The 72,089-nt window shown below is 46.3% G+C and overlaps 1 protein-coding gene across 2 annotated transcripts; it reads left to right on the top strand.

The window, feature by feature from the left end:
• Positions 1–24,696: 24,696 nt before the first annotated feature.
• Positions 24,697–61,581, top strand: CALB2 (calbindin 2). Of its 2 annotated transcripts, none has more exons than XM_068126175.2 (11): positions 24,697–24,930; positions 32,128–32,195; positions 39,775–39,864; positions 52,434–52,514; positions 52,662–52,718; positions 54,807–54,884; positions 55,046–55,101; positions 57,054–57,093; positions 58,161–58,214; positions 58,911–58,982; positions 59,109–61,581. In XM_068126175.2, the coding sequence occupies exons 1-11, from the start codon at positions 24,852–24,854 to the stop codon at positions 59,217–59,219; spliced, it is 786 nt and encodes a 261-aa protein (XP_067982276.1). In that variant the 5' UTR covers positions 24,697–24,851; the 3' UTR covers positions 59,220–61,581. The 2 variants fall into 2 exon arrangements, with proteins under 2 accessions (XP_067982276.1, XP_067982275.1); XM_068126174.2 differs by having other exon boundaries at positions 24,776–24,930; positions 52,419–52,514; positions 59,109–60,248.
• Positions 61,582–72,089: the final 10,508 nt, after the last annotated feature.

Here is a 72,089-nt window from a genome sequence, read left to right as displayed (position 1 = left end):
CACTTCCCACCCTTCCCAAAACTTTGCTTATATGTATCCATCTTTCCCATCCATTGCTTTTTCCCCTACCACTCATCGTTACCTGAGGGTTTCCCCTTTCTCCTGATGTTCCCTTTGCTATTTTATGTCCTGAGCTGTTCTGTCTTTGTCCGAGCTCTTCCACGAGCCTTGAATTTGTATATAAACATAGGGGCAATACCCCTGGTGCTCACCTTGTGGAATAAACAGTATACTGCACCGACTAAAGGTATTTTAAACCAATTTCAATGGTTGCTAGAAGACAGGGCAGCATGTAGAATCATACTGACATAATCATAAGACTTTAAACAAACAAACAACAAAATACCTATTTTGGGGGGCAACCCCCCCCCCCCCTCCTCCCCCAACCATATATTCCTCCTAAGACCCCAATTTTTCTAATGCCTTGAACAAACATTGGTATATCATGGGTGATTAAGGGTGTGATGAAGTTTCATCGAAATTGCATGTGTAGTTTCTAAGAAGAAAGCAAATACCTATTTTGGGGGGCAACCCCCCCACCCGTCGACCCCTAAAGGGGCAGTTTTTTTTTTTAATGCCATGAACAATCTTTGGTACATCACGGGTGGTGAAGGTTGTGGTCAAGTTTCATCGAAATTGTGTGTGTCGTTTCAGAGAAGAAAGCAAATACCTATTTTGGGGGGCAACCCCCCCCCCCCGTAGACTCCTAAAGGGGCAGATTTTTTTTAATGCCGTAAGCAAACTTTGGTACAGCACGGGTGGTGAAGGTTGTGGTGAAGTTTCATCCAAATTGTGTGTGTAGTTTCAGAGGAAAAATAAAATTCCTATTTTGGGGGGTCAAACCTGGACCCACTTTGTTCCCGGTAAACACCCTTACACCCCGATTTTTTTAATGCTGTGAACAAACTTTTGTCACAACACAACAAATTTCATTTGTGCCAAATTTGGTCACAATCCCATCAGCGGTTTCGGAGAAGAAGTTTCAAGTGTTGACGGACTGACGGGCGATGCGCCATCACATAAGCTCCCCTGAACTTCGTTACAGGTGAGCTAAAAAAAGACACCATTCTTATGAATTTGTGTAACATTGGAAACCTTCCATAGAGCAGACATGAAACCCCCAGAGTGACCTGGAAAAGAGCATAGAAAGAGGAGTCGATAGAGGAGATGACCAAACATTGATGTTTGATGTGCTGATACCATCAGGTTCAGTATGAAATGGAGGAGTCCAGAGTGGTGAGGACTTTGTCCCTCACAAGAAGAAAGCTCACAAGAGTTGTTAATGTCGAAGAGTGACGGAATAATCGCTGTCTTTGACACAAAAACAGAGTTATGGCAATAAGCGTTATCATGAACGATGTCCATCATGACCCTGTCCTTCAAGAGTGAAGGAACAGATGAGGTGTGCATGTCAGAAACGGACTTCACTGACTCCCACAAAAATCTTTGTGTTTGCTGAGACTTTGATTTCCGATCCCATCTGGGCCTGGCGTTGAGCTCAGGTCCGAAACACGATGTTGGTCGCAAGTTTTAAGGAGAGACCACAGGTTCCCTTAAGACTCCCGCCATTTGTGAACTTGCTCTCCAGGAGGAAAAGGCGAACTACTTTCTGGCAACATTTTCACCGCTGGGAATCGTCGTACTGCTAGGGACCGCAGATATTGGATTTGCCTTATTTGTCTTTACGCATTCAAAGGAACAGAGCTCAAACTCTTAGATCAAGCAAACAACCTCTGTTCATGAGCGCAAGTCTGGGGATGATGGAGGATCTAGCTGTGAAAGATGGAAGATCGAGCCTGAAGGTCGGATTTGAAGGGTCCATCAAACCCCTTATATCATTGCATGACAGACATTTATTTATTAATGGCTTGCGGCTACTTTTGTAAGATGTAATGTGTATGTATCATCGTCCTGTTCACATACCTTGGCAAGAGTGGACCCCCCGATGTTTACAACCAGACTCGGTGGTGTAATGGTTGCAGCATCCGCTCCAAGTCTGGGAAGCCAGGGGGCTCGAACCCCAGCCGAGTAACACCAAAGATGTTAAAAAAAAGAGACGTGCTGCTTCCTTGTTTGGTTCTCAGAATTTAAGAACGATAGGACACGGACAAACAACCATATGTTGGTAATAATAGCACCTACTGACCTCCTCCTGTGTCGAACTTATTTGTAAGGAACTCATATTATTATTACTAACATACAAGAAACCCCTGGCAAAAAGACCACAATAGAAAAATAAACAAGACGTCATGCAGGGCATGATACTTCTCAAAATCCACACACCCCCTGCTCCCCCACCTTCCCAAAAAAAGTTGCCATAGATACATCAAATTTTCCATTTCATTAAGATTTAAATTTACGATCTTAATCAAAGCTCAGTTAAATCGGATAAAAATTGATAATTTTATAAATTCAATCTTGAGCTTACCTTTGACCTTTTGACCTTAAAAAATAGTTGCTTTCCAAATTCAGTGATGCACGATACAATTGCTGTTTAATTCTCAAATTAACAGGATGAAAATTGATGATTTTAAAAGTTTGACATTGAGTTGACCTTTGACCTTTTGACCCCCAAAATAGATGGTTTTCCAACTCGGATGTACTATACAATTGCTGTTTATTTTTAAATTTAACAGGATGAAAATTGACGATTTTAAAAGTTTGACATTGAGTTGACCTTTGACCTTTTGACCCCAAAAATAGATGGTTTTCCAACTCGGATGTACTATACAATTGCTGTTTATTTTTAAATTTAACAGGATGAAAATTGATGATTTTAAAAGTTTGACCTTGGGTTGACCTTTTTACCCCAAAAATAGATGATTTTCCAACTCTGTGATGTACTATAGAATTGCTGTTTCATTTTAAATTTAACAGGATGAAAATTGATGATTTTCTTAGATGAAAATTGATGTTTTTAGAAGTTTGACATTGAGTTGACCTTTGACCTTTTGACCCCAAAAATAGATGGTTTTCCAACTCGGATGTACTATACAATTGCTGTTTATTTTTAAATTTAACAGGATGAAAATTGACGATTTTTAGGATGAAAATTGACGATTTTATAGATGAAAATTGATGATTTTAGAAGTTTGACCTTGAGTTGACCTTTTGACGCCGAAAATAGATGATGTTCCAACTCTGTGATGTACTATACAATTGCTGTTTCATCTTAAATTAAACAGGATGAAAAGTGACTTTGACCTTGAGTTGACCTTTGACCTTAAAAATAGTTTCCCAATTTGGTGACTCAATATGCAAATGCTGTTCAACCTTCAAGTCAATCGGATGAAAAATGACAGTTAGAAATTTGACCTCAAGATGACCTTTGACCTCAAAATCAATAGGCTTCTTCCTTATGACAAACTCTACCATCTAGTGAAGTTTTGTGAAGCTCGGTTTAAAATTGTGACCTGTAGATGATTGACAGACAAACAGACAGAATAATGCACAAGACCAACCAATATGCTTGAAAAATCTTTGATTTTCACAATCAAGGAATCATTGTATTCTTGCTGCTAGAAAGAGCTAATAACTGGGACGTTCGTTCAATAAGGAATGCACCGGGCGCAGAAAGAAGAGAGTAAAATGATTTTATCAACTTATTGATGTATTTAAAATATTTGATCGGGCAAATCTCTGTTCAAAATGTTGCACTATCTGCACTTTTATATGCGTGAAGATGCAATCTCTTGTGTACAACTTCGTTTTTTATATTATAATTTCCCCAAAGGTGTGGATTAATCTGAAGCAGCGTTTATTTAAGATTTTTTTCGGGTCGTGTCACATACCTGTGGCCTCCCCATTTACTTATTAACCCTTTGAGTACGGATGACGTCCAGTGCCGCAACCCGCGAAAAAGTTTTGTGTACGGATGACTTTTTTTTTTCTTTTTTTTTTGTATACTGAATCGAGGCTCGTGAAAGAGCTAACATTTACTTCACAAACAAATCAACCAGACAAACAAAATATATAAAAAGAGGGAGCGGAAGACAAGATGGGGAGAGAAGGGGAAGCACACAAACACAACATTTGAGAGCAGGGAGATGTGTGGAAGGGAGAGGGCTTGGGGGGAGGAGGCGTGGGAAGGGGGGGGGAGGGAGAAGTATAAAACACAAGGACACCAAGGACTTCCAGGACAGAAGTTGGTATTTCAAAAAAGTGGAATTGGGGTGAAATTAGCGGGGGTAGAAAAGATCAAGGTTTTGGATGGGGGCAGATAAGAGATGGTGGTGAACAGCTGTTTTAAAGACCTGGAGGGTGGAGTGGGATTGAAGAGAGTGAGGGAGTTTGTTCCAGAGGTGGGAGAAAAGAGGAATGAAGGAGTGAAGGTGAGCAGAGAGTCTTGATTTTGGCAGTTTAACCATAAGAGGGTTGCAGGCAGATCTTGTGCGACCTGTAGGAATATTTGCGGGACAGAGCCCAGAGAGAGCTGGGGGGGAAAGGCCAGAAAGGAGTCGGTAGAAGACGGAAAGACCACCAACCTCCCTGCGGTGAGTGAGTGAAAGGCCCTCGGAGTTAGCTTCATCGCGGGAGATTCCAATGATTCTGAATGCTTTGGTTTCAACAGCATGAAGACGAGCTAGGTATGAGGCAGGAGCACCAGCCCAGAGGGGAGAGCAGTATTCCATTGAGCTGCGGATGAAAGCCTTGTATGTGGTGAGGAGCTCAGGTGTGCCAAGGAAGGACTTCACACGACGGAGGATGCCCAGTTACTACACGTCATCGACTGTACCTATAAATAGATCGTCAGTACGTGGTTGCATTCCCTTACCAAAATGCCAAATTAATCCCTTACCAGGGGTATTTTCATCAAAAAAAATCCCGTACTCAAAGGGTTAAATACGCACACGAAGTCACCCAGATCACAAAGGTGGCGGCTGTGAGAGAGTACCAGCATGTCAGAGAGCCAGCCCAGACATTCCACCAAAACACAGTAGCAACTGCTTTTTCGACTTGCTTCATACACATCGTTAAAAGCAAATAATGACGGAGGTTTTTTTTCACAATGTCGCGAGATTCCCGTGATCACTCGGACAAAGACCCTTATAATCACATGGGTTTTCGGTGTGGTCCCTGGTCGAGTTTTTTAAAGACAGAATTGTCGGAAACAGACGACTGCCTCTATCACTCCCAAAAATAAAAATAAATATAGCCGCTTTTGAAGCCAAAACATAGACCTATGTGATATATAATACATCGTGGTTCTATCGGATACATTCGAATTTCACTTACCAGAGGCCTGAAACATGAGGCCTATACATTCATGAGGTTCGTGACGCCTATCGGCTCCAACCTTTCAATATTTGATGATCCTTTCAATGGTAATTTTGTTAGTTTTACACTGAAGGGAAAACTTATAGGAAGGGCATGGCAATTGTGAACCTGACTGTTCCGAATATGTCTTTAGCTTGGCATAGGAGCAACATGGCGGCCATATAATGTCTGATGATGGAACGAAATGTTACACACAAGATTAAAAATGGATGGATGAACCAGCGTATTATTATATAGATGGGTTTATATAGTATAGAGTAGTGTCAACTTCCAAAATCATCATATTTCTTATCGGCAATTATATCGCAGCATATTTCGAAGCAGAAACTAAATTAAAATTCGGGAGTGATTGAGACAGTGCTCTGTTATCTTATACACCGCGTGGGTGAAATTTTTGTCTGTCTGAAAAAATTACAATTTTCCCCTAGGTTTGGATTGATTTGAAGCAACTTTTACTTAATCATTTTTCTCTCTGAGGAGCATTTTCCATGTTTCAGGGTGAGACAGACAGAGACAGACGGCATTAGCCTATTACTATATATATATATATATACATTGTTACATTGGTGGGGGTAAATTATGAAATACCATCGTACAGGTAGGATCGTATAGGTGTAGCATGGACCGTGGACGTGTAGGAGACATCTCGATGTATTAAGTAGGGAAACTGGAGCTTAAGATTGTTTATGTGTCTTTGGAGCTATGTTAACTAGGTAGGGATTAAAGTTAGTTTTCCCCAGTCTGTGATTGTCCTCCCCCCCCTGTGGCTTTCCCTACATTTTTACATTTACAAGACCGGCCAGGCAAAGCCATTCATTAACCAACAATAACCAACATAACTGCCGACAGGACCCGAACATTTGCCGATCGACAACTAAACCCCGCCTCCAAGGAATTGTAACCGATAGGCATGCCCCGAAGTTCGTCATTGGTCAAGCAAGACCCTGGGGTGATTCGAGAGAGTTCGGCGATTGGACAGAGTGACGTCAGAGCTAGAAGGTTTGAGCTTGGAGTAGAAAGAAGAAGATTCGCTGACTCTCTCTCATTATCTTTGTTCTGGCTCAGTCGATTTTGTGCTGGCACTTCTGGCTCGGTGTGCTGGTGCTGAGAGAGAGCGGTGTGGAACTTTTGCGATCGTAAGGAGGAGGTGTTAGTGGCGGTTTGTGGGACTCTTGGCGCTTCCGACGGAGTGGGAACCGAAGGACGGCCGTCCGCACGAATTACCTCACATACGTGGCGCTGTGGGGAGCGACTCCGCGCCATTGTTGGCTCGTTTCCCACGCGAGCGGCTTCGGGCCACTTTGCACTGCCGACTTCATTTAACGATCTCGTTGAGCAAGTTGTGCCGGCCGACCAGAAAAAAACAATTTATTTTATTTTCGTTATCTTTCCCCTTGTCTGTTTTTGTGACTAAGTGGAGACGTCTCAAATTAGAAATTAGATTTACCCCACTTTTATTAAATCATTATCATGGTACTTTCATTTGTCGTTTGTGTTTATTTGTTTGTGGGTCCGAGAATAAACCCGTGTGGCTTCCATCCAGGTAAACACCCCGTTGCCTTATGTCCCGCGCGCGCCATAAAAACAACCGCCATTATTCGGCCGTTTGCCTCGGAAATTAAAGACCGTTTCGGCTTTCCGTCAACCAGTGGTTTTAACCACCGGGGCGACGTGACGATATATATATAAATATGTATTCAGATATTACAATGTTGTCAAAAACAAGAAGAACACATTAATTTGTGTGCCATACCTGTTGGCCTGCAGATCAGCAATACGAGTTCACATTATTTCCGTCTAGTTGAACAAAATTCGAGCCAAGGTGCCTGAAGCACTCATTGTCCTACTCCAAGAGACCTGCCAGACTGATTCACAAAGTTCTTGTCTTGTCTTGTTTAGTTTCCTCTGTGTATGAAAATAGTCGGGCCAGAACAATGTCCCTTTTTGTCATCAATACTGTCACAGGTTTGTCGTTTTCACTTTGAACATTTTTTTTTCTCATTGTTGTAAAGTTGACAGAGATCACCGATGGATCTGAGTGAGCACAAGGAATACAAGGATACACAAGGAGATTGCGTGCAGGAGGCCATTTGGCCCATCAAGGCTGCACTACATCTACACCATACTAATTCAATCAAATAGTTTAATTTATCAACTTAAATTCACTGGGTGGGAGGATGAAAACAGAGGACATGTTTCAAGTGCAGACAAAAAGAAAAAGGAAAAAAATGAACAACACAAACACAAAAACTTGTTTTCACATTTTTAGCTCATTTGAACACCTGGTCCGGGGAGCTTATGGGATGGCGCGTCGTCCGTCCCACTGTCCATCAGTCCGTAAACACTTGCAACTTCTCCAAAACTGCTGATGGGATTGTGACCAAACTTGGCACAAATGATATTGTTATGTTGCAACTCAAGTTTGTTCACGGCATTAAAAAAAATCGGACTTTGACGGGGTCTACTGGGGGTCAAAGTGGGTCCAGGTTTGACCCCACAAAATAGGTATTTGCTTACTTCTCTGAAACTACACACACAATTTCGATGAAACTTGACCACAACCTTCACCACCTGTAATGTACTAAAGTTTGTTCATGGCATATGGAAAGATCAGGGTTTAAGTTGTGGGGGATATTTGTTGGTGTTGACCCCCTAAAATAGGTATTTGCTGTCTCTAAAATAGGTACAATCCACACACGCTGATATCATCATGTCACAATCCACACACTGATATCATCATGTCACAATACTGTTACGGATTCGTCACTTCCATTGTGGTGGTTTTCCTCCACTGTAAACATTTTTGATTCCATGTACTATTATTGTTTTCAAAAGGTTTATTGTTTATGAACTATTTTCAAAAGGTGAAAAAGTTAGAGTTAAAAGAAACCGGAAACCAGATCGGGAACCAGACGACGAAGAGGAAGAAGAGGAAAAGAAGGCGGAGCGAGTGGAGTCGGACAAGAAGCATAGTTGCTTTGCGGTCTGGAGCGAACGTTGGCGAACGACAGTCACTAGCGAACTTTCGGGTTTCCCGGGAAAGGGATTCCTGTGATAGAGTTGTTATCGCTGTGACAGATCAACCTGCGTGTCAGGTTTTGCGGTCGATTCCGAAGAGAATCATTGGCCTGCCGTTACATCTCGAGTATGGGCCGTTGGCCATTTTGACTCGCGCACTTTGCGCGTCGAGCAAGGTTTCTTTGCTTCGCTTCAGCCTTTGTGCGTCGCGCAAGGTTTTTCTTTGCTTCACTTCAGCCGTTTTCACCGCATTCAGACGTATCTGGTGTGTGTGTGTGTGCAACGCGGATATACCTGAAGGTAAATCTGAGGTTTGCCGACTGCGAGCTGTGGAACGTCCATACCTGAGGGTGTGATTTCCCAGTCGCCTGGAGGGCACCTTTGGATTTCCCAGTCGCCTGGAGGGCGCCTTTGCACAGCTTTGGCCACGTGACTGTAACTGTCATCCGAACGGGATTCTGGTCTCGATTGGACATAGTTCTGACGATCGCTGGAGCGGATCGACTTTGGTTGGAAGCCGGGAATAGAGACATTGGGAATCTTCTTCTTTTCGCTCACTTGGAGCACAGTGAGTTATATTGTACGGACCTGATGGTACCATCATAGGAATGATATACTATTTGTTGTACAATTGATTACTATTGTTTTTGTGTTGTTATTCTTGTGTGATCTTAATACAATATTTCTTGGTTGGTAACAATTGGTGTGGTTTCACCATTGATCTTTGACATACAGAATAACACATTTTTCTGCCGTGACTCCTCTCGGGGCTCGGAGGTACACCGTGACCAGGGGGTTGGGGAGGAGCACGTAACAATACACACACTGACATCATCATGTCACAATCCGCACACACTGACATCGTCATGTCACAATCCACACACACTGACATCATCATGTCACAATCCACACACACTGACATCATCATGTCACAATCTGCACACACTGACATCATCATGTCACAATCCACACACACTGACATCATCATGTCACAATCCACACACACTGACATCATAATGTCACAATCCACACACACTGACATCATCATGTCACAATACACACACACTGACATCATCATGTCACAATCCACACACACTGATATCATCATGTCACAATCCGCACACACTGACATCATCATGTCACAATCCACACACACTGACATCATCATGTCACAATCCACACACACTGACATCATCATGTCACAATCCACACACAATGACATCATAATGTCACAATCCACACACACTGACATCATCATGTCACAATCCACACACACTGACATCATCATGTCACAATCCACACACACTGACATCATCATGTCACAATACACACACACTGACATCATCATGTCACAATCCACACACACTGACATCATCATATCACAATCCACACACACTGACATCATCATGTCACAATCCACACACACTGACATCATCATGTCACAATCCACACACAATGACATCATCATGTCACAATCCGCACACACTGAAATCATCATGTCACAATCCACACACAATGACATCATAATGTCACAATCCACACACACTGACATCATCATGTCACAATCCACACACACTGACATCATCATGTCACAACCCACACACACTGACATCATCATGTCACAATCCACACACACTGACATCATCATGTCACAATCCGGACAGATGAAGCGTCATACTTGTCGAATTATGATGTCATAATGAAGGCACCGATGACATCATCATTAACATATCTTATTCCGCATGGGGAGTACTTGACAATGAGCCATGTTTCAATTTCTACATGGAGCCGTTTCGGAGCTATCGAGGTGCAACGTTTTTCCAAGATGGCGCCCATACCACGTGACTTATGACATTATAATTACCATTTACAAAAATCTACAGTGGGGGCGCTCCTATGGTAAAAGTTCGTGTCAATCGGACCAGCGGTTGCCGAGAAAATGAATTTTTAAAATGCAGACACGCGCACACGTACGCACGCACCCGATCGCTTAGCCGCGCATTTCGCTTCGTGAGTACAGAGTAATAATGAACTGGCATCACTCATGGAGTATACAAGCATTGAGAGTGTCAGACTCAATGAATCAGATCCAAATGAGCTTCGGTAATCAGTTTACTCTCAGCATTACCAGGCCGACCTTGGCAGACAAACAACAATGTCACAATGCTCTGTTTCAGAGACGGAGAGGGACAAAGGAGCCAACTGAGTCCCATTGTTCTTTGTTTGTATTCAGCACAAGGATGTGAGGTAGCATCATCATTGACTGAGGGCGCGGATGTGCCACTGATGCAGTGCCCTCAGCCGGTTAGAGCAGGAATTAATAATTTGTTCAGGATGCCGGCGATAGCTCGCCTACTTTTCACAAAGGACACCGTGGGATCTTGAACGTCCACCAACGAATCCTGGTGGATGGGATTCCCGTTTAATGTCCATCCGAGGGACGTCACACACATGGATGAATCATCCTGCTTGTAAAACGGTTTATACCTGGGTCGGGATTCGGACCTGGGCGACGCAGCTTAGAGGCGAGTGTGTGTGTCTCCAGGCCATCCTGCCAGCCGACTGAGCTCCAATGTGGAATTGGAATCGACTGCGCTTGTGTGGGTCGGGTATTTCCATCAGGACGATTCGAACGCATCCCCAAATCGACCCTCATATACACTAGTACGTCATCATGGAGGGGAGAACTATGGACAATGTCATGGCACGACCACTGAGCTGGCAGACCATTGGAAATTTAAACTACAGCGAATCTGATGGAGCGTCCTCACAAATCCCAACATTTCCCACTTAAAGGAAAGTTGAAAGATGGTAAAAAGTTCCACCAGGAATTACCTAATATCAAATTTTGAGTTAAAACACATTCTTTTCCGTTTTGACCCCTGTGACCTTAAGTCCCCACCCGCTGGGGCATGGACCCGGGGTCAAATACAAAAAATCATCACACATTTATTGCGCCACCCCCTTCCCGCCATGTAGATTGTATTACAAAGATCGAAAAGTTTCATTAAAAAATGTTTACAGATGGACGGACGGAAGCATGGACGGACGGATGTACGGACGGACAGATGGACGGATGGATGGATGGACAGACGGACGGGCGGGCAGATGGACGGACGGACGGATGGACGGATGGACAGACAGACGGACGGGCAGACAGATGGACGGACGGAAGGATGGACGGATGGACAGATCGACGGATGGATGAACAGACAGGCAGACGGATGTGCGGACGAACAGATGGAAGGACCGACAGACAGACGGATGGATGAATGGCCGACGGGCGGACAGATGGAAGGACAGACAGACAGACGGATGGATGAATGGACGACGGGCGGACAGATGGATGGACGGACGGGCAGACAGACGGATGGATGAATGGACCACAGGCAGACGGATGTACGGACGGACAGATGGAAGGACAGACAGACGGATGGACGGATGGATGAATGGACGGACGGGCGGACAGACAGGTGGAGCCGATTACTATATCCCCGTTTTTTTTTCAAATAGTGTGGGGATAATAATGTCGGGAGAGGAGAGAAGCCTGTGAATGATTGTTTAATGGGATCGACGTTCGGCGGATACAAACGGAATTCCACGAAGAGATAAAAGAGTTCAGGGAATTATTATGATGTCTGGCAAGCACAGGTACGTACGTAGCCATCAAGTCTCGGAAGACATGGAATGCTATGGATGAGCAGCATTGTCTTCATCAATTATGGGATCGATCAACAACAACCATAAAATGTGAACGATTATGAGATGCACTTTATGAGGATTGGCGGGGATCCCACTTTGGATGAAACATAAAGTGGTAGCACGTGTTGTAGTGAAGGCTCAGACTGTGATTAGGACATAAGAAGATCCTCAATAATATTAAATGGAAACCACCAACTTATGTTGCATCTTTTGTGTCCTCGGGAACTTTTTTGGAAGGAGATGGGTAGGTACGGGGAAGAGAAGGGAAGGGTGCAGAGGGGGAGGAGAGGGAGAGCGGAGGGTGAGGGAGAGTGGAGTGGGGAGACAGAGAGGATTGGGGTGGGGGAGAGAGGAAGGTGTGGGGGGGGGGGGGGGAGGGAGAGAGAGAGGGGTGGGGAAGAGAGAGGGATGGGAGAGAGAGAGAGAGGGGTAGGGGAGAGAATGAGAGAAAGAGAGATGTGCGGGAGAGAGAGAGGGGTGGGGAAGAGAGAGGGATGGGAGAGAGAGAGAGGGGTAGGGGAGAGAATGAGAGAAAGAGAGATGTGCGGGAGACAGAGAGGGGTGAGGGAGAAAAGAGGGGGGAAGGAGAGCGAAGCCTCACCACATGTTGCTATACTGTACAGTGTACAGTGTACACTCTGGGGAGGGCAGGGTGGTCCGTGGAGGGGAATGAGAGGGAGGGAAAGGGACAGGTGGGGTAGGATGGGGAGGGGAGAGAGAGGAGTGGGGATACAGAGAGGGGTGGGCAAGAGACAGAGAGGGATGGGGGAGAGAGAGAGGGGTGGGGAGGAGAAAGGGGGATAGACATAAATAAATAAAAACCACTTTTGATTCCGACAAGCCCATTTTCCGTCACCTTCAACTAGCCATGTGTGCATTGTTAATCCGACATGTGTGAACATCATGGGGCTGCCACCACAGGTCTCTCTCAAAATACCACCCATCTCAAAATACCACTCATCGCTACGTCGAATATGGAGGAGCGATCTTCTTCGTCTTCTTTTATGTTTTATGGCATTTTCAGAACCGCGAGGCTCTACAGACATCATGTGCGCAGACATCACAGTGGTGAAGGAAGGAGCTTTTCGGTAATCCATAGCTGAGCTTCTCTGTAATGCTTTCAAAGTTGAAGAGGAAGAATAATAATCAAAATCAGACTTTCCCATAACACTTGCACAGTTTGAATAGAAAGTTTCTCGTTGAGTTTAAAAAAACATCTGAGCGGTGTATGTTGCTAAAAATGCAGAGAATAATAGCAGGCGAAGCCGGTGTTGTCAATAAACGCGTACGTATTATGTCGAAAACCAGATTATGCCTTGACTTGAGAATTCCGAGGCGCAATGGAGGCCGCCATCTTGCGGATGCGGAAGTATGCATAACAATTGAAAAACGTTCAATAGGAGTTTCTTTCACCCGTCTTTGTTTGATTCACAATCTTATGCACCTCCAATTTATTATTAAAATACTTTAAGACCAACCTCGGCCCGCACGGGCCTGGTTATCTTCAACGAAAAGCGTCACCAAACACCGGAACCAATGAGATTCGAGCATTTGAAAAAATATTTCTAAAACCAAATCACGCAATGGAGGCCGCCATCGACCGGATGCGGAAGTTTGCATAAAACAATTGCGAAAAAGTTCAATTGGAGTTTGTTTCACCCGTCTTTGTTTGAGTCACAATCTAATGCACCTCTAATTTGTAATTAAAATACTTTAAAACCAACCTCGTTATCTTCAACGAAAAGCGTCACCAAACACCGGAACCAATGAGATTCGAGAATTTGAAAAAATATTTCTAAAACCAAATCACGCAATGGAGGCCGCCATCGACCGGATGTGGAAGTTTGCATAAAACAATTGCGAAAAAGTTCAATTGGAGTTTGTTTCACCCGTCGTTGTTTGAGTCACAATCTAATGCACCTCTAATTTGTAATTAAAATACTTTAAAACCAACCTCGTTATCTTCAACGAAAATCGTCACCAAACACCAATGAGAACCAATGAGATTTGAGCATTTGAAAAATATTTTTAAAAAGCTTATTCCCGCGTTTCGGACGCTGAAAACGGCGTCAAATATTCTAAAATTGACGAAGAATTATTTTTTAGAAACCTCGCGGCTGTAGGGGATAGTTTTTCACGGCCAGAAATACGGTATAAGCGGTTTACATAAAGAAAGAAAGCTCGGTTTGATTAACGACAGTCACACATTGCCGTTGAAACGGCGCTATCGTCTGATCTGTCGGCACTGATCTTACTGCAAGCTAACTTCTTCTGGTGGAGGAAGCCGCCATGCCCGGAGAGAACCAGCCCTGACAGCGACTGGAGTTAGAAGACTGCACACATACTGTGAAAACGTATGTTAAGCCCAGTTAAAATTTCTTAAAATAGGCCCTGAACTAGCACATCGTATAGTTACTTCCTTAAGCTTCTTGTGACATTTATTGTATGTAGGTATTGGGGAGGACTGTCTGCTCTTCTCTTTTACCAAGTCTTACCAGGTACGGTACCTACACCGACCTACTATCAACTACCTAACCTACTGATGCCATCGTGATGGGTAAAATAGTGGCAAGAGGCTTTGGCTTCGCCGGCTCATTGCGGCTTTGCAGTCGGGTACTAGTAAAATTTATGTTGTTTTTTTATGTTGTTGTTTTGGCAATCTCATGAGTATGGATGAATGAATGAATTAATTATATTGACTCTTCGTCCCCTTTCAGGGCATGAGAGCAAAGAACACACAATAATACAAACACAGCTGAGTTTCTCCGTCAGCTTTGAAGAGGAAGAAGAGGAAGGACAAGAGGAAGAAGATGAAGAAGAAGCGCCAATGATCTGTTCATGCTGTTTCTCTGTATTGTTTGTTCATAATCACAATAATGAAATTATGACAAACGTACGTAGCCAAAGGTAATCTGTCTTTTTGGAAAAGAAAACTGTGAATACTCTTGAAATTTCGCCATTTTTGACGAACTACATCGTTCCGTTTCCGCCACAGTTGTGTTGTTCTGAAACAAAATGGCGGCTTAATAACCCAGCGATGTCACAGAGGGCTGACCAAGATGGCGGGTGGCCTTTTTGGTAAGGCCTATTTTGGTATTTGATACCGAACTGTATCAATTTCTGAGCTGTATTTCTGAGAGATGCATCTCTGAGACTTTCAGAATGAAATTTTACATCAATAATGGGAATAGAAAAGTATGTGGGGCTGACATATTTTACCTTGACCTGATTTTAAGGTCATGACCTAATTATAGACATTTTAACATTTTCACCAAACTCGACTGAGGCCTGTCCGGGCAGAACGAACTTGCCCTCGCTAGATAGCCTAGACTCTAGACAGTCTAGAGGAAGGCTCATTTACATTGTACGCCTAACGAGTTGAAGGTCAAGATCTTACACCCTTCGGAGACCTAAACCACCATTTAGGTTTTTCTCCTTTTTTCTGCCAATGTACGAGTTTTTTCGGAATTAAATTCTGCATCAATCATGGGAATAAAGAGTATGCGAGGTTTACGTAATTTCATTTGACCTTGACCTATTTTAAGGTCATGACCTAATTATAGACATTTGAACATTTTCCACCAAAACTCGATCAACGTTTGTGATTGGACCAACATACTGTAATCCACAGATAGCCTATATCAAGGTGCGTTTATGCTTAATATATATCACACATCTCCAGGTTAAAGGTCAAATGGCAGTCTGAAAAAAAAGCGTTTTTTGCCATTGCTCGATTTTTCCATTACGGAATCTTAAAGATCACTTGGCCTTCCAAGATGTTCCTTCATCATAATAGTGTACATACGGTACCTGCAGTGAAGTTGCGTGCACCTGATATTTGACTCGTGCCCTTGGCCTACCTTTTTTCGAATTGTGACCTAATTAACAAAAAACACCTTTTTGATCATATCTTTAATAATATAATTTACCTCTGATTTTCATGAAGTTGAGTTTTATGGATAGATTGTAGATGGCGACACATTTTCCTAATTTACACTCTACCCCTACATGTTGAAGGTCAAGGTCATACGGCGATCCGAAAAAATATGCCGTCATTGGATTGTGGGCCAAAGGTAAGCCATTGGAGGCTAACTCTTGGTGATCACCGGTGGAGGTTAACCCTTGGCGATCTCGATGGGAGGCTAACCCTTCGCGATCGCTGGTGGAGGCTCACCCTTGACGATCTCTATGAGAGGCTAACCCTTGGTGATCTCTGGGGGAGGCTAACCCTTGGTGATCGCTGGTGGAGGCTCACCCTTGACGATCTCTATGGGAGGCTAACCCTTGGTGATCTCTGGGGGAGGCTAACTCTTGGTGATCTCGATGGGAGGCTAACCCTTGACGATCTCTATGAGAGGCTAACCCTTGGTGATCTCTGGGCGAGGCTAACCCTTGGTGATCTCTGGGGAAGGCTAACCCTTGGTGATCTCTGGGGGAGGCTAACCCTTAGTGATCGCTGGGGGAGGCTAACCCTTGGTGATCTCTGGGGGAGGCTAACCCTTGGTGATCTCTGGGGGAGGCTAACCCTTGGTGATCTCTGGGGGAGGCTAACCCTTGGTGATCGCTGGGGGAGGCTAACCCTTGGTGATCGCTGGGGGAGGCTAACCCTTGGTGATCTCTGGGAGAGGCTAACCCTTGGTGATCTCTGGGGGAGGCTAACCCTTGGTGATCGCTGGGGGAGGCTAACCCTTGGCGATCGCTGGGGGAGGCTATCCCTTGGTGATCTCGATGGGAGGCTAACCCTTGGTGATCTCTGGGAGAGGCTAACCCTTGGTGATCTCTGGGGGAGGCTAACCCTTGGTGATCGCTGGTGGAGGCTAACCCTTGGTGATCTCTGGGGGAGGCTAACCCTTGGTGATCTCTGGGGGAGGCCAACCCTTCGTGATCTCTGGGGGAGGCTAACCCTTGGCGATCTTGATGGGAGGCTAACCCTTGGCGATCTTGATGGGAGGCTAACCCTTGGTGATCGCTGGTGGAGGCTAACCCTTGGTGATCTCTGGGGGAGGCTAACCCTTGGTAATCTCTGGGGGAGGCTAACCCTTGGCGATCTCTGGGGGAGGCTAACCCTTGGTAATCTCTGGGGGAGGCTAACCCTTGGTGATCTCTGGGGGAGGCTAACCCTTGGTAATCTCTGGGGGAGGCTAACCCTTGGCGATCTCTGGGGGAGGCTAACCCTTGGTAATCTCTGGGGGAGGCTAACCCTTGGTGATCTCTGGGGGAGGCTAACCCTTGGTAATCTCTGGGGGAGGCTAACCCTTGGCGATCTCTGGGGGAGGCTAACCCTTGGTAATCTCTGGGGGAGGCTAACCCTTGGTGATCTCTGGGGGAGGCTAACCCTTTGTGATCTCTGGGGGAGGCTAACCCTTGGTGATCTCGATGGGAGGCTAACCCTTGGCGATCTCTGGGAGGCTAACCTTTGGCGATCGCTGGTGGAGGCTAACCCTTGGTAATCTCTGGGGGAGGCTAACCCTTGCTGATCTCTGGGGGAGGCTAACCCTTGGTGATCTCTAGGGGAGGCTAACCCTTGGTGATCTCTGGGGGAGGCTAACCCTTGGTGATCTCTGGGGGAGGCGATCCCTTGGTGATCACCGGTGGACGCTAACCCTTGGTGATCTCTGGGGGAGGCGATCCCTTGGTGATCGCCGATGGAGGCTAACCCTTGGTGATCGCCGGTGGAGGCTAACCCTTGGTGATCTCTGGGGGAGGCTAACCCTTGGTGATCTCTGGGGAAGGCTAACCCTTGGCGATCTCTATGTGAGGCTAACCCTTGGCGATCGCTGGTGGAGGCTAGCCCTTGGTGATCTCTGGGGGACGCTAACCCTTGGTGATCGCCTGTGGAGGCTAACCCTTGGTGATCTCTAGGGGAGGCTATCCCTTGGTGATCGCCGATGGAGGCTAACCCTTGGTGATCGCCGGTGGAGGCTAACCCTTGGCGATCTCTGGGGGAGGCTAACCTTTGGTGATCTCTGGTGGAGGCTAACCCTTGGTGATCTCTGTGGGAGGCTAACCCTTGGTGATCTCTGGGGGAGGCTAACCCTTGGTGATCTCTGGGGGAGGCTAACCCTTGGTGATCGCCGGTGGAGGCTAACCCTTCGCGATCGCCGGTGGAGGTTGTCGTGCTGTGTACGTCCAAGTGGGGGCCGCTGGTGGGTGGGCTGAGTGAGGCCTGTTTTGCCTGGAATAAAGATGGTGCTTGATCTTGTCTTCGTGTCCGCATCTGTGCTACTGTGTATTAAAGACACCACAGAGGTTAACCCTTTGCTATTGTTACATATTTATGTGAATGTATGTGAATTACCATTCAGGTCTTTGCTTATCAATGTGTAGTAGATTAAGGGTTGTTATGGTTGGAGGATCAGGAGCCCTTCTGAAAAAGAGACCGGAAACGGAAGAGGAAAAGACACGAGGAAGAAAAGCGACGAGGTTTCTTCTTCCTCGCCCCGCTCCGACAAAAGGTGGGATCGACCTTGCGCCGCGTGGAAAAGCGGCGTTCCCAAGCCCGTCTGGCGAGAGGAGTTACCGGGACGTGTACCTACCCGGTGGAGGCGTCAATTTGCCGTGGGGCCGTGCACCGACCCCGCGTCTGGCACCGTTCGCGGCACCGTCGACAAAGACGCGTACGGGTCGCACGTTGGGGCCTAACACGCGTTGCAAGCGGCGTGGGGCTTTTGCTGGCTTTACCGTACCCGCTTCGCGTGGCCACGAGGGGGCTGCAGCCGTGGTTCCTGGTACGATACCTGCCCGGTGGAAACACGTCCACCCGGGGTTCGTTCAACCGCCCGAGTGCGGCGACGCCGACCATCATCTTGGTCAGGAGGGGCCCAGAGACATTGTGAGGGACAGAGACCAAAAGGGGGTCGTGAGTACAAAAGGGGACACACATATATAAGATGGCCATCTTAATCATCTAGGGAATTGATTGTGGATGGTGAATTGTTGATGGTTGTTTGTTGTTGATTGCTCGGGGAAAATATCCTTGATTGTAGCATTGAAATTGTATGGTATCATTACCCTTGAAATATATCATTGAAACTCAGTTTTCTCTTGGGTGGAATTCCTAGGGATTGCATTGCGAAAGAGCATATATAATACAACTTTCTGGCGACGTTCCTCTCACGGTCCGGGGGTCACCGAGACCAGGTAGTCACCGAGGGGACCACATAACAGAATTGGGGGCTCGTCCAAATTACGATTTGCGGATTCGCAATTGGGTCTACGTCCGGGATCTAAAATTGTATAAAATAATAAAATAATATTTTTATTAATTAAAATTTATTAATTAAGTATTAATTGGTCAATTTTGGGGAAATTGGGGGTAAAGTATTGGGTGAAGGTTAACAGGTGTTAACGATAGGCACCATGGCGTTTGTGGCACAGAACTTTGCGGTAACACCTAGTGAGGCACAGTTCCGAGCGTTACTAAAAGCGGACCTCTTGAAATTGGCCAAACATTTTAACTTGGAGGTCCGAACTAATTTGAGGAAGGCAGAGTTGCAGACCACGGTGATACAGTCTATGGTGGGATTAGGAACATGGGACGAGTTAGCCTGGCAGTGGCTACCCGAAGAACCAGAAGACGTTGAGCTCCGGAAACTGGAGTTGCAATTACGGAGCCAGGAACGGATTAAAGAAGAAGAAAGGAAAGCAGAAAAGGAAAGAGCAGAAGAAGAAAGGAAAGCAGAAGAGAGGAGAGAAGAGAAACAAGCAGAGGAAAGGAGAGTGGAACGAGAACTCCAGGAAAGGTTAGCAGAAGAAGAAAGGAAAGCAGAAAAGGAAAGAGCAGAAGCAGAAAGGAAAGCAGAAGAGAGGAGAGAAGAGAAACAAGCAGAGGAAAGGAGAGTGCAACGAGAACTCCAGGAAAGGTTAGAAGGGAGAAAAACAGAGGAGAGGAGAGCTGCAAGGGACCTCGAAGCAGAGGAGAGAAAAGCGGAAAGGGAATTAAAGGAACGTGACATGGAGCTTCAGCAGGAAATTAAATTCAAGGAGCTGGAGTTAATGAGAGAACGGGGAGAGGTACCACCCTTGCTGACGGGGTCGACACCTATCCAGAAAACCTGGGATGTGGGCAGACATGTGAGGCTGGTTCCACCGTTCAGTGAAAAGGAAGTCGCGAAATTTTTTCCACACTTTGAGAAAGTGGCTCGACAATTAAACTGGCCGGAGGAGGCCTGGACCATACTAGTGCAAAGTGTGCTGGTGGGAAAAGCTCAAGAGATTTATTCGGCGCTACCAACGGACCAATGTGCAGATTATGAGGTACTGAAGAAACACATCCTCAAAGCCTATGAGTTGGTTCCGGAAGCTTACAGGCAAAAATTCAGGAATGCCAGGAAGAGGGAGAGTGAGACCCATGTGGAATTTGCCAGAGTGAAAGAAAACATGTTTGATCGGTGGTGTGAGTCAAAAGGAGTCGGGAAAGACTTCGAAACATTGCGTGACTTGATCCTGGTGGAGGAATTTCAGCAGTGTGTCCACGAGGACATCAAAGTGTACCTGCAGGAAAAGAAAGTACCAAAGTTGTGGGACGCAGCCACCATGGCAGATGATTATGCCTTAACCCACCGAATAGGGGTCCACGAACCTAACTCCTCGCCTAGATCTCCGCAGGGGAGGTGGGGAACAGCAGGTGCGGAGAACGACAATACATGGCGGCGGCCTCGAGAGGATTATGGGGACAACGCGGATACCCCACCTGTTCGAAATCAGAGGGATGCGGGCCCAAGACAAACTTATATTTTGGGGGGCCCGAGGCAGACCACGAGTTTTTCCTCCGGGCCTACTTGCGCTTTTTGCAAGAAACCTGGACACTTGATGTCCAGTTGTTACCGCATGAAAAGGGAAGACCCAGAGCGGAGTCCGACTATTACGACTCCAAATGCAATGGCCATTGTGAGAAATCGCCATCAAAAGGGTTACCAACCATTTATTTCAGAGGGGTTTGTGTCACTGGATGGAGCCTCGACTAACCGGAGACCGGTTAGGACATTGAGGGACACAGGAGCACATCAATCTTTAATGCTTGAAGGCATTTTGCCATGGCCCGAGGAGACGGCAACGGGGGATAGTGTTCGTTTACAGGGGATCGGGGGCGGTGTTAGTGCTCCACTTCATGTCATCCATTTGGAGTCCGATTTGGTGTCAGGACCGGTCACCGTCGGTTTACAAGCCACACTTCCTGTAGAGGGTGTATCTGTGGTTATCGGGAATGATTTGGCCGGGGGTCAAGTTTATGGTAACCTGAGGGTTGGTAAAGAGCCCAGCAGGGAAAATAACACCACACCAGCTCGGGATGGCGACAACAGTACCAAGTTATTTGTAGGGGGACTGAACTTCAAAACAGAGGAAGAAGTTCTGACCTCTGTCTTCAACAGATATGGGCCGCTGGTGGAAGTGCGGTTGGTAAGAGACAGGGAAACGCAACAGTCAAGAGGGTTCGGCTTTGTCACGTTTGCAAGCCCAAAAGACGCCAGAGAAGCAGAGAAGAATTGGAATGGCAAGGATTTGGAGGGTCGGACCATAACAGTAGGGAAGGCATTTCGTAGGCGTCGAGAGGTCTACAGGAGAGTACAACTGGGCGGTAGTTTTGGTGGTGGCCGCAATCAATATTATTATGGAGGCTCCCTGAGTTACGGCAGCTCCCGAAGGAAGGATTGTCAAAGTAGTGGCCGAGAAGGAGACCGCTATATTTGGGACTACAGGGACAAGCGGTCCCCCCATAATTATTAGGGAAGTTCTGAAAAGCTGAAGCACTGAAGGCGGCGGAGCCGCCGAGCCAAGATTCCTACACGGATTAACCGTGAACGCCCCGTTCCTAAAGGCGTCCATGTAGTGAACTTTCATGCACGGACTAACCGTGAACTCCACGTTCCTCAAGGCGTCCATGTAGAGAACTTTCCTGCACGGACTAACCGTGAACTCCATGTTCCTAAAGGCATCCATGTAGTGAATACTCGGCTTGGCCTCCCGGAAAAAGTGCTATCGAGTTGCTTAACTTTGGATCTTTGATCAACCCCTTAACCTTCATTCACAAGAAACTGATAGTCAAAGTCAGAGGGTCATGAGATGGGGTTTGGCTTGGTAGGAGTCCAACGGGAAATTGAACATGTAAAGGGTAGGGACAATGTCGTTGCTGGTGCTTTGTCCAGAGGGAATTACCTTTGAAAATCTCTGGGGGTTTTGTGAAATTTTGTTGCTTTATTTTTGAGTTGTGATAATTGTTGCCCAGGGGAACTGATGATTTGGGGGTTGAGTTACCTGGTTTGTTTATCCAAGTTGGCCGGCAAAGAAAGTTTTCGCTGGGTTCAAACTTTCTTTCTTGAAGGGGGGGAGTGTTACATATTTATGTGAATGTATGTGAATTACCATTCAGGTCTTTGCTTATCAATGTGTAGTAGATTAAGGGTTGTTGTGGTTGGAGGGTCAGGAGCCCTTCTGAAAAAGAGACCGGAAACGGAAGAGGAAAAGACACGAGGAAGAAAAGCGACGAGGTTTCTTCTTCCTCGCCCCGCTCCGACAAAAGGTGGGATCGACCTTGCGCCGCGTGGAAAAGCGGCGTTCCCAAGCCCGTCTGGCGAGAGGAGTTACCGGGACGTGTACCTACCCGGTGGAGGCGTCAATTTGCCGTGGGGCCGTGCACCGACCCCGCGTCTGGCACCGTTCGCGGCACCGTCGACAAAGACGCGTACGGGTCGCACGTTGGGGCCTAACACGCGTTGCAAGCGGCGTGGGGCTTTTGCTGGCTTTACCGTACCCGCTTCGCGTGGCCACGAGGGGGCTGCAGCCGTGGTTCCTGGTACGATACCTGCCCGGTGGAAACACGTCCACCCGGGGTTCGTTCAACCGCCCGAGTGCGGCGACGCCGACCATCATCTTGGTCAGGAGGGGCCCAGAGACATTGTGAGGGACAGAGACCAAAAGGGGGTCGTGAGTACAAAAGGGGACACACATATATAAGATGGCCATCTTAATCATCTAGGGAATTGATTGTGGATGGTGAATTGTTGATGGTTGTTTGTTGTTGATTGCTCGGGGAAAATATCCTTGATTGTAGCATTGAAATTGTATGGTATCATTACCCTTGAAATATATCATTGAAACTCAGTTTTCTCTTGGGTGGAATTCCTAGGGATTGCGTTGCGAAAGAGCATATATAATACAACTTTCTGGCGACGTTCCTCTCACGGTCCGGGGGTCACCGAGACCAGGTAGTCACCGAGGGGACCACATAACACTATCGCTTTGTGATCCCAGATATCTCGTTCTTTGTTGATTTCCAAGATTCCATCCAAATAGGAGGACAAACTTCATGTTTCTGTTAAAGATCCTCAACTTAGTTTTGATGTTATCCTTATTTGATTTCCAACTTTCCTCGAGTCTCATGAGCTCACCCCTTTACGTTTGGATTCGTTGTATCCATCTGCATTTGTCCTCCTGTTATGGTAACCATGGACCCCAGGTATGTAAACTTGTGAACCTCTCTGATTGGTGAATCGTTGCACGTGATGTTAGTTGCTTGTGTGTGACATTTATGTTCAATTCTTCCGCTTGTTTTGTCTCGTGATGCTCATTTCCAGCCCCACTTGAACCACCTACCTCCGGTAGCCGACTTACCTTCTCCTGTAACCTCCGGGTTTGTAAGGACCGTGACGTCATCACCTAAGCTGATGTAGCGAAGCGTCTACGGTGCCTATTCTGGGTTCGAATCCCGACGCAGCTATAAATTGTCATCCTGGACAAATTCCTGTCTGCACCGAGTGTTAGCTACACGGTAACGGTAAACGTTGCACGCACCACTGTACACCGTGTATGTTACTCGTCGCTATTGCGAACGGTGATTGCGCTAATGGGTGTTTACCTGCTGCTCTGCCCACGCTCGGGCGAAAGGTCGTCCGTCCATTTCCTTCGTGCGATCCTCACGTTGCGTGAAAAGAGATCTGAAGGTTCAGAGGCGCCTTCCGTTCAGTGAATATTTAAAACTCTCCGACCGACATGAAAGTTCCTCTAATGGGCCGCTCGGTGGGAAATTGACGGAAGAAAGGTGATCGGCGTGCATTATGTGCGGTAACCCACGGTGACCTTACACCATGGCCGTGGACCCTAATACTAATAGTGCACACTGAAAACGCTCGCGTTTCGGGCCCAGGGAGGGACCGGGGATCATTCGAATTGAAAGCTGATATGTCATCGATATAGAGAAGACATATTGATACCATGTGGTCAGACATATTATGGTCGCAGGGTATACTATAACTTTTACAACTACCGGGCAAATAAGGGTGGTTAACCTCGTCATTCAATTTGTTCGCTGCAGCCGGGGAAACGTGGCCATTTAAATGGTCGGTAATTTCAATTATCAATTGTGTCTGTGGCCACCGTTACCAACACCACGTGACACCACACGGTCATCAGTCATCACGAACCGCTCCACTTTGAGCAAGCACCGCCCACTTTGTCTGGCACGCACCGACTCACAGCACGAGCGGCTCCGCCTCCAACGTTTCAAACCACGCCTTCCGCTCCAAGCGGCTCAACCTCCAACGTGTTAAACCACGCCTTCCGCTCCAACCGGCGGCACGAGTGGCTCCGCCTCCAACGTTTCAAACCACGCCTTCCGCTCCGAGCGGCTCCGCCTCCAACGTTTCAAACCACGCCTTCCGCTCCGGAGCGGCTCCGCCTCCAACATTTTATACCACGCCTTCCGATCCATGATTGGCCGGCAGAGGCTGAGTGATGCGTGTTTCATGTTATTATAATATAATCGCGTTATAAAGCAACGCATAAGGCATTGAGACACACAGCACTACAGGGACATTCACGAGAGAGAGCAGACAGAGACAAACAGCGTATTAGACAAAATGGCAAACTCGTACTTTCAGTTGGGTGAAGTATCAGCAGCGCAATTTTTGAATACCTGGAGTCGCTATGACATCGACGGTGAGCCCGCGTACCTTGAGTGCGGTGATTGTGCAGTGAGCATGTGTGGGTCAACGGGCGATGAGTGCGCAACGAGTGTAAGCGTGATACTGTGACTTTACCTGAACAGGTACGTGTTCGTGTGGAAAATGTTGGGAGGGGTGAGACAGGTTAGCGAAATGCTTGGTTGCACAGGTAGCGAACGCACTTACCTGTGAAGTCTGGTTCGAGGCCATCACCGATATAAATGGTTGTAGTTGTAATTACGGTATCAGTAATGGTAGTCGTGGTTTAGATCATTTGTCTTCAGGTATAGATGTTTCTCCAAATTCCAAAGGTGATGAGCACCTGAAACTTCAAATCTTTAAACGGCATGAATTGTTCGTTTCGACAATCACCGCTTTCCACTTTGATTCGAAACTTCTTTACCTGGTGTCAGGTAGAGGAACGAAGTCCTCCCAGGTCCCAAAGTATCCCCACCTCTTCTACTTTTTGTTGTTTTTATCTCGGATCACATTTCGAGGACCAAGTTGTGACGCTTTTCACATCTATTGTTCTCCTGCTCCTATTGTTCCATGAAGGGTTTATTATTAAGCATTGTCACTGAACCCTCCAATTGTTGTTTGTTGTGATATTTCATGATATTACATTCACGATCTCAGTATCTCGGAGAGGTTCTGTTTTACCTGAGGTTCTGTTTTACCTGTACAGTTCCTCTGAAGATCTAGTCTCTTCAACTTCCAGGTAATCTAGACTCTTCAACTTCCATGTTCTTTAGACTCCTCAACTTCCATGTTCTTTAGACTCTTCAATTTCAAGGTTCTCTAGACTCTTCAACTTTAAGGTTCTCTAGGCTCTTCAACTTCCAGGTTCTCTAGATTCTTCAACTTCCATGTTCTTTACACTCTTCAATTTCAAGGTTCTCTAGACTCTTCAACTTTAAGGTTCTCTAGATTCTTCAACTTCCATGTTCTTTGGACTCTTCAATTTCAAGGTTCTCTAGACTCTTCAACTTCAAGGTTCTCTAGTCTCTTCAACTTCCATATTCTCTCGACTCTTCAAATTCCATGTTCTTTAGACTCCAATTTCAAGGTTCTCCAGACTCTTCAACTTCCAGGTTCTCTAGATTCTTCAACTTCCATGTTCTTTAGACTCTTGAACTTCAAGGTTCTCTCGTCTCTTCAATTTCAAGGTTCTCTCGTCTCTTCAATTTCAAGGTTCTCTAGTCTCTTCAACTTCCATATTCTCTCGACTCTTCAACTTCCATGTTCTTTAGACTCTTCAATTTCAAGGTTCTCTAGACTCTTCAACTTCAAGGTTCTCTAGACTCTTCAATTTCAAGGTTCTCTACACTCTTGAACTTCAAGGTTCTTTGGACTCTTCAATTTGAAGGTTCTCTCGTCTCTTCAACTTCAAGGTTCTCTAGTCTCTTCAACTTCCATATTCTCTCGACTCTTCAACTTCCATGTTCTTTAGACTCTTCAATTTCAAGGTTCTCTAGACTCTTCAACTTCAAGGTTCTCTAGACTCTTCAATTTCAAGGTTCTCTACACTCTTGAACTTCAAGGTTCTCTCGTCTCTTCAATTTCAAGGTTCTCTAGACTCTTCAACTTCAAGGTTCTCTAGACTCTTCAATTTCAAGGTTCTCTCGACTCTTCAATTTCAAGGTTCTCTAGACTCATCAACTTCAAGGTTCTCTAGACTCTTCAACTTCCAGGTTCTCTAGATTCTTCAACTTCAAGGTTCTCTAGACTCTTCAATTTCAAGGTTCTCTAGACTCTTCAACTTCAAGGTTCTCTAGACTCTTCAACTTCAAGGTTCTCTAGACTCTTCAATTTCAAGGTTCTCTAGATTCATCAACTTCCAGGTTCTCTAGATTCTTCAACTTCCAGGTCCTCTAGATTCTTCAACTTTCATGTTATCTAGACTCTTCAACTTCCAGGTTCTCTAGAATCTTCAACTTCCAGGTTCTCTAGAATCTTCATCTTCCATGTTATCTAGAATCTTCAACTTCCAGGTTCTCTAGACTCTTGAACTTCCAGGTTCTCTATATTATATCTTCCATGTTCTCTCGATTCGTCAATTTCAGGCTTTCTCCACTCCCTAGCTTGCAGATCATCTCGACTCCTCTGCTTCCATGTTAAGTTGACTTTATTTTTCAGATCCTGTATAATTTTTGTAAATGTGTAATTTTCCTGATTCCCACGATCTCTGGACCAATCACTGAATATCATAACAATGCATCATTTCTATGTCCAGACTTTTATCTCGGATCACATTTCGAGGACCAAGTTGTGACGCTTTTCACATCTATTGTTCTCCTGCTCCTATTGTTCCATGAAGGGTTTATTATTAAGCATTGTCACTGAACCCTCCAATTGTTGTTTGTTGTGATAGTTCATATTACATTCACGATCTCAGTATCTCGGAGAGGTTCTGTTTTACCTGAGGTTCTGTTTTACCTGTACAGTTCCTCTGAAGATCTAGTCTCTTCAACTTCCAGGTAATCTAGACTCTTCAACTTCCATGTTCTTTAGACTCCTCAACTTCCATGTTCTTTAGACTCTTCAATTTCAAGGTTCTCTAGACTCTTCAACTCTAAGGTTCTCTAGACTCTTCAACTTCCATGTTTTTTAGACTCCTCAACTTCCATGTTCTTTAGACATTTCTATGGATGGTCACATGGTATGTGAGCTCAATGTCCTCCTTGTCACTGATTGCCCTTAGTTCATGCTGCCATGACTATTCTGGGTCCTGGATGTTTTAGCTTTTGCAGATGTGTTAATGGATCACTCTGCATACATAGTTGTGCCTTTGTGTGTGTAGCTGTTCTGACATCAGTGTTTTCTTTCCATCTCGAGAAGTGATGGTGTTTCTTGTTTGAACGTTGCAGAAGCTGCATGCGTCCAAGTGACTTAGTCCTGCCATATACTTAAAGCCTTTGGTGTTGCGTCCTTGTTTGTCTGTCTGTCTGTTGTATGTGAGCAGGATATCTAAAAAGGTTGTGGGCCAATTCGGACAAAACTTGACAGGTTGGGTTTGTGAAAAGGACAAATTGGTTCGATTTTGGTGAAGATCCGGATCCAGATATGTCTTATCAGTGGATACAAACGGTAGACTGTTCAGCCTGGTGGAAATACGCCCTACCTAGTGCCATTCTAGTTTTCCATGTTCTCTCCTGTGCTCTGAAATAAATGCTCATTTTAACGCTTTGCAGATGAAAATGCAAATGGACCCCAAAATTTTTCACATGTCCTTCTTCACACAAGAGGTGTCGGGGGGGGGGGGGGGGGGGAGGAGGTGATGGGGGGGCTTGCTCAGAAAAAAAAATTAAAATTCGGATGCAGTTCAGAGGAATTCACCTTTGCATTCACCTTTTAAACTTTTTCTTATAGTCCTCTTTCATTTGCAGCACATGGTGGTGTTACGGATTCGTCACTTCCACCTTTGTTGATATTATATACTGTAGGATTTTTAGTTTCAGGTAATATTGTTGTTAAGATTTCTGTGAGAAATGGAGATGACTTTAGTAAAAGGTAGAAATAAATGTTTGTGGAGGAAAAAGAAAAACACGGCAAAGAAACCGGAAGAGGTGAGAGGAGGAAAAAGTCGGCAGGGACAAAAAGATACAGCCGTGAGTCGCATCGAGGCTGCGAGCGGACTTCCTTGATATTGGTCGTGAATGAATTGAGGCTTCCCGTGAAAGGGATTGCCCGCAATATCGTCCCGTATTGTGATTGCAATTAAACCTGTGTCTCAGGTTTTGGTACCGAGCGTGAACTATTGTTGGTGGGAAAGGAAGCGCCTCCATTACAGGCTGATCCACCATTTTTCCTCGAGGGGGCCGTCCGCCTGGTGCATCGTGTTTTGTCGTTGGGATTCCCATATCGACACCATCGTGTTGATCGCCGTTGGTTTCCATATCGGCTTAATTCCCATATCGACCTCTTCGTGTTGATCGCCGTTGGTTTCCATATCGGCTTAATTGTTGGTGGACGTGGTGTGTGGATTGCACTCACGTTTTGAGGAATTGTTACCCCGTGCCGCCATCGGCCCAACCTCTCACCTCGTAACTCCTCGTCCGCAGCCGCGCCCATACCTGCGTATTGTTCTTGCCGTTCTGCATGACTTCGACCTTCGTCCAGCATGGAGATTCGTGCACGGACTTTGGGATTGTTACATTCTACTCGTGTTTGGCGTATTGTGAGTTTATTGATTGGAAAGTACTGGGTTAATGATGGTACCATCATGTGTATTGTTCATGAGATGCAAGTGATATTTTCATTGTACTTTCATTAAGAGTGTTATTATTGTGTATGTGAGAGTTCTTAATACAATTACTTGTTTTGTTTTACAATTGCATTGGTGTGGTTTTACCATGGTTTATTAGAACACTCAAAATAACAAATCTTTCTGCCGTGTTCCCTCTCGAGACTCTGAAGTGCACCGTAACCGGAGTTTGGGGAGGTAATACGTAACAGTTCCCAGTGGCATCATTTGCTGGGGGCAGGGCTGTGCCACTGATGCAGTGCCCCCTGTAGGTTAAGGAATTTGTAATTTGTTCAGGGTGCCAGCGATAAATTGCCCACTCTTCACGAAGATCTTTACTGGATATTTACCGTCCACCTTCTGATGCTGGCAGACGGGACATCCAGTTTAACGTCCATCCGAGGGATGGCACACAAACTGATGAATCAGCCTGATTCCGAGCTATCCAGCCTGGGTTCGAGTCCCACCCCGGAGATACACTGCGACCGCGATGCTTTGCAGGCAGCATGTTGCATACCTGAGTACACCGTCCATGGGATGCGACGTTAAGCTGGGGATCCATTTGCCAGCTTTAGCTTGTAGACAAGAAAGACCCCACGTGCTCTCAACTCTCAGCCAAGTATACATAATTGCTACCTTGAGTACTACCGGGAAGACGAAGAAGGTAAACCACCTGATATATTAACTAGATGGGCACATGATAGAGCGAATGAATACCTCCACCAGGCTGAACAGTTTATGTTTTGTATCCACTGATAGGCCGGATCTGGATTGGGACCTGAACCAAAATCGAATTGCTTGTTCTTGTCAACTACCCAACTCATCCACCCAGTTCCCAAGTTTAGTCATAACTCATCCATAACTTTTTGAAATATCAAGTCAAATATCGTTTTTTGCCAGATGTCTCAATGATGAAGAATTACTGAGAATTGAATTTTTTTTTTAAATCGTATCCAGACCCAGATCTTCACCAAAATCGACTCAATTCTTCCTTGTAACATACCAACCTGTCCACCGAGTTTCGTCCGAATCCGTCCACAACTTTTTGAGATATCCTGCTATGTATCGTTTTTGGCCTTATCTCCCAATGGTGAAGAATCACTTTAAAAATTAAATAACTCTCATATCCGAATCCATATTCAGATCTTTACCAAAATCGAATATATTTGTCCTTGTCTCACACCCAATATCTCCACCAAGTTTCGTCCAAATCCGGCCATAACCTTTTGAGATATCCTGCTATGTATCGTTTTTGGCCCAATCACTCAATGGTGAAGAATCACTTAATAAATTAAATAATTCTCATATCCGAATCCACATTCAGATCTTCACCAAAATAGAATCGATTCTTCCTTGTCAGACACCAAACCTGTCCACCAAGTTTTGTCCGCATCTGTCCACAACTTTTTTAGATGTCCTGTTCACAAACACAGGCAGACAGAGTCGAAAACAGAACCTCCATCTAACCTTCGGTGGTGGAGGTAATGATCGAAAATCAATAATTTAAATGTTTCATTTGTGTACGAGACAACTTTATGAAATTTTATTTGATAAATCGTTATCCTATCAATAAATCGTTATTGATAAATCGTTATTTGATAACTTGTTGATAATCAAAACTAGTAACATTTTACAGGGACATTGAGAGGATTGTTAAGGTGGTTAAGACTCCACAAGGTGTAGTTACTTTACCATTTACTGCAATGTAAACTGTCGCCCTTAAATGTCAGAAATAAACGTTCAGGTGTGGAGTCAGGACATGACATTCCACCGTCAATGATGCAGGTACATCATGTATGTGGGAGGTTTTCTAACCTTTGGTTCTCAAATGATGTATCGCACCTCTGAGTTCAATTGGCTGCACCTGGATGGGGTTGAGAGTAGAGGAGCAGCAGCCAAACCCGAACCCTATCCAGGTTCCTCCTGATGACTCCATCTTTGCCTATTGGGATCCTCCCGATGGTTCCAATGGTGTATGTGGTCCCTTAGTAGCTCCATCACATGTCGGCCTGTCTCGTATGTGTATTTTTGTCTGTGCGTGTGACAACTCGCTAACGCTTTCAGCTATCTTCGTCGAACCTTGCCAGAGGATTCCGAAGGACAAAAGTGAGGCTGTCAATGTTTTTTGACGATGTACGTCAAAGGTCAAGGTCAAGGTCAAAGGTCATGGTTATCTCGTTTATATTGCTGGGCAATATCTCAGCCATCCTTTGAGCTCGGAAGGGGAGGTTTGGGCACAATAGTGAGCATGTGCTTTGGCAAAAACAGTATGTTTTAATTTTTTTTTCTGATTAATTAATTGATTGATTCATTAATTACTTAATTACCATCGATTTATTAAGTACTCTTTTTTTTTCTCACCTGGGCAATATCTCAAGTACCTTTTGAGTTAGGAAGATATTTGGACATGACAATGACCAAGTGATTTGGCTGTAAAGGGTATTTTTGATTTATTGATGAATCAATTAATCGATTAATTATTTAATTATTCGATTAATTACTTAATTTTCAAAGAGTTACAGATTGGGATGAAACAGTGGTGGTTTAGCCACTTGGCTATTAGCCAATTGATGAAAAAATTAATTATTTTATGATTATTATTTATTTATTTTAATTACACAATTAATCAATTATTCAATTAGTTATTTATTCTCTCCATTTTCGTCATACATGTCAGGCTACCATTCCGCCTGACGTCTTGTTTGTTTGTCTGTGAGCATAATATCTCCAAAAGGTGTGGATGTATTTGGACGACATTTGGTGGACAGGTTGGGTGTGTGACAAGGACGAATTGATTCAATTTTGGTAAAGATCCGGATCTGTATCCGAATACGAGAATTTTTATTTATGTTTTATTTTCTACAACTCCTGTACTCCTGTACTATGTTACAATTTTTTTTTTTTTTTTTTTTGATGAAAGCATGACGGTTCTCTTCACCCATTCCACAGGGAATGGATACATTGAAGACAAAGAATTGGAGAATTTCTTCAGAGACCTGGAGATTGCTCGGCATGGGGTAGGTGTCGTTGCGATGGAAACAAGGGACATTATGATCCTTCGGTGTTGGTGCTGGGTTGTTTCGAGCCTGTGGCTGCTTGGCTGCATCATCCTCTGGGGGTGCGGCTGTGCCGCTGATGCAGTGCCCCCATTACCAGTAAGATGGTACTCATTGTGCCGACCTCAGAAGAATGACCGATGGAGTCAACCCACTTGGTGTTATTTCAATGGCACAACAGGTGCTCAAATTCAGAACCCTGAGATCTCAAGCCACCTCAACCGTTAAGCCAACACCAGGCCGTTTTTACCCTTTATTTTTTTAATTTTTGTATACAAGATCGAGGCTCGTGAAAGAGCGAACATTAATCACACAAAAAGTCAAACCGACATACAAAACACAAAATAAGGGGAGCGGTAAACAAGATGGGGAGGGAGTGGGGGAAGGAACAAACGCAACATTTCAGAGCATGGACATCGGGAGATCTGTGGGAGGGAGAGGGCTTGGGGGGGGGGGGAGGTGGGAGAGGTATAAAACATATGGACACCAAACATTTGGTCTAACAGGATGGTGCACAGCTTAATCTGGGTTCGAATCCCGATGCTACTATAAACTGTCAGACTGGTACTTTGCAGGCCAAAGGGTTGTATGACTTTGGATGGACTTTGAGCTGGATGTCCTGTCTGCTAGTATTAGTTGCTGGAGGTTAAATATCCCACGGATATTTCGCAAAGAGTGGGTGAGTTATCACCGCCCACCCCCCGAAACAAATTACAAATTCCTACTTGAACCTACAGGGAGCATATTTGTGCTCGAATCAGTCAGGAATCAAACCCACATGAGACAACCCAAAGGTAAGCGCCCTGTAGGATGTTTATGAAGATTTATGTATGAGGAATGGTACGAGTGGCATTGAAAGGTTCTTGGAACAAGATGTAGTCCAAGAAACGCCTTGTTTTTATATTTTCGTTTTATAAGTACATACAGTACCTTAAGAAAGTATTCACACCCCATGACGTTTTCACATTTTACTTTTTTTTTTTTTTTTTTTTTTTTTGTATACTGAATCGAGGCTCGTGAAAGAGCTAACATTTATTTCACAAACAAATCAACCAGACAAACAAAATATACAAAAAGAGGGAGCGGAAGACAAGATGGGGAGAGAAGGGGAAGCACACAACCACAACATTTGAGAGCAGGGAGAAGTGTGGGAGGGAGAGGGCTTGGGGGCAGGAGGCGTGGGAAAGGGGGGGGGGGGGGGTGGGAGAAGTATAAAACACATGGGGACCGAAATTAGCGGGGGTAGAAAAGATCAAGGTTTTGGATGGGGGAGGATAAGAGATGGTGGTGAACAGCTGTTTTAAAGACCTGGAGGGTGGAGTGGGATTGAAGAGAGTGAGGGAGTTTGTTCCAGAGGCGGGAGAAAAGAGGAATGAAGGAGTGAAGGTGAGCAGAAAGTCTTGATTTTGGCAGTTTAACCATAAGAGGGTTGCAGGCAGATCTTGTGCGACCTGTAGGAATATTTGGGGGACAGAGCCCAGAGAGGGCTGGGGGGGGGGGCAAGGCCAGAGAGGAGTCGGGAGAAGACGGAAAGACCACCAACCTGCCTGCGGTGAGTGAGTGAAAGGCCCTTGGAGTTAGCTTCATCGCAGGAGATTCCAATGATTCTGAACGCTTTGGTTTCAACAGTGTGAAGACGGGCTAGGTGTGAGGCAGGAGCACCAGACCAGAGGGGAGAGCAGTATTCCATAGAGCTGCGGATGAAAGCCTTGTATGTGGTGAGGAGCTCAGGTGTGCCAAGGAAGGACTTCGCACGACGGAGGATGCCCAGTCGGCGACTGGCTTTGGAGGCCAGATTTGAAATGTGGTTTTCCCAGGAAAGATCATGGCAAATAGTGAGACCCAAAAGCTTGAGTGACAGAACTTCTTGGAGAGGATTATTCAGAAAGTGTATGGGAGGGTTTTCCAGTCGGTCTTTTCGGAGAGACATCGTAAGAGTGTGAGATTTATCAGGATTGAAAGACATGTTCCATTTGTTTGCCCAGTCTGTGATTTTGTCCAGGTCTGCAGAGAGTGAGGAGGGGCTGCAGACTGCCGATCTGAGGGATGAGGAATGGAGCGACAGAGAGTAGAGTCGTCAGCAAAGAGATAGAGAGGATTTTCAAGAGAGTCAGAGAGATCATTGATGAAGACCAGAAAAAGCACAGGGCCCAGAACACTACCTTGGGGAACTCCAGCCTGAACAGGAAGAGGAGATAAGTGAAACCCATTCAGGGCCACACGTTGACTACGACCAGAGAGGAAGTCCGCCAGCCATGCGTGGAGATTTCCATGGATACCAAAGGAGGAGAGTTTGGTGAGCAGAGCAGGGTGCCAGACCGTATCGAAGGCACGTGAAATGTCAAGGGAGACGGCTCTAATTTCCTGTTTGGCGTTGAGGACCTCCATCCATTGTTGAGAAAGCAGAAGCAGCATGTCCAGAGTAGAGTGACCAGGTCTGAAACCAAATTGATGATCAGAGATCAAGCCATTGGAGAAGAGGAAAGATTTCATATCTGAAGCAATGATGGATTCCATGACTTTGCTGATAATTGGGAGAAGGCTGATTGGTCTGTAGTTGCTGGGATCTGTTTTTGCACCTTTTTTGTGCAAAGCGGTGATGTTGGCTGATTTCCAAGCAGATGGCAGATTACCTTGAGCAAAAGAGAAGGTGAAGAGATCAGAAAGAGGGAGTGAAAGAGCGGAAGCACATGATTTTAGGACCCGTGGGCTGATGCCGTCAGGACCAGTTGCAGAATCAGAGTCGAGGGTTGACATAAACTTTTCCACCTTGTCAGGAGGAAAGGACATAGAGTCCAGGAGCAGCTGGGTACGACTGGGTATGGTGGGTACAGAGAGGGATGGGTTTGGGACACAAGATTTAGAGGCAAACACAGAGTTGAGGCATTCAGCTTTTTCACGTGCGGAGTCAGCCGTTAAGCCGTTTGAGGTGAGGGAGGGGATGGAGGGGGAACAAACACCAGAAACAGATTTGACCAGACGCCACCAGGATTTGGAAGAGGGAGACAGATAAGAGAGTTCGGTCTTGAGAACGGTGAGATATTGTTTCCTGGCTCTCCTGAGGGTGGACACACACTTGTTTCGGGCTTTGTGAAAGGAAATGAGATTTCCTTCCGTTGGATTTGCTTTCCAGGAGACGAAAGCAAGTTGTTTCAGGGCAACAGCCTCACCACAAGATTCCGTGTACCATGGAGCCATTGTTGTTTTAAAGCCTGAATTAAAAATGGGTTAATTGATGTTTTTGTCACTGATCTACACATAATACACCATAATGTCAAAGTGGACTTTTATTTATTTTTTACTAAATAATTAGAAGGATGGATGATGGACAAAATGTGAAAAAAAAACAACCACAACAAAAAATCATCGTTGTGCTTCGAGGAACCGGCACCAAAGGCGTTGGAACCCAACATAAGGTCCTCAGATAGTTATTTCCCTTTGTGTAATGGGTTAGTATGTAATATAACGTGTTGCTGAAGAGTTAGAGAGGTTTTCCCCTCTCGCAGCATACAGTCACGTGAAAAAGTAAGTACACCCCATGTAAAGTTTTGACTTTTTCAACATATTTCAACATACAGCTATTTGACCTTCATTTCAACAATATTGATAGATAAAGGTGATATAATATAACAAATATCATGAAACATTTACATTTTGTAGTCCATTGTATAATTTAAATAAACATAAATGCAAATTTCGCATGTGGAAAAAGTAAGTACACCCCTACATTTATCACTACTTCAAATACCTAAAATTAGAATCAGGTGCACCAGCTCAGGTGAAATGATTAGAACATCGTTAGAGAGGATCTTGGAGGAACCTGTCTTATTTAAACCTCAGACATTTAGTTTGGTTTGCTCTTTGTTGTTGAAGTGTGCGGCGTCACCATGCCGAGATCAAAAGAGCTCTATGAGGACTTCAGAAAGAAGGTTATAGATGCCTACGAGTCTGGGAAGGGATTTAAAAAGATCTCCAAACAATTTTAAATCAATCATTCGACTGTCCGGAAGATCATCTACAAGTGGAGAAGATTCCAAACAACTGCCAACTTGTTCAGGCCAGGCCGCCCCAGCAAATTCAGCCCTAGAGCAGACCGCAAGATGCTGAAAGAAGTCTCTAAGAACCCCAGAATGTCATCACGGGACCTACAGGTAGCTCTTGCCACTGTTGATGTCAAAGTGCACGAGTCTACCATTAGAAAGAGGCTGCACAAATTTGATCTACATGGGAGGTGTGCCAGGAGGAAACCTTTGCTGTCCAGAAAGAACATCAGGGCAAGACTAAAGTTTGCCAATGAACACCGAGGCAAAGACCAGCACTTCTGGAACAATGTGCTCTGGACAGTTGAGTCAAAGGTAGAGCTATTTGGCCACAGTACCAGAAGACATGTTTGGCGAAAACCAAAGACAGCATTTGACCACAAGAACCTGATACCAACTGTAAAGCATGGTGGTGGAAACATTATGGTTTGGGGCAGCTTTGCTGCATCAGGGCCTGGGCAGCTCACCATCATATAATCCACTATGAATTCTTCATTGTAGCAGAGGGTGCTTGAGGATAATGTGAGGCCGTCTGTCGGAAAGGTGAAGCTCAACCGAAGGTGGACCTTGCAACATGACAATGACGCTAAACATACCAGTAAATCCATCAAGGAATGGCTGAAAAGAAAGAAATGGAGGGTTCTGGAATGGCCAAGTCAAAGCCCAGATCTAAATCCCATCGAGATGTTGTGGGGGGATTTGAAACGAGCTGTGCATGCAAGAAACCCCTCAAACATCGCACAGCTGAAAGAATTCTGAATGGAGGAGTGGGCAAAAATTTCTCCCAGTCGATGTCAGAGACTGGTAGACAGTTATAAGAAACGCCTACTTGAGGTTGTTTCTGCCAAAGGGGGCAATACCACCGATGAGAGCCACGGGTGTACTTACTTTTTCCACATGCGAAATTTGCATTTATGTTTATTTAAATTATACAATGGACTAAAAATGTAAATGTTTCATGATATTTGTTATATGATATCACCTTTATCTATCAATATTGTTGAAATGAAGATCAAATAGCTGGATGTTGAAATATGTTGAAAAAGTCAAAACATTACATGGGGTGTACTTACTTTTTCACGTGACTGTATATATATTGTTACGTTTGTGGGGGTAGGTGAAGAAATACCTTAGGAAAGTCAAGAATGCGTAGGTTTTAGTATGGACCGTGTGACGCGAAGAAGAAGAACCCATCTCAATGTGCATACGCAGTGTAAATGTTCAGGTTGAGTGCATGTCGCCATAAGGGGCGTGGCTTTTGTGTTAACCAGTTCTAGGGCGTAAAATTAATAAACCCCAGTGTGTAATTGCCCCGGTGATTTTTCCCTTCGTTTTTTTAATGTTATCAAAAAGGGCCGCCATTACAACATCCATAATGGCCTGAAAGTATAACCGGACATTACGATCGACAAAGGAACCCTGTCATCCGAACATTCCCGAACAGAGAATAGACCACCCCCCCCCCCCCCCCCCCATCATCTTGGTCTCTTGTGTGCTGGCTTTCTAAGGGAACGGCTGTGTTTGCCTTTTGCTCTTCTTCTGGTCCTGGCGTTCATTGGAGGCGGTCGCATTTTCTCTCGTTCTGGCTCTCAGCTCGAGTGGACGCTGTTGTCTCGGGTGTGCTGGTGAGGAGACGTGTCGGAGCTTTGGAAGTTTTGCAACGTCGACAGAAGGGGTGTTGTTGACTGTGGTGCTTTTCGGGGGAGGAGAGAGCCGCGTCTCTCTTGGCGATGGAAGCAAGGAAGGGCCGGTTGGCTGCTTGTTCACGCCTGGACGTTTTCGGCACCATTTGTTGGTGCGCTTCCCGTGCGGTGGTTTGGAGGTGACAAACGCCAACCCCCCTGGTTGAGACCAGAGTTGAGTGCTGGCCGGCAGGAAAAACATTTATTTTTATTTAATCTTTCCAAGCCTGGTGTTGGCTTTGTGGTTAGGGTGCCGGCTTGGGATCCGAGGATCCTGGGTTCGAATCCCGGTCGATCGCTGAATTAACACCAGGGGGGTTGACTCAGCCTGTCATCCCTCCGAGGTCGGAAAATTGAGTACCAGCTTGCTGGGAAGAATGATCCCGGTGTTTACCCCAGCTTAGAATAGGTACACCGCATCCCTGCGCATCGTAAGAGGCGACTAAAGGTTGGCGCCAGGAAGGGCATCCGGCCATAAAAACATTGCCCTCAAACAGGGAACCATGATTGTCATGGGGCCCGCAAGGCTAACCCTCTGCTCTGGCGGGGAAAATGGCCTTAAAACGATCATTCTTTCCCCTTGTTTGTATACGAGTCTGAGTGGAGACGTCTCAATTAGGAATTAGTTTTTACCTCGCCTTTCATTTTTGTCTCTTGCATTTATTTTCATTACATCCTTTATTTTTGCATTTTATTATTGTATTGTGGATTTTGCTTGTCCCGTATTTGTGTTTGTGAGTTCGGATTAACCCAATGTAGGCCATCCACTGGCTGCCTGTCTCTGCTCGTGTGCAATACAAAATTTGCACACTATGTTATAAATCATTGTGTGGAACGGGACCTCACTATCTCTGATTTTCTCACTCTCTATGAACCTCGGCGACGGCTTCATTCAAGCGACGACTCTATGACCTTAGAGCCGCCACGCACCAGCACCAAGTCGTTTGGCGAGAAATCCTTTTCTTTTGCTGCACCTCTGCTCTGGAATGACTTGCCTTCCTCTGTTCGACATGTTGACTCTCTTCCTGCCTTTAAAACCTCCCTCAAAACCTATCTGTTTCACACGTCTTTCAAAGTCGAAGTCCTGTTTTCCCTTTGGTTTGAGGTGGGACAGAGATCGAGAGTATGTCTGTGTACATGTGCGGGGGAGGGAGGGGAGGAGGAGGGGGAGTACACATCTGCGGGTTTTGAATGGGGAGGGAGAGGAATAGGGCAAGAGTGAAGGTGTGTCTGTGTGTATGTATGTTTGTGTGTGTGTGTGTGCAGTGTGTGTGCGTTCGCATGATAATGTAAAGCGCCATGAGGGTAGTTTACTCTGCTTGATGGGGCTATATAAGACTCCTTTATTATTATCCGATCAGATAAGGCTTCGGGCCTTTCCCATGCGGGCCAAAGACAATTCCCCCAAGGTTTGAAGTACGCCTCGGAGTTAAAGCTCGTTTTGGTCACCCATCACCCAGGGAGCTCGTTTTCGTTTTGGTCACCCATCACCCAGGGGTCTTAACCCCGGGGACACGATAATATATATACAAAGACACATAACTAGGAAGTGATAAATGTATTTTTTTGTTTGTCATATGCCTTGTTATAGCAACGAATGCAATTAATTAGTTTTATTTTAATGAATTTAAAGTTTTTACATCAAGAAAACTCAGGATATTAAGTTTGTGTGTGTATGTGTATTGTGTACATATCTAATTATTTAATTTATCACTTTTTATCTTTCTTCATTTCCTCCTGGCATCATGTCTGACTCTTTGCATGATTAATGTTGTATGAGGGATTTCCCTTCACTTCCATTGCTGCTTATCTTCCCAGGTTGCCCCTGAGAGCAATGTGAAGGAGAAGATGCAGAAGTTCATGGAGATGTACGACAAGAATTCTGATGGCAAGATCGAAATGTCTGAGGCATGTCTCGACTTATTTATATCATTAAATGGCAGATGCACGAAAGCACCGTTTTCTTTCAGTGTAAAGTTTTATATACCAGAGAATTACTACATGGTCCCATCATCGTGTCTCAGACAAGCACTACCTTTATCCAGTCAAACAACTTAACTCCAGCCTTAGGAAGAAGGTGGAGGGTCAGGTAATACAGGTAGTCCAGATGTTGGCCAGCAATGCATGCATTGCTGTCCATCAGATGTTTGTTTTTTGCACTTCCGTGTTCTTCAATCCTTCATTATGCATAATCTAAGTGATGGATACTTTTGTTCGTATATATATTGTTACGTTTGTGGGGGTAGGTGAAGAAATACCTTCGGAAAGTCAAGAATGTGTAGGTTTTAGTATGGACCGTGTGACGGTCCATACCAATGACCAATGACCAATGGAGCAAATATTTAGAAATACCTTTTGCATCATTGAGCATTTTTCAAAGAACCAATTAATATGCAAATTAGCTATCTGCCATAATTAAAGGACGAATTTTCTGAAATTTTCAAAAAGTATGTACCCAAAAATCATGAAAAAGGTGTCCTTACCCATTTTTTCCAGGGCCGGTGACCGCAATGGAGCAAATATTTCAGATAATTTAGCCATTAAATTATCAGATATCGGCGAGAGAATTTTTTTCCACCATTGTCAAGATACATATTGTGCACGTCCATAGAGCTCCATATGCGGTGCAGGTCACAGCTTTCATCGATAAGACAATGGAACTGATTGCAGTTTCATGTTCTTCAGTTTTTTTGTCACTAACTGCTCCCATGACTCATATTTTGACTTGTTTACCAAAATTGTCCTGTCGAGAATCACAAATGTCTAATACTGTCTGTTTAAGTGTCTTTTGATAACGACAGATCTACTTGTTCTGCAGAGTGAAACACAGCGCCATCGACTTGGTTTTCTTCTATCCATAATCCAGAGTTCACTACGGTAAATACAGTGTTTTCTGAAGTCAAATTTTTGCAGCTCCGAACGACGATCATGTTTACTCGAGGAATCTACCTCAGACACGTCCGAATCACCATGACGTCATCTCAGATCTCTCTTTATGTGCGACTTTGGAGGTGTATGACCAAACACAGTCTCTATGTCATTTGATAGGAAGAATTTCATTGGCCGTAAGTCTTCTCTCAAGATCCTCGTGGATACCATCTTGTCGAAGTTTACTCGAGCTGATGATTGTACGAATACGGTCTGGTCCTTCAATGGTCAGTGGCTTGTCTGCTTTCCCATCAGCACATGGTTTAAAGAAACACTTGACATCCATTATTAGTCCCCGTTGGATTTGGCCCGAAACTGGGGCTTATGCATTTGGTCTCTTCCGTCCATGCGTCTGCAACCATATCTCGGAGATGTATGGACAAATTTTCTTCATACTTGGCAGAAAGACAACACATGACGGTACACATATGCACATCATTTTGTTTCACGATGGAATCAAAGATGGCCGACTGGCGGCCATTTTAGTTGTAAAAAAACCCCGATGTTGATCACGTCCTCAACCATTTCTCGGACTCGGACATCTTGGACATTACCGATCTTGTTCAAACTTTGCACAAAGATAAAGAATGATGTATTGCATATGCACATCATTTATTCTTGAGATCAGATCCAAGATGGCCGACTGGCTGCCATTTTGTTACTTAAACATGACCCCATCCATTTCTCGGACATGAATGGTCCAATTTTCTTCAAACTTGGCACAAAGACAATAAATGACAGTTCACGTATGCAGAATATTTTGTTTTGTAATCCGACCAAAGATGGCCGACTGACGGCCTTTAATCCTGTACAGCAAAATTACTGAAACCAGGTGGGGGCTATGGCATTTTATGTCTTTTTCTTCTTGTTCAGGCTTGAACTGCAAAGAAAAGAGAAACTACTTTTACACACATGTTAGCACCTAATTTGCATAACAAAAATCAATTAAACTGTTTATTTTTGTATTGTAATTATATTATATAATATTAATATCATTATATAAAAAGCAATTATATTGTTTATTTTTGTATTGTAATTATATTATATTATATCATTATATAAAAATCAATTATTTTTCTTTTTCTCTTGTAATTGTATTATACTAGCAACGGTACCCGCCCTATGGGCGGGGCTTCAATTGGGAAGCCCAAATGAAAAGGCCAAATATCAGAAATTGAAGGCTTTTTATTTATTTTAAACGATTCATTTAAACACCCGTTGAATCATATCACATGCAAATCATCAAAATCTAAACAGTACATGGCGCCCATTTTGAAAAAAGTATCAAGCCCCAGTCCCTATCACGGATGGGTCTCAGTGGTTTACCCGAGCCTGACGGCGAAGGGCAAGGTACACACTGGCCCGTCCAGTGTAGCGCGCGTGCGGCCCCGGACATCGAAGGGCATTAAACGTTCATTAAAGATTAAACGTTCATTAAAGGATTACGAAACGAAAAGCATCACGAAATTACGGATTGCACGAATATGTGAATTGTGATTGTGTTTCATTGTGATGTTTGTGCGGCGACGGGCGGTGTGTACAAAGGGCAGGGACTTGATCAACGCGAGCTGATGACTCGTGCTTACTGGGAATTCCTCGTTCGTGGGACACTGTCTCAAGCCCCAGTCCCCATCACGGATGGGGCTCAGCAGTTTGCCCGAGCCTGACGGCGAAGGGCAAGGTACACGCTGGCCCGTCCAGTGTAGCGCGCGTAAGGCCCTGGACATCGAAGGGCATTAAACGTTCATTAAACATTAAACGTTCATTAAAGGATTACGAAACGAAAAACATTACGAAATTACGTTCACACCGTCACGTCAAACACTACCGCGAACACATACATCGTCACAACATCGTCACAATGAGAACATCGTCACAATGAACGTTATGCGAACGCGAATGTTATGCGTGAGTCCAAACCTGAGACTGCTGGAGACCAAAGCTGAAATTGGGAAAACTAAATAGCCTATTTTACTCCCAGGGGTCCCAGGATTACCCACCTAAAAATATCTTTGCGATCGGTTCAGCAGTTTTTATGGTACCTTCGAACAGACAGACGGACATTTGGTGAATTATAGTAAGATAATATTATATCATTATATAAAAATCAATTATATTGTTTATTTGTATTGTAATTATACTAGGGCATTGCCCGTACGTGGGTGCCCGTTCCTTGCCAATGCCCGTACTATATATATATCTAAAATTATATCCCCCCCCCCTCTATTTACATGAAATGGTTTGGTCCATTCGCAACGACCACAGAACCCCCCCCTCTATTTACATGCAATGGTTTGGTCCAAAGCGAACGGTTTGGTCCATTCGATGTGATTCGATGATTCGATGTGAATGGTTTGGTCCATTCGCAACGACCACAGAACCCCCCCCTCTATTTACATGAATGGTTTGGTCCATTCGCAAAGCCAAAGCGAACGACCACAGAACCCCCCCCCCTCTATTTACATGAATGGTTTGGTCCATTCGCAACGGCAAAGCGAACGGCGAACGGCTAAATCGCCATAGCTCGGTAAGTACTTGTCCGATTAATTTCAAACCTTGAAAAGGCACATCCTCGGGTCCCCAGCAATATACCTGGCAAGTTTCAAGTATATCGGACCGGTAGTTGTCGAGAAACAGCGGTCACAGACAAACGTACAGACGTACAGACGTACAAACGTACAGAGATTACTGGAATTATAGATAGATTATATAATATTATATCATTATATAAAAATCAATTATATTGTTTATTTTTCTTTTGTAATTATATTATATAATATTTTATCATTATATAAAAATCAATTATATTGTTTATTTTTATTTTGTAATTATATTATATAATATTTTATCATTATATAAAAATCAATTATATTGTTTATTTTTCTATTATATTACATTAAAGCGCGGCGTTACGCGCGCTGCTTGTGAGCAAGGAGGAAGCGGACAAGCGGTAACATATGAACGTCTTTATTGTAAGACTACACTGTAACACTGAACTCTTCCGGGCTGGTCGCCCGGTGTATATCCTGAGGCCACGCCTACCCCTCGGGCGTGGCCACCGCCCACTTGGTGCGTGGAATGATGTCACCACGCCAGTGGGCTTTTGTGTCCGCCACACGCGCCCCCCCAGAATTCCCGCGCACCTGGAGGGCCAGTTTGCGGGGCAGACGAATGACCCGGCCGAAGCGCCCCCTGGCGATCGGCGGCGTCTGGGGTGCAGGGATACCAGGTGGGATGCCCCTGGCTGCCCCTGGGATGGGTGCAGGACCGGGGGGCGCCGTGGCGGCGGGGCTGGGCGGTGCCGGGGGTCCGCCCGCAGGAGGGCGGCCCCGACGTGGGGGTCGGGCCACTGGCGGTGGATGGTCCACATCGAGGTGGGCCGGCTTGAGGCGGTCTACCGAAACGCGGTCAGGAGTACCGCCGATGTCCAGGGTGAAGTGCTTCGCCCCGGTCTCCAGCACGCGGAAAGGCCCGTCGTACGGGGGCCGCAGTGGTGTCCGATGGGCATCGTGGCGGACGAAGACGTACTCCGCCGTGCGAAGCTCCGGGGCGACGTGCGTCGGTGGGTGCCCGTGGCATGCCGTTGGCACCGGGGCGAACCTCTGGGCGGTCTCTTGCAGAGCGGAGCGCTGCTGTGCCGCGGACCATGGTGCCGTGGAGTCGGGGAGGAACTCGCCCGGCACCCGCAGCGGTTGCCCGAAGACCAACTCCGCCGCGGATGCACGCAGGTCCTCCTTGGGCGCCGTCCGGAGGCCCAGCAGGACCCAGGGGAGCCTGTCGACCCAGCCGCCGTCGCGGAGGGTGGCCCGGAGCGCGGCCTTCAATGAGCGGTGAAATCGCTCACACAGGCCGTTAGCCTGGGGGTGGTAGGCCGTGGTTCGGTGCAGCCGGACCCCGAGCCCCTGCGCAACCGCCCCCCAGAGCTCCGAGGTGAACTGGGGGCCGCGGTCGGATGAGATGTCTGAGGGGGCGCCGAACCGGGCGACCCAGGTGGCGATGAAAGCCTGCGCGACGTCGGCCGCCGTTGTCGACGCCAAGGGCACGGCCTCCGGCCACCGGGTGGTGCGGTCCACCATGGTGAGGACGTGGGTGAAACCCCGCGAGGGGGGCAGAGGTCCCACCAGGTCCACGTGGACGTGGTCAAACCGGCGTTCCGGCACCGTGAACGGGGCCAACGGGGCCTGGGTGTGCCGGTGCACCTTGGCGCGCTGGCACGCGAGGCATGTCCTGGCCCAGCCGCGGACGGCCTTCCGGAGGCCATGCCAGACGAACTTGTCGGCGATCAGCCTTTGGGAGGCCCTCGCGCCCGGGTGGGACAGGCCGTGGATGGCGTCAAACACCTGGCGCTGCCAGCCCGCGGGCACAATGGGGCGAGGACGCCCGAGGGAGACGTCGCACAAGAGGGCCGCGCCCGCGCCGTCGAACGGCACCTCGGTGACGCGGAGGCCCGTGACGGCGGTCCGCAAGGCCTGGACGTCGGGGTCAGCGGCCTGGTCCGCTGCCATCCGGGCATAGTCGATGCCGAGGTGGACTGCGTGGGCGACGGCCCGGGAAAGGCAATCCGCCACCGGGTTGTCCTTCCCCGCGACGTGCTGGATGTCCGTCGTGTACTCGGACACGGCCGAGAGGTGACGCTGCTGCCGGGCCGACCACGGCTCGTTGACCTTGCCCATCGCGAAGATCAGCGGCTTGTGGTCGACGAAGGCAGTGAACGCCCGGCCCTCGAGCAGATGGCGGAAGTGCCTGACCGCCAAGTGAAGTCCGAGCAACTCGCGGTCGAAGGTACTGTAACGGCGTTCGGGCGGGCGAAGCTGCCGGCTAAAGAACGCCAGCGGTTGCCAAGCTCCACGCACCCATTGCTCGTGCACCGCGCCCACCGCGTAGTCCGAGGCATCGGTGGTGAGGGCGATCGGTGCATCGGGCGCCGGGTGCGCGAGCATGGTGGCGTTAGCCAAGGCGAGCTTCGCGCCCGTGAACGCCGTGTCCATCTGCTCGGTCCAGGTAACGTCGCCTTTGCCCGGCTTACCTCGGAGAGCTTCGTGCAGGGGGCGCAGGAGCTGGGCGATACGGGGCAGGAACCGATGGTAAAAGTTCACCATGCCCAGGAACTCCTGCAGCCCTCTGATCGTGCGGGGGCGCGGAAACCCCTTCACCGCCTCCACCTTGGCCGGCAGGGGGACGGCTCCGTGCCTGGTGACACGGTGCCCCAGAAAATCGATTGTGGCGGCGCCGAACCGGCACTTTGCGGGGTTCACAATCAGGCCATGCTGGCCCAGGCGTTCGAAGAGCGTGCGGAGGTGGCGTAGGTGCTCTTCGCGGGACGCGCTGGCGACGAGGATATCGTCCAGGTAGACGTAGACAAAATCCAAGTCGCGCAGGACGCTGTCCATCAGTCGCTGGAACGCCTGAGCCGCATTCTTCAGACCGAAGGGCATGCGCAGGAACTCGAAGAGTCCGAATGGCGTGATGACCGCCGTCTTCGGGACGTCCTCCGGCCTGACGGGGACCTGATGGTAGCCGCGTATGAGGTCCACCTTCGAGAAGAAGGACCTGCCCGCCAAACGGGCGGAAAAGTCCTGAATGTGGGGGACGGGGTAGCGGTCGGGAGTCGTGGCGTCATTGAGACGGCGATAGTCCCCGCACGGTCGCCATCCCCCGCCGGGCTTCGGCACGATGTGCAGCTGCGACGCCCAAGCGCTCTCTGAGCGCCGAACGATGCCGAGTCGCTCCAGGGTAGCGAACTCCGCTTTTGCCACCGCCAGCTTCGTCGGCTCGAGGCGGCGTGCCCGGGCGTAGACCGGTGGCCCGACGGTGGGGATGTGATGGGCCACCCCGTGCTTGACGGCCCCCGCCGAGAAGGTGGGCCGCGTGAGGGCCGGGAAGCCGGCGAGGAGGCGGGTGAATGCGTCCGCTGCCGGAAGCGTACAGACCAACGTGGCCGGAACCGAATCGTTCGGCAAGCCGCTTGGCAAGCCGCTCGTTGAGCTGGGCAACGCACATGCGAGCGAGCTGAACGTCTCGGCCTGGACAAGCCGTCTGCGCTTGACGTCGACCAGGAGCCCATTAGCGCACAGGAAGTCCGCGCCAAGCAGTGCCATGGGCACGTCGGCGGTGACGAACGTCCATCGGAAAACCTGCCCTCCAAACCGCAGAGAGAGGCAGCGTTTTCCGTACGTACGGATGGGCGTCCCGTTCGCGGCAAGCAGCGCGGGGCCCCCACCCGCGGCGTGCTTGTCTGACGTGCCGGCGGGAATGACACTCACCTGTGCTCCCGTGTCGCACAGGTAACGGCGCCCGGAGAAGGTGTCCGTTATGAACAGCAGGCTGCTCGAACGGCCGGCGCTCATCGCCACAATTGAGCGCCGGCCCGGGCGTTTCCCGACCCGTTGAAGGAGCACGGCGGATGACACCGCCGAGCTTCGTGGCCGAACTTGGCGTGGAACCAGCACCAGGTGGTGGAGCTGGAGGAGCGCGGCTGGCTCCGCCAGGCCGGTGGAGTCGACGGGTTTCCCCGCGGTGGCGGTTTTCGCCGCGGCGGTGGGCGGGGCGTGGCGGCGTTCACGAGGTGCGTATCAGCATGCTGCTGAAACTCAGCATGCTGTAGAAGATGATGCTGTGGAACAGCAGCGTCGAAGGCCGTGACGGCCACGCCAACGCTCGCCCGCGTGTCCGAAGCGGCGAAGTACTTGTCCGCCTCGGCCGCCAATGCTCGGGGTTCCGTTAGCCCGGTCCCGGCCAACGCGAGGCGAACCTGCGCTGGAAGTTGGCGACGGAAAAGCGCCCGGAATAGCGAACCGGGGGCTTCGTCGCCCAACAGTGACAGCATATGGTCCATTCGGACCGACGGGCACGTCTCACCGAGCTCGTGGAGATCCAGGAGGCGGTCGGCCCGTGCGTCGTCCGTGAGGCTGAACGTGGCTAGGAGTAGCCGCTTGAGTGCCTCGTACTTGTGGCCGTCCGGTGGGTGGCGAAGGACGGACACAACTCGAGCGGCCGTGCCGGGCCCGAGGGAGGCGACGACATGGCAGTAGCGCAGGTCGTCGTTGGTGAGGCGCCGAAGCTGAAATTGGGCTTCGGCTTGAACGAACCAGACCTCGGCCTGGGCCTCCCAAAATTCGGGAAGTTTAATCGCCATTGACTTGTCGTTGGCCATTGCAATGGCGTCGTGTTCGGAAGGATCGCTACGGCAGATCCAACATCGAGGGTCACCAGTAAAGCGCGGCGTTACGCGCGCTGCTTGTGAGCAAGGAGGAAGCGGACAAGCGGTAACATATGAACGTCTTTATTGTAAGACTACACTGTAACACTGAACTCTTCCGGGCTGGTCGCCCAGTGTATATCCTGAGGCCACGCCTACCCCTCGGGCGTGGCCACCGCCCACTTGGTGCGTGGAATGATGTCACCACGCCAGTGGGCTTTTGTGTCCGCCACAACATAATATTATATCATTATATAAAAATCAATTGTATTCTTTTGAAGCTTCGTCCCAAACATATAAAATATTGTTTAATTTTATTTAATGACGACTACTTATTTGCACATAATAATGAATTTCCATAAAAATGCTCAAGGGTGCCAAGGTGACATCATTTCATTTCATTATCTAGAGGATTTGAACATATCAAAAATGCAAAAAGACATCTGATGGACAGCAATGCACACCTAGCCCTCACAATGCCATTTCATATCCGGACTAAGGCTGAAAGGATTTTCAGGATTAAGTTTCTCGTTTGATAATAAAGCAACTTGGTCATGATCCGAAAAGAGGATGAAATGTAGTCATTAATTAAATTAATCGCCATCGTAATTTACATTATAACTATCACACCTCTACCTGTCCGAAGAAGATCACCTTTACCCATAAAATAAACTCTTACTGGCAAACACCTCAAACCCATTACTAAGTGTTCCAAGCAGAAGCTCCTGGTAAAACAAATACCACGATCAAAAAGACAGGAAGCATTTTATTCTTGCGCTGGTTGAAAGAGTCAAAATCGGGAGGTTAATTATCTCATCACAGCAAATATATATATTTTTTTGGGAGCGATTGAGGCAGCGGTCTGTTGCCTATACACCACCCAGGTCCAGTTTATTTGTCTGATTAAACAAATTATAATTTTCCCATATGTTTGCATTAATTTGAAGCAAGTTTGACTTGATAGTATTTTTCTCTCCGAGGAGCGTTTCCATGTATCAGGGTGGGACAGATCGGCAGACAGCACTGGCACTTTGTATATATGTATATATAGATATAAATTCCTGTAACCAACACCCAAAAATCATCTTTTGGGATGGTGACGTCTCCATTTAATGTTGTCCATGTCATGTTGATCCATTTTTTCTATCCTCGCTCAATTTACCTGTTTCTATTTACCCTGGTTGTTCCCCCACTCAATCTGTATGCGTGCCTTTCACCTGTCTATTCTCTTACGTCCCCTTGGGTTGTATATCTATCTGTGCCTCCTTATCGTTGTCCTGCTTGATTTGCCCATCCTTTGCCACTCTGTCCATTCCCCTTGTCCACCTGTACCCTATTCTTCATTATATGTCACAACCTCTGTTGTATCATTCTTCCATGCGCCATGGTCTCTCTTATAAAAAAAACATTACTTTTTCCCTCTTTAATCACTTCCTTCAATCCCTCATTGCTCTTTAACCAATCTACTCCAGTGGTCTCAAATTTCTATCAGAAATCATGCACAGATTTATCCCATCTCGTCTTCAGTTGTCTTACCCTTCCTCCCGTCCATGGTACACTGAATCTTGTGGTGAGGCAGTTGCCCTGAAACAACTTGCCTTTGCCTCTTGGAAGGCTAATCCAACTGAAGGCAATCTCAGTTCCTTCCACCAAGCTCGGAACAAGTGTGTGTCTACCCTCAGGAGTGCCAGGGAGCACTATCTCTCTACACTGAAGAATGAACTCTCAAACCTGTCTCCTTCCTCCAAATCCTGGTGGCGTCTGGTCAAATCCGTTTCTGGTGTTTGTTCCCCCTCCATCCCCTCCCTTACCTCAAACGGCCACACAGTTGACATCGCACGTGACAAAGCCGAATGCCTCAACTCTGTGTTTGCCTCAAAATCTTTAGTCCCAAACCCATCTCTCTCTGTTCCCACCTTTCCCAGTCGAACCCAACTGCTCCTGGACTCTGTGTCCTTCTCTCCTGACAAGGTGGAGTTTTTGTCTAACCTCGACTCTGATTCTGCAACTGGACCAGACGGCATCAGCCCTCGGGTCCTAAAATCCTGCTCTGCTGCTCTATCTCACCCTCTCTCTGTTCTTTTCACCCTCTCTTTTGCTCAAGGTCATCTGCCAGCATCCTGGAAATCAGCAAACATTACCGCTTTACACAAAAAGGTGCAAAAACAGATCCTTGCAACTACAGACCAATCAGCCTGCTCCCAATTATCAGCAAAGTCATGGAATCCATCAATGCCTCGGATATGAAATCTTTCCTCTTCTCCAATGGCTTGATCTCTGATCATCAATTTGGTTTCAGACCAGGTCACTCTACTCTGGACATGCTGCTTCTGCTGTCTCAACAATGGATGGAGGTCCTCAATGCCAAACAGGAAATCAGAGCTGTCTCCCTTGACATATCACGTGCCTTCGATACGGTCTGGCACCCAGCTCGGCTCACCAAACTCTCCTCCTATGGTATCCATGGAAATCTCCATGCATGGCTTGCGGACCTCCTCTCTGGTCGTAGTCAACGTGTGGCCCTGAATGGATTTCTCTCATCTCCCCTTCCTGTTCAGGCTGGAGTTCCCCAAGGCAGTGTTCTGGGCCCTGTGCTTTTTCTGGTCTTTATCAATGATCTCTCCGACTCTCTGGAAAATCCTCTCTATCTCTTTGCTGATGACTGCACTCTCTGCCGCTCCATTCCTCTTCCCTCAGATCGGCAGTCTGCAGCCTCCTCACTCTCTGAAGACCTGGACAAAATCACAGACTGGTCAAACAAGTGGAACATGTCTTTCAATCCTGACAAATCTCACACTCTTACTATGTCTCTCCGAAAAGATCGACTGGACAACCCTCCCATCTACTTTCTCAACAATCCTCTTCAAGAAGTTCTGTCGCTCAAGCTTTTGGGTCTCACTATCTGCCATGATCTTTCTTGGGAAAACCACATTTCCAAGCTGGCCTCCAAAGCCAGTCGCCGACTGGGCATCCTCCACCGTGCGAAGTCCTTCCCTGGCACACCTGAGCTCCTCACCACATACAAGGCTTTCATCCGCAGCTCAATGGAATACTGTTTCTCCCCTATGGGCCGGTGCTCCTGCCTCACACCTGGCTCGGCTTCACGCTATTGAAACCAAAGCTTTCATAATTATTGGAATCTCCCGCGATGAAGCTATCTCTGAGGGCCTTTCACTCTCTCACCGCAGGCAGGTAGGTGGTCTTTCTGTCTTCTTCCGACTCCTCTCCGGCCTTGCACCCCCAGCTCTCTCTGTGCTCTGTCCCCCAAATATTCCATGTCTCTCGGTCCCTGCTCTCAAATGTTGTGTTTGTGTCCTTCCCCGTCTCTCCCCATCTTGTCTACCGCTCCCGATGTTATATGTTTTATGTGTCGGTTTGTCTTTCTGTGTGATTAATGTTCGCTCTTTCACAAGCCTCGATCTTAAAAAAAGGACCTCTTCCAGAACTTTCTTCCAGTGGCTGAACTTGGGAACAGATAGGTGGGTTCATTTGACAATCCTTCCGAAGAGACGGTGAGATTTTTCCAGGATTGAAGGACGTGTTCCATTTACAAGACTAGATGGTATTCATAGAATACTTACCCTAGGCAGTGAACTTGGTGCGAGCCAACTCTTCTGTTTTTGAACGTTTATTTTCTTTGATCCAATATGGCTGCCAGACCACGTGAGCAATGACATCATAAATTTATATTCTTTAATATAATTGTTGCATAGATTACGCTCAATAAATTTCGAAACTGATCAAGCTAAGCATTGTCCCTGTCGAATTATGATGTCATAATTACAGCACCGATGACATCACCATCAACATATCTTATTCCCCATGTGGTGTACTTGACAATGAGCCATGTTTTAATTTTTTCCATTAAGTGGTTTGGGAGATATAGAGGTCTAACGTTTTTCCAAGATGGCGTGACTACCACGTGACCTATGACGTCATAATTATCAGCAAAATAATCTACAGGAGGATGCTCTTCTATGGTAAAATTTCATGTCAATCGGACCAACGGTTGCCGAGAAAATGAATTTTCAAAATTCAGGCACACGTACTCAGTCTATTGCTTAACCCCGCTTTTCGCTTCGCGAGCGCAGGGTAACTAGCATCGAATATATTCCAGATGAGCAGAGAGTAACGCATCCTGGCACCTGCCTTTGGGTGGGACGGAGGTACGACAAAGCACTTGTAGACGTCACCGAGACGACTATTCCCATCAGTTCGTTTTCAGATAAACTAAAGTTATTCACTTTATTATAGTCAGGGTAAATGTTATTGAATTGTATTTATTAATGAACATCAATTGACGATCACATGATTAGACCGTTTAACACATGCACAGCACACGTGTCCCCAGCTGGCTCAGATCCTGCCGACCGAGGAAAACTTCCTGCTGTTTTTCCGTCAAAATGTAAACTCCAGGAATGAGTTCATGGAGGTCAGTTCGACCACTTTTTTCACCATATTTTCCGGTCGCGTTCAACAATGATAACCTTCTCTGCCTTTCGTTTGTCATGCTTGGACTCTTTGTTGATTTGTCTGTACACCTGTTGGAGGTAGACATGATTCTGCTGTTCACCTTTAGACCTGGAGAAAGTACGACGCTGATCAAAGTGGATACATTGAAGCCGAGGAGCTAAAGGTGGGAACACGGCCTTCTTTATGTGTTTGGAAAACGGTACATTATTGTGATGCTGAATGAATATTGCATCTTTTGTTACATTAATTTTTTTTATACATGATATAAAAAGCTTACACACACACACGGTTTCACCATTGTAACATACAAACACACACACACACACACACGGTTCCACCATTGTAACATACAAACACACACACACACACGGTTCCACCATTGTAACATACAAACACACACACACACACACACGGTTCCACCATTGTAACATACAAACACACACACACGGTTCCACCATTGTAACATACAAACACACACACACACACGGTTCCACCATTGTAACATACAAACACACACACACACACACACACACACACGGTTCCACCATTGTAACATACAAACACACACACACGGTTCCACCATTGTAACATACAAACACACACACACGGTTCCACCATTGTAACATACAAACACACACACGCACGCAAGGTTCCACCATTGTAACACACAAACACACACAAGGTTCCACCATTGTAACATACAAACATACACACAAGGTTCCACCATTGTAACATACAAACACACACACAATGTCAACCATTGTAACATACAAACACACACACACACAAGGTTCCACCATTGTAACATACAAACACACACACACATGCAAGGTTCCACCATTGTAACACACAAACACACACAAGGTTCCACCATTGTAACATACAAACACACAAGGTTCCACCATTGTAACATACAAACACACACATATACACACACACACACACACAGGGTTCCACCACTGTAACATACAAACAAGCACACACACACACACGGTTCCACCATTGTAACACACACACACACACACTCACTCACAAGGTTCCACCATTGTAACATACAAACACACAAGGTTCCACTATTGTAACATACAAACACACACAAGGTTTCACCATTGTAACATACAAACGCACACACAAGGTTCCACCATTGTAACATACAAACACACACACAAGGTTCCACCATTGTAACACACAAACACACACAAGGTTCCACCATTGTAACATACAAACACACACACAAGGTTCCACCATTGTAACACACAAACACACACAAGGCTCCACCATTGTAACATACAAACACACACACAAGGTTCCACCATTGTAACATACAAACACACACACACACGGTTCCACCATTGTAACATACAAACAAACATGGTTCCACCATTGTAACATACAAACACACACAAGATTCCACCATTGTAACATACAAACACAAACACAAGGTTCCACCATTGTAACATACAAACACACACACAAGGTTCCACCATTGTAACATACAAACACACACACACAAGGTTCCACCATTGTAACACACAAACACACACAAGGTTCCACCATTGTAACATACAAACACACACACATACACACGGTTCCACCATTGTAACATACAAACAAACACACACACACGGTTCCACCATTGTAACATACATACAAACACACACAAGGTTCCACCATTGTAACATACAAACACACACACAAGGTTGCTCCATTGTAACATATAAACACACACACATACAACGTTCCACCATTGTAACATACAAACACACACACGCAAGGTTCCACCATTGTTACACACACACACACGAACATACGCAACACACAAGACAAACAGTCATTACGCAACACACACCTGCCACGTGGGCTTGCCAGATGGGACAACCAGTCAGTCACTGAGCTTGGGGGAAGTGACGTCACTTCTCGGGGTATTCTGTGTACCAGGAACGTCACAACAATGGCGCCGCCTTTCTCACCGCACTTAGCGGGGCATTTCCTCAGGATACATTTCTTCTCCCCATGGATGCCACCCGATGGGGATTGTCCATGCTCTCAACCCTTTAAATAGAGAACGTCGAGCAAGGAAGCCGTAGGTACCAAGTGTTAAAGTCTTTGGTCCGACTCGGCCGTGGTTTGAACCATCGACGTCCCAGACTCGGAGCGGATGCTCCAACCACTTAAAATCCATGTACGTCATAGATATATCATATAGCAACGAGTGTGAAGCTTCAATAACAAAGTCTGTCTTTGTCTCCAGCACTTTCTCCGAGACCTTCTGATGAAGGCCAACAAGCGATATGACGAGCCCAAGCTGGACGAATACACCCACACCATTGTAAGTTCTGGAGACCAGGCACCTACCTGTACCTGGTGCGTCTTCAGGGAATCTATGGCGATTGGATTCCTGGAAAGAGATGCACTTGTTGAATATATTGTGGATACTAAAACAGACGTGGCTTGTTTCACCGAATGGAAAATCATCTGTTCCTCCTTCAGCTGAAAATATTTGACACCAACCAGGATGGGAAACTTTGCCTGGCGGAGATGACCAGGTGAGACGATCACACCGTGACTGTTGTACATACAATCCCATATAGGATGGAACCGTTTGTGACCGAGTTAGGCGGTCACTACGGGCATGTTAGGGTTAGCGGCTCCTTGAGGGTTTTACATCACGCCGTGCGGCTCCTTGAGACGGGTCGAGCATTACCTGGGTGGTCACTGTGAAGGTGTGGTTGGCGTTTACATCATACCTGGCTGCCAATAAGTACAATGTCACGTGCTCCAGTCCTGCCTGCAAAGCAAAATGGCCGAACTGGATGTTGAGGACAGCCTCTCTTCTTCCCATTTACTTCAGCACAATGTTGTGACTAAATAAAAAGAGACAGGAAACTCCTCCTTTTTCTTGAAGTCAATTATCACGATGACGACAGGTCACTTGAACGTAGCTCAAATCCGCCCGGAGTATTCGAGAGGCCAAATCCGCTTAACTACCCACCCATGGCTTAACTACCTGCCCATGACTTAACTACCCGCCCATGGCTGAACTACCCGCCCATGGCTTAACTACCCGCCCATGGCTTAACTACCCGCCCGTGACTTAACTACCCACCCATGGCTTAACTACCAGCCCATGACCTAACTACCAGCCCATGACTACTCGCCCATGGCTTAACTACCCGCTCATGGCTTAACTACCCGCTCACGGCTTAACTACCCACCCACGGCTTAACTACCCACCCATGACTTAACTACCCACCCATGGCTTGACTACCTGCTCATGGCTTAACTACTCGCCCATGGCTGAACTACCCGCCCATGGCTTAACTATGCACCCATGACAACTACCAGCCCATGGCTTAACTACCTGCTCATGGCTTAACTACCCGCCCATGGCTTAACTACCCGCCCATGGCTTAACTACCCACCCATGGCTTAACTACCCGCCCATGGCTTAACTACCCGCCCATGGCTTAACTACCCGCCCATGGTTTAACTACCTGCCCATGGCTTAACTACCAGCCCATGACTTGACTACCCGCCCATGGTTTAACTACCAGCAAATGACCGATTGGAGTGGGTGTACAAACACCTGAATGACGCCCTGCCCAATCTCAAGTGGTCTGGAGGAGGTCGAGCGAATGGGCCTAGTATGTCTGTGGTGATAACGCGCTACCACACCTTCACCTGCCCCACGTGTGATCGTCTCATCCAAATCTTGGTACACACCGCGGCTTCGTTGCGTCTGCTCTCCCTGGCGATTGCCACCCAGACCGTGCAGGTCAGGTGACACTAGGGTATAAAAACCCACCTTTAGAGGCCATTTTTCCCCGCAAGCGGGGGTTGGCCTTTTTCGGGAACTGTGGTTGTTGTTGTTTTTCGGTCCCCTTTTTGAAGCAATGTTTTACGGCCGGATGCCCTTCCTGACGCCAACCCTTTTTGCCGCCTTTAACGACAAGCAGAGAATTACCAGTGAGCTGGTACTCAATTAGCCGACCTCGGAAGGATGACAGGCTGAGTCAACCCCCCTGGCGTTAATTCAGCGATCGACCGGGATTCGAACCCAGGATCCTAGGATCCTAAGCCGGCACCCTAGCCGCTAGCCCAACACCAGGGATCGACACTAGGGTATGCTCCATGAAAAATGGCCTGTGCCTTTCCACTCATTCAAATAGCCCATGCACTTGTATTTTACCCCAGGATGTTTGAAGGTACCACTCCTCCTGCTGCAGGTTCTACGTGACCGATCATGCCATATTGTAAGCCAATGTGATGTTTTTGACATCCAAGACAAGGCAACTTGATGTTTCTCATTAATCAATTTTAACAACTCAGGCATTTGTAAACGTAAATGTATTTCATACAAAGAGTGCAGCCATTATGACTGGATTTGGACATTTGGGAGATAATGAAATTAGATTATATGAGAGAGAGGAGGGTGAAACGTGCGAAACGTGCGACTGAGCGATGATAACGTGACCATGTGCTGTGTGTGCTCTTGTAGACTTATTCCGGTCCAGGAGAACTTTCTGTTGAAGTACCAGGTGGGTTTTGTATTTATTTATTTTATATATAAAAATCGAGGTGTGTGTTGACAGAGGGTGTAAAGGCAACTGACAGAGAGTGTGGCAGTGGAGCCAGAGTCGGACACAAGCTCTTCCATGAGAAGTGCTCTTACACGAGCCTCGATCTTGTGTGTATATATATATATATATAAAGTAATGACTTCACACGATGAAAAATAAACAACTTGATTAATTGCTTCAAGTGATGGTGGTAACTTAAACGAATTAAGCTAAACAGATACATCGCAAACCTAAGGTAAGAATATATACCCAAGTGACAGCAACCGAGGTAATAATTTACATGCTTGGTGATGGTTGTTTATTTTTCATCGATTTATTTGAATTATGCTACGTTTTGTTTGATTCAACGTGTGATTTAACGGTTGTTTTGATGTAACATCCCAATGTATGGTTTCAGTTGGTTCAACGGTTTTGATTTACGGTTTAAATTTGAATGGCACGAGTTGTTCCAGAATGGCATTGATTGGTGGTTTCGGTGTCCCCACCCCTTTTCCCCTAATATAAGGGAGGGTATAGAGTTGTTTTACGTTACTCTTGAGAAAGGTCAGCGGATGCACGGTTATCCGTGTTGCTGATCGAAACGTCGAGCAGTTGTTTATTTGCTCATTAAAGGTTAGAGAACTAAAAATGGATTCATTTGATATATATAAATATATATACTGTATATATATATAGCACCACCTTTGGTGGTAGCCGGTATTACAAATGCACTTCCTTTATTGAAGGGTACTTTCCCACAAGTTAAGCATAATGCGCTAGTTAATAAATTTTCCTGCAATTTCTTTGTACGCAGTCGTTTGAAACCACATATTTGTGTGTCCACAAACGTCAGGAAAATGTCATTATGATTTCATAGTTTGTTGTTTATCAACCAAGGAAAGCTGCGCACAAAATAAGCTGCAATAATTGTTGCCTCTTGTTATAGATTTATTAACAAATCCCCATACATAAATGCATGAGATCCAGGTGCACATTCTCAGCAGCACAACATCACGGCATTAACACCACTCTGTCTATCGTCCCAGGGTGTCACCCTCAAACCCTCCGACTTCAGTGAGATTTTTGCTTTACACGACAAGGTGAGTAAATACTGTGAGCGACCACACAAAATGTTTGTTGTTTTGGATAAATCCCATTCGAGTTGACGTTTTCTTGAAATCCCAAATGGATTATGCGGGTTTAAAATGGAGGCATCTTGGAGGTGTAGATGTTAGTCCTTTTGTATGGAGTTTCCAGCCCGTGTCACAAATTCTTTCGAGCAGTCGGTGAGTTTGCTGATGCCGTGGGAAGAGCGATTTCTTCAATTTGAAATTTGTTGGGGATATGGGAACGTATGGGAACGGACTGTATGGCACGGCTCCGCCTCATACAAGCAGTTCACTCTGCATTCTCACTATAACTCTTCAAAATTTCATTTCTGAATTTAGATCCTTAAAACCACAATTGCGACCATCTTTGCTCAAGGCTTGCTCTGGATTTTGTGGCCTGGAAGCTTGTAGAGAAAATCCCGTTGGATAAAAGTGGATTATTCCGTGCAGAGAAGCCATAAACTTAGCCAAACGAATTCAGAAAGATTTCTTTGCTTGGCTAATTGACAAAGAACACAAATGTAATTCCATGTAGTTGTAAGCTCCATGTAATCCACTCTAAAAATAAGTCCAAATTGCTAAATAATATCCATCATTGGTGCGTCCATTTTCCTGCATACCACAGGTAAGCACCGTAAACTATTCTCGAAAGTGTTTGGTCTTTAAAGATGTTCTCGATTCCATCAGGACAAAAACGGATACATCGAAGAGAAAGATTTCGACGCCCTCCTGAGGGATCTTCTCAAAAAAGACAACAAGGTCCTCAGATCCACGATCTCTCTTGACTTGCATGCGAATTTACATTTGATTTCTTCCTTTGTCGATTACTGGCTCCAGCTTATCCTGCATCTTCCCATCTTGTATCTCCTCACCCACATCCTTCAGGACGTGAGCATTCAGACGATCAAGAGCATTCGGAAGAGCATAATGCCGCTTGCTGACAAGGGGAAGCTGTACCACGACGAGCTAGTGAAGGCCCTCTGCTCTACTACTTAAAACTTTCATACGCTTCCTTATCCAAGCAGCCCACCCTTTGACCCCCTTACCTTGCTCACAAGACCTCCTGATCTTGAGCTGCACCAAAGAGTTGTTGCACTTCTCCAGAAATGCTTATTTGTCACTGCAGGTGTCATATCGAGTCGGACTCTATTTCCTCAGCTTTGCTTTGGTTAGGTAGTTCCTGTTGATGTAGAGATCTTGCCGTTCGTGAACTTCAGCTTTAAATTTGAGAACGCCTTTTAATGATGACCTTCCCACGCGGGCTCCATCAAACTCCCAAGTATGGATGTAAGCAACAAAGGAATGGCCACACCATTTGGGAATACGAGTGTGCTCATCGTTTCAAAATTCAGACAACCTGCTTTCTTGAGGGAGTACAAGGTCACCACAAAGATAGGTAACAGTTATCTCAATGTTTGGATTTCACCATGGTGGTCCAAATATTTCAAAACATGGACGTGTTCTTTGGGATGTATTCTGATGATTTGTTGGTTGGATTCCCCTCTAAGTTGAGGTCACAGTTCCTGCATGGTTGAATAACTATTGCCGAGAGACTTCCACTTTAAAATGCCCCACAGAGTGTTATCACACATCAGATCAGGACTGTGAGATACTCACGGCATACCGAACCAATAACAATCTACCTGTCCAGCAACTCATTGTCAGGACGTTCCCTCAAGGCCACCTTTGTAACGAGTAAACCGATCACCCACTTTGTAACCATCTTTAAAAATAAAAGGAAAGGCCTGTGATGTGCAATGGATAAAAAAGGCAAGACCTCAAGCTATTAATGGGACATTCACTCCATTACATTTGTTGCTTCATAGTCCAATTTTCATACAACGATGACTGGGACTAGTAATTCTCGGTTTTGAATTTTTTAAATTTTGCTTCCCTTCAAGGCATAGTTTGCTTTTAAGATTTTTTTTTTGTTAAAATAGGTATTAAATTCGCAAAACCACCGGTGTAGTTGGACATCTATCTGCACATCCCAGATAAAGACCACTCCGTGGTCCAAACACTGAACCTGCGCATTTGCCTTGCAAGTTGGTGGTGCTTTCATTTTTGAATGGAAATGGGTTGGTGGTGCGTACACGGTGAAAACGTTAACAATTCCGATATATATTTGCATGCGTCTCTACCATGAGTAGACTTTAAATTTAAATCATTGAAGGAACTTTTCACAGGTCTGCCGTACGATTTGCTTTGTGTAAAAACATTGTTGGTGCAGCTTAGAATTTCTAATAATTTCATCACCAACTAAATGGTATTCATCGAATACGTACTCCGTGTAGTCTTGAGAAGGACTTGGTGTGAGTTGGTTTTGAGTGGGCTGATATGCAAATCCAAAAAGAAATTAATTAAAAAAAATTGGCCTATATTGACCTTTTGGCCTATGTTAACCTCAAAAATAGTTGGTGGTTGAATTATGTGACCCGATATGCAAATCCTCTTCAAATCTCAAATCAATCCGATTAAAATTGACAATTTTAGTAATTTGGCCTATGTTGACCTCAAAAATAGTGGTTGGTTGAATTCCATGACCCGATATGAAAATCCTCTTCAAATTTCAAATGAATCAGATGAAAATTGAGGATTTCAGAAATCCGGCCTATGTTGACCTTTTGACCTATGTTGACCTCAAAAATAATTGGTAGTTGAATTCAATGACGAAATGTGCAAATCTTCAAATTTCAAGTCAATCGGATGAAAATAGACCATTTTCGAAATTTGGCCTATGTTGACCTCTTGGCCTATGTTGACCTCAAAAGGGTGACCGCTATATCAAATGGTCATGTAACATGTGGTTAAATTTCAATTTCCTCCAATGAATGTTTTTCGATGTACGCTCTTAACAAAATGAAGACGCGTACGTATAACTACGTATGTACGCTGGCGAACGCTTAACCCCGCTTTTGGCTCCGCCAGCGCAGGGTAACTATGCTGTATGAGGAAATTCAGCCATAAACGGCCATTTGTACCTGTATCACCCAAACCTACACTGCTTTACAAAATCCAACAACAAAATACCACTTTGACTTTGGGGACATTCACATAATCACGTCAGAAAAGAGGGGAGGATTATAAATTAGGATAAAGTAGGGGAAAGGAAGATGGCAGAGGGGGGCACAAATATTCACAAATTTTATTTTGCATTGATCCCAGGTAGATAACCTGTTCACAATCTCAAACCTAATCGTGTTACAGTTTTGAGGATTGAGTGGAGGTAAGGTGTGACCATCTACAAAATATCCGTCAGGTGGTACGTTTATGTGGCTGTCCCCTTCTGAGTGCATGGTACAAGACTTGAACCCTGCCTGGAGCAAACCCACGGTTAAATTAAATGAGGTTATTTGTCGCAGCGTTTTCCCTTGTCTGTATATGTGTGTACACTGTCCTTACAGTCAAAAATCGTGTTTAAAGTCTGGATTCAAAACCCATGGTATTGCTGAACACTGATATTTATTTATACCCCTTGTACGAGCTCCTCCAGGAGCCTTAAAACAAGCCCAGACTTGTGTTGCTAGGAAGATGAGCAATCAAATGCCTGATCAAGTCATTGTCAAAATTAGTATTTCCAGACATCTGCCGCACATATTAAATTTCCATGGCAAGCACAAATCCAGAACATATAATTTCACCGTTTACAAAACGAATGGAAACTTCTGGAAACAAACATGCCACAAGCATTAAGGATTGAATTTTATTAACGAGGAGCAAATTCCACCCATCACTTCCCAGCCAGGAATACTAAAGAGAAAGGGGGAAGAGAAAGAGGGGTGGAAGAGAGGAAGGAAGGAGAGAGAGGAGGGAGGTGAGAGTGCGGAGACGGAGGAGAGTGAGGAGCGATGGGGGAGTGAGGGAGGAGGGGGACCAGATCAGATTGGAACAGAACATAATGTAATGAAACCAGATCGCAAAAAGATGAAGCAATGCGGTCGTAAAAAGAAAAAAGAAAAGAGGGGTGGACCGGATGACAGCGGCACCCACAGTGCAGGCATGTGGGGCCTGAATTTTGTACTTTGATCCATCGACCAGTTATTACAAAGGAGAACAGGATATACACGACAAGACCAAAAGTATGCGGACACCCCTTCTGATTAGTGGATTCTGCTGTTTCAGCCACACCTATTGCTGACAGGTATATATGATCAAGCACACAGCCATGCAATCTCCATAGACAAACATTGGCAGTAGAATGGGCCGGACTGAAGAGCTCAGTGACTTTCAACATGGCACCGTCATAGGATGCCACCTTTCCAACAAGTCAGTTCGTCAAATTTCTGCCCTGCTAGAGCTGCCCTGGTCAACTGTAAGTGCTGTTATTGTGAAGTGGAAATGTATGGGAGCAACAACAGCTCAGCCGCGAAGTGGTAGGCCACACAAGCTCACAGAACGGGACCGCCGAGTGCTGAAGCGCATAAAAATGGTCTGTCCTCCGTTGCAACACTCACTACCGAGTTCCAAACTGCCTCTGGAAGCATCGTCAGCACAACAACTGTTCGTCGGGAGCTTCATGAAATGGGTTTCCATGGCCGAGCAGCCGAACACAAGCCTAAGATCACCAGGCGCAATGCCAAGCGTCGGCTGGAGTGGTGTAAAGCTCGCCACCATTGGACTCTGGAGCAGTGGAAACGCGTTCTCTGGAGTGATGAATCATGCTTCACCATCTGGCAGTCTGACGGATGAATCTGGGTTTGGCGGATGCCAGGAGAACGCTACCTGCCCGAATGCATAGTGCCAACTGTAAAGTTTGGTGGAGGAGGAATAATGGTCTGGGACTGTTTTTCATGGTTCGGGCTAAGCCCCTTAGTTCCAGTGAAGGGAAATCTTAACGCTACAGCACACAATGACATTCTAGACGATTGTGTGCTTCCAACTTTGTGCCAACAGTTTGGGGAAGGTCCTTTCCTGTTTCAGCATGACAATGCCCCCGTGCACAAAGCGAGGTCCATACAGAAATGGTTTGTTGAGATCGGTGCGGAAGAACTTGACTGGCCTGCACAGAGCTCTGACCTCAACCCCATTGAACACCTTTGGGATGAATTGGAACGCCGACTGTGAGCCAGGCCTAATCGCCCAACATCAGTGGTGCCCGACCTCACCAACGCTCTTGTGGCTGAATGGAAGCAAATCCCCACAGCAATGTTCCAACAACTAGTGGAAAGCCTTCCTAGAAGAGTTATCACAGCAATGGGGGGAGGGGGAGGGACTCTATATTAATGCCCATGACTTTGGAATAAGATGTTCAATGTTCGGGTGTCCATATACTTTTGGTCATGTATTTCGGTCGTGTTTAGCAGAGTAACAGTGCTGCCACCTACAGGTACTTTTGCCTGTGAATCAACACTGTACGTAGCGCAGGTGACCGAACTGCATTCGTAATACCTTGTCGTTCACTTCACCTTACCACATCGCTCAATCGGCACTGCCGCAAGACGCACTGTGAGACCACACCGCAGGTCTCTCTCTGGAAATGCCACCCGTTGCTTCTCTGATGGGAATACTAGAAAAGGATGGAGCGAGGAAGGGGAAAGGGTGTTCGACTAGCATTTGGTAGTGGGACTTAAGGGTAAGAGGTTCTCAACTTGGGTTTAGTTGGGCGACTTGAGGGAAAGGGGGTTCTCGATTTGCATTTGGCTGGGAGACTTGAGGGGAAGGAGAAGAGGGGCTCTCAACTTGCGTTTGATAGGGGGACTTCAAGGGAAGGAGTGGGGGGAGGAAGGTTTACGTTTACCTAGTCTAGCTTTACCTCCTTACACCGCATGGAGGTATATATGTGGGAGGGGGACTTGAGGGAAGGGCCAAATGACAAACGCCGTGTTCTCTGCGGGCAAACGCCGTGTTCTCCGGGGGCAAACGCCGTGTTCTCCGGGGGCAAACGCCGTGTTCTCCGTGGGCAAACGCCGTGTTCTTAGATCTATTGTAGTCTATATACCTCAGAGAGAATAATAACACAACTCTTCCTGTTGCTACCATAGGGAGTGGGTGCACTAGTTAGTAAATAAAGGAATGGTACTTTCCTGTTATCCCAGACATCAGCGTTTTTTTATGAGCTTGGCTAATTTGGATGATGTGTGAAGGTTAGGATTAGGAAACAGACCGCTGAGGCAAAAAAACTATGAGGTAAAAAAAGGCTGACGTCTGGGATAACAGGAAAGTACCAAAGGACCATTTTTGTTGTCATTAAAATAAAGCCCTAATCTATGGCGCTGCCTTCCCTTCCCCTCACGTTTACCTCCTCCCAAACCCTATCCCTCTCCACCCTGATACCACTCTCCGGGTAGTGTTCGCGCCTTTATTTAATTACAACAACAATGCGATAAGCTCAAGAATCACTTAACCTGAGTCGAGTTTCAAAATGTTAACTGCTGAGTTGAGCATAGCAGCAGTTACGACTGCTGAGAAAGTGTTCATTTGCTAAAAAAACAAAGCGTCTCCAGACAGTGTTTAGTCTGATCAGGCATATCTTAAGCGCCATTTCAGCTACGCGATTACTTAAAGAGCATAGATGATACAAACACAACACTTACCTCAATCTTCTCAAGAAAACACTTGTTTCCCCACCCGACGCAAGCAAACGGTCTAAACCCAGCTCACCTTCCCTGTTCGTGGGCGAACAATCCAATGCTAGGCGAATAAGCTTAGTTAATCGGTAATTTGTTAACATTTTCAGATTTCACTCCAGATTTCGACATTATTTAGTCCTCAAGGTCTGATCCTCAAATCCGAAATAATATTTTGGTTATATACTTTAATTAGCCTGTGAGAGTAGATAGCGTTTCCAAGGCAAGGCATTTTGAGTAGGCCGAATCAAAATGGCGGCTAATACTCCTGTGAGGTGAAGTTAGACTGACCAAGAATAAGCCTTTCATGAAGGTAAACCATTAATTATCTTCAAAAAGGGTGTGTAAAGTTACCCAAACACCCAGTTTTCATCCATGCACTCCCTTGGAGTTCCCTTGGTATGCTTGCAAAGTGTCGGGCCGCAAGGATTCTGGGTTTTAGAGTTATGAATGAGACACACACACACATTCTCTTTTAGTATTGTCATTATTATTATTATTATTATTATTATTATAGATTCGACCCCTTTCGGGGCATGTGAGTAAACAAAACCGGAGAGGGTCAGAAAGAAGTAAAACCATATTAAGCAAAACGATATTGGTGTTATGAAGGAATGTGCTCAATCCTCTCCATCCTCAGATGTGCAGATTCTTCAGAAATCAATGCTGAACAAAATGAAACCGAATACATCTGCCAGAAAAAACCCCAAAAACACACAAGTGTTAAAATCACAAAATGTAAACCCCCTAAGCCTAGAGAACGCAATTCTATCAATATAAATCTGAAGGTTCAGGGTTTGTTTGACTTCCGGCATTTCCTCTTTACATTTCATCAAAGCTAAGTTTTCCAGACCAAATAGATTGTGTTTTACTGTTTTGTTTTTTTTTCTTCCTGTGTTGATGATCATGTTTACATCCAATTTTATGTGCCAAACCATATATTGGTGTGTTGAATTGTCAGTATGGGTCCCTGGTAAAGTTCGGCCTGCCCATGAAGGGATGGCCTAGTCGGGTTGTTGCTTCTGCCTGTTTTTGATTGCACATGCTTCACTTTTGCTGCTTTTATCCCAGGCATTGGTACTTCTGATCCCTCAGCTCAATCCTTTTCCCCTCCTCACTTAAAAAAAAAAAAAAACCAAACAAAAACGTGAGAAAAAAAAAACCCCACTCAATCTCCCATGCACAGTTACTCCTTCAGTCTCTATCCCTTCTCCTTTTAAACAGCCCCAAACCCCACAAACCTCCCAGCTTCCCTACATCCGACACCCTCTCCTTGCTCCTTTCTACATTCCTGCACTCTACCAGCAGCTCCTCCTCCTCCTCCTCCTCTTCCTCCTCTGTCCATAACCAAACCTCGTTAATCTGCATTGAACTTGCTGCTCCTATTCTTCCAACAAACGATGGAGGCCCTCAATGTCAGACGTAAGATCAGGGCTGTTTATCTTGATATATATCGTTCTTTCAATACAGTTTGGCATCATGTCGTGCTCTTCAAACTCTCTGCCTATGGCCCACGCCACACATGGCTTAGTGACTTCCTCTACTCTTGTAGCCAATATGTGGCACTCGACAGAATCCTTTAATCACCTCTCCCTGTCAAGGCTGGAGTGCCCCCAAGGTAGTATTCTGGCCACCATCCTATTCCTGGTCTTCATCAATGATCTATTTTACTCTCTGGGAAATCCTCTATCTTTTTGCTCATGCCTCCAACCCGCTCTGTCATGACATCCCTCATCCCTCTCTTCAGACCTTGAAAATAAGCTGGTCAAACACTTGGAATATGTCTTTCAATCCTGAGAAATCCCATGCATTCACTATCTCTCTGAAAGGTCTGTACGGAAAACCCTCCCATCTGCTTTCTTAACAACTCTCAAAGAAGTTCAGTCACTCAAACTCTTGCATCACTCTCAGCCATGATCTTTCTTTGGCAAGGCACATTGCAAATTGGCCTCCTTCTGAGCAAAGTGGGCGTCCTCCATCATGCAAAGTCCTTCTGAACTCCTATCCACCTACAAGGCCTCCACCCGCTGCTTGATGGAATACTGTTCTTACCTCTGGGCTGGTGCCCCTGCCTCACACCTTACTCAGCTTGACGCCATGGAAATAAAGACCTTCAGTGATGAAGCCGAGTTGATGGGCCTATGCTATTACTGACAGTCGGTGGTCTCTGTCTTTTACCGCCTCTGTGCTTTGTCTCTCCCAAGGGCGCATATCTGCAGGGCGCATGCGGTGCACCAGCAACTCCCTTATAGTGAAGTTGCCAAACTCCAGAATAACTGCACACCTATGCTCATTTGTTCCTCTTATTTCCCACCCGTGGAACCGACTTCCAGATTCTCTTCGATCTCATTCTTTCCTCCAGGTCTTCAAGACGGCTCTTCACCAAATTCTCAAATCAGCCCCCATCCAAAACCATAATCTTTTCTACACCTGTTAAACCACCTACTATTCCCCCAAATTTTGCTTCCGTGTTTAATCTTATCCACCCCCTGCATTTCCCCTATCCCTCAACCTTACCCACACAGCCCTTGTCGTCAGTCTCTGTTTATTTTCTGCCTTTGCCCTGCCGTTGGCATTCCTCCTTCGCTTTCTGCTGTTTCTTGTGTTATGTTGCCTCCTGATCCGTTCTGTGTTCTTGCTCTTCCATGAACCTCGACGCTCCATACAAAAACAGTTATGCAAATAAATATATTCTCGATGCCAATAGACAACGATACAGTTTCAATGGATGATAAAAATGCCTCAAACTGAGCAAAATTTCTACTGTTTTTGCAATCACCGGATGAGTAAGAAGGGCGAGGCCCGATACAACGAGCAGCTCATACCACCAAATTGGTATGACGTACAGTAATGTGAGTGACCAGGCTAATTTGCATCTCGGTAAAAAAAACAGCAAAAGAAGAACGATATTAAAAGTCAATCTGTCAAACTAGTGTGGAGAAGTAAGTAATTGCCATGCCGTCAAGCCTGCAAGGAGGCCTTTCACACCTCGGAGGAATCTTACCTTCCACAAGCATTCACTAAAGTGAGGCAGCTCGCTGATCTGGCAAGATTATTCTTCCCCCAGTTGGGAAGAGGAAAACATTTAACAGCACCACACGTTCAAGCAAGTGACGGACGGAGGGCTTCCTCGGGACGGAGGGCTTCCTCGCGCCGGAGCTTGGAGCCACGTGCGGACGGTGGACAAGACGACGGACAGATACCACATTTCCCCACACGAGGTTTTGGACAACTGCTGGGCTCTGAAGGCCGCATTGGGCTTGACGGTAGAGAATCGAAAGGAGGCCGTCTAATCTGCTCGCCTCACGCTTGTTGTGTTTTCGACGCGCGGAGTTCTACACTGCCATTTTGGACCACTTCCCGCATGAGTGGCTACCCCAGTTTCAACAGCCGCCAAGCTCCTGAAAGTACTCTTTGGGACGCCAAGCTAAGTGCCGGCTGAAGGGGTTTATTTTCATTTTATCTTTCCCTTGACACCACCCCCCCCCCTCCCCCCACCCCCCAGAATTTCCATGTTTTAAACGTTTCCCGGTGTGTACCCTGGATAAGAATAGGTACACCGTATCCCTGCGTGTCGTAAGAGACGACTAAGAGGGTTGGCGTCAGGAAGGGCATCCGGCCATAAAAAAAAAACATTGCCTCAAAAAGGGAACCATGACAATTACAACTACATATGGGCAGGGTACAGCCCGAAGTGGAGATCGGTTTCTGAGGTTTGGGACATGGAATGTAGGGACAATGACAGGGAGATCAGGAGAAGTGGTGGAAGTATTGGTCAGAAGAAGAGTGGACATATGTTGTGTGCAAGAGATGAGATGGAAGGGAAGTGGTGTGAGAATGGTGAAGGGTAGGCAGGGACAGAAATACAAGTTTGTGTGGCAAGGGTGCCCGGAGGGCGTGAATGGTGTTGGTGTCCTGTTTTCTGAGGAGTTTGTAGACAGTGCGGTGAGTGTGACTAGAGTGAGTGATAGGTTGATGATGGTGAAAATGATGATTGGAAAGCTCTTGGTGAACGTCATCTCGGGATATGCTCCGCAGGTTGGTCGAAGCGATGAAGAAAAGGACAAGTTCTGGTGTGCGATAGAGAAGCTGATGGAAAACGTGAAAGATGAGGAAGTTGTTGTGGTAGGAGGAGACCTAAATGGACATGTGGGAAGGAGTATGGATGGTTTTGACGGAGTTCATGGGGGTTACGGATATGGTGTGAGAAATGGAGAAGGTGAAAGGATTTTGGAGTTTGCTGATGGAGCTGATTTGTTGATTTGTAATACTCAGTTCCAGAAAGAGGATAATAAGCTTGTTACATACACGTCAGGTGGGTCGACGACAACCGTTGACTACCTGATGGTGCGTAGGCAAGATAGGGGGCACCTCCGGGACACAAAGGTGATCCCGGGGGAGGAGGCTGTTTCACAGCACCACTTGGTTGTCTGCGACGTAAGGGTGAAAGGTGCGAGGAGAGCTCGGCGGGTGAAGTACCAACCGAGAATGAAGGTGTGGAGGTTGAAAGAGGTGACAGTAAGGGAGGCATTAAAAGAGAGGCTGAGTAGGGTCGAGGATGATGTGGTTGAGCTTGAAAGTGGTTGGATGTCAATGAAAGCTTGCCTGTTGGGAGCCGTTGGTGAGGTATGTGGATGGACAAAAGGACCACCGAGGCACTCGGAAACATGGTGGTGGGATGATGAAGTTGGAAAGAGGATTGACGAGAAGAGGAAGAAGTTCAAGGAGTGGCAGAAGGCGAAGGGTACGGGAGCAGAAACAGCAGAGCATGAAAGTTATAAGGCAGCCAAGAAGGCTGCAAAGAAAGAGGTAGCAAAGGCGCAGGAGGCATGTAGGAAAATGTTCGGAGAACGCTTGGATTCGGAAGAGGGTCAGAAAGCAGTATTCAGGATTGCAAAGCAGATAGCGAAAGAGAGGTGTGATGTGATGGGGGTGAGTTGCTTGAAGGATGAAGTGGGACAAATCGTTGTCGACCCAGATGGAATTAAAGGAAGATGGAAAAGATATATGGAAATGCTGTTGAATACAGAGAATGAATGGGATGGCAACATAGAGAGTAACCCTGTTTTAGGACCGGCAGAGGAGATAACTGAGAAGGAAGTTGAGGAAGCGATAAAAGCAATGAAGGGTAGAAAAGCGGGAGGGCCGACGGGAGTTGTGGGAGATATGTTGAAGGTGGGAGTGCATCTGTAATCTGGTGGTGAAAGAAGGCCGCATTCCAGTGGATTGGGAACTGAGTACCCTCATCCCTCTATACAAGGGGAAAGGTGACCCTCTGGAGTGTGGCTCGTACCGAGCGATAAAGTTATTGGAGCATGGAATGAAGGTATTGGAAAGGGTGTTGGAGAGGAGGATAAGGAAGAAAGTGAAGATCGACGAAATGCAGTTTGGATTCATGCCAGGAGGAGGAATGACAGACGCGCTTTTCATTGTGAGGCAGTTGCAGGAGAAGTACATGGAGAAGAGGAAGAAGTTGTTTCTTGGGTTTGTTGATCTGGAGAAAGCATTCGATAGGGTACCACGCAAAGTATTGACATGGGCATTGAGGAAGTTAGGAGTGGAGGAATGGTTGATCAGAGTCGTGATGGCAATGTACAAAAGAGCGCGCACAGCTGTAAGGACGAAGGACGGGAACAGTGGTGAGTTTCAGGTGAAGGTGGGAGTGCATCAGGGGTCGGTACTAAGTCCACTACTATTTGTAGCTGTGATGGAGGTGCTGGCTCAGAACATAAAGGAGGGTTTACCGTGGGAGTTGTTGTATGCAGATGATCTGGTGTTGATTGCGGAAAGTATGGATGGACTGAAGGAAAAGATGAACACGTGGAAGGAATGTATGGAGACAAAAGGTCTGAAGGTGAATATCGGAAAGACGAAGGTGATGGCAAGTGGTAAAGCATGTGGTGAGGTTGAAAGAACTGGGAAGTGGCCCTGTGCTGTGTGTAGGAAGGGTGTCGGAGTGAACTCCATTCAATGTACAATGTGCGCTGAGTGGGTTCATCAAAAATGTAGTGGTCTGAGAGGGTCATTAACCAGTGTGGCAGCTACATTCAAATGTAAGGTGTGCACAGAGGGAGTTGCAGATGGAGGAAATGTTGAGTTGGATCTTGGAGACGGCGTGAAGCTGGAAGGTGTGAAAACATTTTGCTACCTTGGAGACATGCTGAATGGAGAAGGTGGATCAGACTCGGCAACGGTTGCTTGAGTGAGATGTGCATGGAAGAAGTTTCGGGAACTGGGTGGCGTGCTGATGATGAGGGGAGTGTCGTTGAAGCTGAAGGGAAAGGTGTATGCTGCATGTGTGAGAAGTGTTATGATTTATGGGAGCGAGACATGGGTAATGAACGTAGAGCAGCAACGAAGGTTGGAAAGGGTGGAAATGCGAATGGTTCGGTGGATGTGTGGAGTATCGTTGAGAGAGAGGAAGACAAATGATGAATTGCGAAAGATGATGGGAATAGAGCCTGTGATTGATGCTGTGAAGAGGAACAGGTTGAGATGGTTTGGTCATGTGTTGAGGAAGGATGAAAGTGACTGGTTGAGAAGAGTGATGGAAATGAATGTAGAAGGAAGCAGAGGACGGGGAAGACCGAAAAAGACTTGGCTAAAGATGGTGGAAGAAGAAATGCGGGCAAGGGGGTTAACAAGGAGAGATGCAGAAAATAGGGCAAAATGGAGAAGATTGTCATGGGGACCGCAAGGCTAACCCCCGCTCTAGCAGGGAAAATGACCTTTAAAATGCATGTTGTTGTATGTTGTTGTTCAAGCAAGTGCGTTAGCAACGTGTCGTCAAGGCAGCGAGGAAATTGAATAATATTCCCATATGGTGATAGGCTTGTTACAGAGCAAGTCTAACAGCTAGAAGCTGCCAAAAAAACTCACGCAAGGTATGTGCTTAATCTGTAGAAGTACGCCGACATCTTGGCTGCATCAGTCAGTCTTTGGTCCAGTGATCATGAGCAGTAGATGGAACACGTCACATGTTACGTGTCAACCCAAATTTGTTACCCTCAATTGTGTCTCATCCAGAAAGACATCCCAGCCATACAAAAGGTAAATTGTTCAGCCTGGCAGAGGCATGCTCTCTACCGAGTGCTTGCTGCTGTTGTTTTTGAAGTGATTCTTCTTCACCATTGAGAAATAAGGGTATAACCAATCAATAGCATGACATCTCAAGAAAATATGGACGGATTCAAATGAAACTTGGTGGTGAACAGGTTGGGTGTGTGACAAGGACGAACTGATTCGATTTTGGTGAAGATCCGGATGCAATAATTTTTAAAGTGCTTCTTCACCATTGAGG

The sequence above is a fragment of the Myxine glutinosa genome, chromosome 10 (assembly GCF_964187855.1).
Source record: "Myxine glutinosa chromosome 10, kmMyxGlut1.1, whole genome shotgun sequence".
In the NCBI taxonomy this organism is placed as follows: domain Eukaryota; kingdom Metazoa; phylum Chordata; class Myxini; order Myxiniformes; family Myxinidae; genus Myxine; species Myxine glutinosa.
This window is presented reverse-complemented; position numbering and strand designations above follow the sequence as displayed.

Bases quoted from the DNA above. Each gene is read 5' to 3' on its own strand.
- CALB2 (XM_068126174.2), top strand. From the start codon at position 24,852: ATGGCAAACTCGTACTTTCAGTTGGGTGAAGTATCAGCAGCGCAATTT. The intron at 32,196-39,774 runs GTAGGTGTCGTT...TTATCTTCCCAG, and splicing joins TGGAGATTGCTCGGCATGGG to GTTGCCCCTGAGAGCAATGT. The intron at 52,719-54,806 runs GTGGGAACACGG...CTTTGTCTCCAG, and splicing joins TTGAAGCCGAGGAGCTAAAG to CACTTTCTCCGAGACCTTCT.